This window comes from Medicago sativa, chromosome 2 (assembly GCF_051527215.1).
Source record: "Medicago sativa cultivar Bolivia chromosome 2, Bolivia_mono, whole genome shotgun sequence".
Lineage (NCBI taxonomy): Eukaryota > Viridiplantae > Streptophyta > Magnoliopsida > Fabales > Fabaceae > Medicago > Medicago sativa.
In genome coordinates this window covers 37,537,407-37,609,495 of record NC_140750.1, presented here as the reverse complement: position 1 = coordinate 37,609,495, position 72,089 = coordinate 37,537,407, and the positions used below count along the sequence as shown (strand labels likewise).

Here is a 72,089-nt window from a genome sequence, read left to right as displayed (position 1 = left end):
TTCTTGTACATGGAAATGATTTCTTGTGTTTTTTGTGTTCTTGCTATACCCACATCTTGTTTTATTGTGAAAAATCTCCAATGAGAAAAGCACCCGGTTGCAATCTTTGAGTAAATGTATGAGTAGGTATTTTAAGGAGCACGTTCTATCTTTAGTGTTAACTTACACCCTTAAAAGTCTTTAGAGTAAAAGTAGTATAAGTTTGTGTGTGAAAATAATTAATTGTGCTTTATTGTTATATTCTTTTATAAATAGTTAAATTAAAATGGGGCGGGAGAATGGCATCAACATGTGGAGGAAAGGACACTCCCTCTCTGACTTCCTAATTGTGGTGGTGACTCCCTAATTGAACTTAAATTTCAAATCCCTCAAATGAGGAAATAAATTCATCAAAGCTAGGGGGAAAGGACACCCTCTCCAAAAAGACTTCCTACGCGGAGATGATAAAATTTTTGCAGCACTACTTAGGGTGATTTTTAATCTAGGGGGAAAGGACACCCTCTCCATAAAGACTTCCTATGAGGATAGATAGCCCCTAAGCAATCTGCAGCCCCTTGTGCTTAAATTGTTAATCTAATTTAAATTTAACTAAATTCCCATATCTCTTATACGAAATGAAGAAAGGACTTTTCTCGGTTACTTTAGTATTAGGGATAGAACCTGTTCCTCATAATATCTGTCTTATACAGGAGCGAGAAAAGAGTTGGACTGCACACACCCACTCACTTGAGACTTGTTGTTGGGTTGAATAGGTTCACAAGGAATACTCGAAGTCGTGATTAGTGTACATTGAAATAAAACCTTAAGAGAGACTTGAGTTTTCGATTGTGTTGCCATGTTAAATCTTTTTGTCGCTACTATGTCTATTGCCTTTTGCTTGAGGACAAGCAAAGATTCAAGTGTGGGGGAGTTTGATGAGTCATTATTTAGTCTATTTTTATATATTATTTAGTCTAGTTTTATTTAGATTTGAATTTATTTTATTGCAATATTATTTCCTTTTTGAATCTTTTTACTTCAATTGCATATTTTTATATTTCAGGAATGAATATTGGATGGAAGGTGTCTTGGAGCAAAAGAAAGTGTTTTAGCTTGGTTTTTCGGGTGTCAAACATTGATTACGTTTGAACCTTTTTAACCGGTGATATCTCATTTTTTCTTGGGAAGGGAAAAAGTAAGCAAAACCCTTGAGAATCGAGGTCCGGGAGTTGTTTTCGCTACGGGAAGGTGTTAGGCACCCATAACGACTATAGTATCCTATAGGAACCGTCTTTAATTTCTACGCGCGCGCTTTATTTTTAAATGCTATTTTGAAAGTGTTTATTAAACCTAAGAATGTTCTAAGTGAAGAATTGGAGGGAGAAGAATGCTTTTCGATTTTTATTTTAGTTGAATTGAAGGAATTTTGTTCCTTGCCTACGTACCCGTTTAAGGGATCAAATCCACCGTAGTTCTCTTCCAAAAATGTTTTTGTCTTTGTTGGTTGATTTTAAGTTTGAAAATGGGAAATTTGAAGAATGAGAGAAAGAGGCCTCAAGGGCATGAGATTATGAAATTGTGAGGTTGAATTAGTCATTTGCAAAATGTGGTCTAAACATGATTAGAGTTCATTGAAATTTGATTAAGAAAATAAAGGGAAAATTACAATGGGATTTTGATCCCAAGGTTTATTATGAAAAAGAGTTTGAATGATGTTGTTCACATTTTTTTGGAAAATTGATTTTTCTAAGTATAAAACCTAAACATTCATCTAAACATACAATCCTAAACATACATCTAAACATGCATATTCTAGCTATATATCTAAAGTGATGTGTGTGCATGTGTCGGTGCTTGTGTCGGTGTACATTATTAGAGTCCATTGTCCTTTACATCATACCCTAGATACATTCTATGGCCTCTTTGCCAAGAAATTAAAAGTGCATAAAGGAAAATATTACAAAACTCCTAAGTGTTTACATTCTAACTTTTGCATGAATTTTTAAATGGCAAGGGAAATGAAGCTAAAAAACACAAGATGGAAACAAAGGGGTTAGTGAACAAAAATGCATGAAATGATGGGAGTGTTGCATAAAAGAAATGGTAGAAAAAAACTAATAAGACGCACTAGAAGTATATACAATCACATAGAGTTTTTTGGAGAGTTTTTATAAGCACTTGAAATGGTAAGAAGCATAGGAACATAGAACATACAAGAGGCAAATTCACATAGAAATATAGAAGAAGAAAAATTGCATCAAGCATATACATTCCAAAAGTTGAGCCTCGAGTACCAAAATTAGTCAAGAAAAAGTTCACAAAAAAACTTAGAAGTTTTAACAAAATTTGCACAAGAATTGGACCACATTGAATTACCAAAAACACAAAATATTTCTCACACAATTTTATCAAGATTAATATGCAAAATATATCACAATTCATCAAGAAAACAAGAAAATAAATGCACGAATTTTTTGGGATTTTATTATGAATTTTGAGTCAAACAGGGGGTATGGTAAGCATGCAGATGGGGTGTATTCAGCATAAAGCAGGAAACAGAAAGCAATGAAACAGCTTGGGCTTAAGACCAAAGGGAATGGACCGGTTGGGTCACTGGAGCGGTTTACACACGGGTTATGGGTCACAGAAAACCCAGATTGGTTCTATTGAGGTTCCATTCTTATTACAAATTGAAAGCATCAATAATCAGTGCACAAAACGCTATACCAATTGAAAACGCCATTCTCATGCTTCTTGCAAAAACGTTATATGAAATGAACACAAATTAAATTCTGAAGCCAAAATTGAAAGGTAAAAGAAAACGATACAGTAATGGATTAATCACCTGATGAAAAACAGAGAAGTGGGAATATTCTGCAGAATTTGCGCACAATCGCGGTGACGATGATTACGGTAACGGCGATGATGATCAATTCCAAACGAAGTAGCTTCTCCATCCTGAACGTGAAACTTCTTCTGATCTAGCAGTAGCCACGTGAACGTCTTCCGATTCCATGAACAACAAGCCAATCAACGGCACGAGATGGCGGCGGCAGGAGCGTGAATGTGAGCAATTGAAGGCCGTGAACAATCATTCCGTTGTTGAATAGACCTGAATGAGATGCTCTGATTTGTGGTTTGAATCCGTGAATTGATTAAGCCAGGTGTGTCACCGAGTTGAAGCCGATTCCAGATTCCATTCTTGCTGCTGCGATTCTGTTGTCTTGTTCTGGTTTTCAACCGTCGCCGGCGATGATGATGATCTTTCCGGCAAGAATGGATTAACAATCCGAACAAAACAATTGAATCGAATCAGAAATGCGACGGAAGCAAAACAGTTGAAGAAGCAAAAAGGCAAAGCGTAAAACAGAATCACGAAGTTGTCGAGGTTTTGTGAGACCGCTGGAGAACTTTTTCGGTTACCGGAAAAGTGAGAGGTGGAGGAAGAAACGGAAATTCAGACAATGAGTTTGAGAGGGCAGAAACGAAAGTTCAATTGATCGTCGGTGATGAGATTAACGTCGCCGTAGAAAGTGAAAGCATCGCCGGAGAAGGAGGGAGAGTGGAAGCAACGATTTTGGTTTTGGAGATTTTGTGGTGGTTATTGTTGATGATGATGGTGGAAGGAAAAGATTGTGGTGGTTATGGTGGAAATGTGGTGGTTATGGTGGTTAGTTATGGTGGTGATGGAGGTTGTTATGGTGGTTGTGGAGGTTGAAGGTGGTGGTTGAAGGTTGTTGAAGAAGTTAGTTAGGGTGGTGGAAGTTGGTTAGGGATGAGGAAAAAAAAGTTGTTAGAAGAGAGGGAAAAATTTGAGAGAATAATTATGAAGTTTATGATTTTTTTGGAGTTTTTTGTGAAAATGATTCCTTGTTGAAAATTGACCACAAGTTTGACTTATATAGGTGACATGGTAAGCTTGGACCAATGAGACAATGCCATGTGTACTTGGACTTGTAACAAACTCTTATGGACCAATAGCATTTGGACACGTGGCACTTGGACTCTAACACACTTAAAAGGGATTAAAATGTAAATAACAAAAGTGCGAGGACTAAAATGAAAATTAAAACTAAAATTGAATTGAAAAAGTAAATTGAAAATTAAAGTAAAGCGAGACGATTAAAGCAACAAAGCAGATTAAAACGAATCAACAATTTTATATGAAATGACCAAAATGCCCCTGGAGGCTTAAAACGACTAAAAATGACTCAGATGAAATTTTAAAATGATTTCTCAACAAGGGATTAAAGCAAGAGTTCATACAAGTGAATTAAAAGACTCAGAGACAATTTTTAGAATTTAAACAGGGCTTTAACACATGAAAAGACTAAAATGCCCCTAGGGGCAAAATTGACTCGAAATGACTTTAAATGGATTCTGACATAGAATTGAAATGAAGACTTATTCACACTATTTAAACAAATTTTTAAAAGATTGAAAGCGATTTTAACACAGGAAATGACTAAAATGCCCCTAGGGGCTATACTGACTAAAAAATGACTTAACTGATATTTTTGAAATGAATTTTGACATGAGATTGAGACAAAGGCTTATACAAACCAATTTAAAAGACTCAAACAATTTTGAAGGATTAAAATGAGTTGAACGCAGGAAATGACTAAAATACCCTTCTATGTGAATTTTGCAAATAACATTGAAATAAAATGCAGAGAAAGATGCAATTGATCAGAGACAGTTCAAATGACTTATAATGCAAGAAAAGAAGAATTGGATAAGTATTTTTAGGTCCAAAATTAGGGTATAACAGCCGCCCCTATTTAAGTTTCTTTGTCCGGAGGGTCAAGAGACGAAGTCTTTGAGTTGACGGGACGAAGATACTTAAATATTAACATTTGCACTGCTTTTGGACATAAAAATACGTTTTCAGATTTTCAAAAATATGAATGCCATGCAATACTTCGATTATGAATGCAAGACAAACAACTGGAGTCCATGGAACATGTCATGCCACTGGGGATTCAGGTGGACATGGACAAGGTGGACAGACCAGGGGATAGAGAATAAGGTACAAGCTGTTCTTTGGATCGAACTAGCCACTTGACCAAGGAATACAAAGCAAGAGATAGGTGCAAGCTGTTCTTGGGATCGAACTTGGCACTTGACCAGAAACATAGACATATAGGCAGATACAAGCTGTTCTTTGGATCGAACTTGACACTTGATTGAAGATACAAACAGATCGGCAGACACAAACTGTTCTTTGGATCGAACTGGCCGTTTGGCTGGAGATACAGACAAAAGGGTAGATACAAACTGTTCTTTGGATCGAACTTGCCGTTGGATTATCACCCCATCATGTGGGTAGGTGCAAACTGTTCTTTTAGATCGAACTTGCCGTTTGACCGATAACAAAGCATAAGCTGGGTACAAACTGTTCTTTTAAGATCGAACTTGCCGTTTGACCTGATATCAAAGCATAAGCTGGGTACAAACTGTTCTTTTAAGATCGAACTTGCCGTTTGACCGGAAGAATAGGTATATAAGTAGGTACAAGTGGTTCTCTTTGGATCGAACCTTGCACTTGACCAGTAATCAAGATACAAATTGAAAGTCTGGTTTAACAAGATATCAATTGAGGATAAATTGTCATTGATTTGATTTGAAAGTAGACATGACCATTTTTGTTGGCCCAAGAGTAAATTGAGAGTAAATTGACATTGATTTGAATTGAATTGAAAGTTGAAATTGGCATTGACATTGACATTGGCTTGGAAATTGAAATTGACATTGACATTGACATTGACATTGATATTGACATTGACATTGGATATTGACATTGACATTGACATTGGACATTGACATTGACATTGACATTGGATATTGACATTGACATTGACATTGACATTGAAATTGACATTGACATTGACATTGACATTGGATATTGACATCGACATTGAAATTGACATTGACATTGACATTTGGCATTGACATTGACATTGGATATTGACATTGATATTGACATTGAAATTGACATTGAGATTGCTTCGAATTTGACAGTTGAAATTGAATTGAACTTGACAGTTGAAATTGAGATTGACAGTTGCAATTGAAATTGAAATTGAGTTTGACATTTGGAATTGAAATTGAAATTGGCATTGAATTTGACAGTTGACAGTTGGATATGCAACATGTATGTATGGTATAGCAAGATTATTGGATGTATGAGCACATAAAATGCATGATTATGCATGTATGAATGCTTGAAATGCATGATTGGTTGGTAACTTGACAGAGAAGTTTCACAAAGGCAGACGAAACATTGGAAGATTGGGCACGTAGTGGCTCGTGCTGCAACATATTCACAGGGGAAAACCTCTTTGGAGAGACCGTCGTTGAGAGACGTATCGAAACCATGGCTGAGGGCAATAAAACTTGCAAAGGAGGACCCTTGGAAGGTTCTTGGATACAGGTCGCCGTTGCTAGGCGTGTCAGTGCTTGGTAAACATTGGACATTCGCATCTGTGGTCAACGCTTTTCAATATTTTATTTTTCATTCATCATTCTTTCAATCTCATTTTTGCCTGAACCGCCCTTTCGGGTTTTCGATTCACCGGGGAATAAGATTCTTTTTATTGCCCCAATTTTGCCTGAATTGCCTTCATAGGTTGTCAATCAGCGGGGTGCTCATTTTTGCCTAAGTTGCCCTTTCGGGTTTTCAACTTAGCGAGCTTTTCATTTTCATTTTTTCATTTTTCATTTTTCATTCTGTTTTTTTCATTCTTGCCATTGACCACAGATCGTCCTGGGGAGTAACCTGCTTGTAACATGTGTTGAAATAGACATTGACATTCATTCATTCATGCATGTTTCATTGAAATGTACCCTGTTGCTCAGGTTTGCTTTCAAAATAGACAGAAAAAGATTTTTCAATTTTCAAAAGATGTTTGTTTCAGACATTGACATTATCAAATAGAAAGAAATTGTTTTGTATAAAGCATTGAAAGTAGAAAGAAAAATAGAGTTTCAAACAGTAGAAAGGCTCAAATTGATGTAGAAGAGTGAGGGTCAGCCAAAGGCATGACTTCACGGACTTACAAAGCTTGGAAAATGGTAATTTTATTGGTTGGTGGTACATTGAACACGATGACCGCTACATTTCATAGAAATTTTGAATTCACAAGTACCGAAGCCTCTGATGAAGACGATCATTGACAGTTGCAGATGCCCTAAAGGGGTGGTGGTGATTTGCCAGATATAGTTACTTGTCTTTTATTGTCAACCTCATTTTTGCATGAATCGCCCTTTCGGGTTTTCGGCTCATCGAGGCGCTCATTCTTGCCTGAGTTGCGTACAATCTCAGCGAGCTCTTTCATATTCATTTTTTTGTCCCTAACTTTTGCCTGGATCGCCCTTTCGGGTTTTCGATCCACCGGGAAGCGCATTTTTGCCTAGGCCGCCCTTTCGGGTTTTCGACCTACCACGCTGTTCTTTTCTTTCTAGACAAAGTATTTCTTGACTATATCGGCATTAACAGGATTTGGGAGTTCAACACCATCCATGTGTGTAAGAATCAAAGCACCACCAGAGAAAGCCTTCTTAACAACATAAGGACCTTCGTAGTTAGGTGTCCACTTGCCCCTTGGGTCTGGTTGCTGGTTTATCCTTCTTTTCAATACAAGTTCGCCTTCCTTGAATTCTCGAGGTCGGACTTTCTTGTCAAAAGCATTCTTCATCCGCACTTGATACAACTGTCCATGAGCCATAGCATCCATACGTTTCTCTTCAATCAAATTCAACTGGTCATACCGACTTTGACACCATTCAGCCTCAGTTAATTTTGCTTCCATGATCACTCGAAGAGATGGAATCTCCACTTCCAGAGGGAGAACTGCTTCCATGCCATATACCAGAGAGAAAGGAGTTGCCCCGGTTGAACTGCGCACCGTAGTACGGTAACCATGCAAGGCAAAAGGTAGCATTTCATGCCAGTCTTTGTAGGTAGTGACCATCTTCTGAACAATCTTCTTGATGTTTTTGTTAGCGGCCTCAACTGCACCATTCATCTGAGGTCTATAAGGAGAAGAGTTGTGATGTTCAATTTTGAATTCTTCACATAAAGCTTGCATCATACTATTGTTCAGATTGGAACCATTGTCAGTGATGATCTTGTTGGGAACACCATATCGACAGATGATGTTATTCTTGATAAACTTGACAACCACTTGCTTGGTCACATTTGCATAGGAAGCAGCTTCAACCCACTTGGTGAAGTAGTCAATTGCCACTAGAATGAAACGATGTCCATTGGAAGCCTTTGGTTCAATTCTTCCGATCATGTCAATGCCCCACATAGAGAAAGGCCATGGGGAAGATATAACATTGAGGGCATGTGGAGGCACATGAATCTTGTCAGCATAAATTTGACATTTGTGACATCTCTTAGCATGTTTGTGACAGTCACGCTCCATAGTTATCCAGTAATAGCCGGCTCTTAACAGTTTTCTTGACATGGTGTGACCCGAAGCATGGGTCCCAAAGGTACCATCATGTACGTCATGCATCAATTTCTCAGCTTCTTGTTTGTCAACACACCTCAACAAGACCATGTCATAGTTCCTCTTGTATAGGATTTCTCCGTCCAGAAGGAATTTACTAGCCCACCGTCTCAAGGTCTTTTTATCCCTGTTGGAAGCACCAGGTGGATATTCACGATTCTGCAAGAATTGTTTGATGTTGTAATACCAAGGCTTTTTACCATTCACATCTTCATCAGTCTGATCTGGTATATCTTCAACAGTAAACACATGAGCGGGTCTAACAAGACACTGCACTTTGATTACAGGAATATCATTCTAGTGATTGACACGAAACATGGAAGACAGAGTAGCAAGAGCATCGGCCATCTGATTTTCATCCCGAGGGATGTGGTGCAACTCAACCTTGGTAAAGTATGTCAACAGACGTCTTGCATAGTCACGGTATGGGATCAACTTCTCATGATGAGTCTCCCATTCACCCTTTATCTGGTTAATAACAAGTGCAGAATCTCCATAGATGTCAAGGTGCTTAATTCTCAGATCAAGGGCTTCTTCAATGCCCAAGATACATGCTTCATATTCAGCTATATTGTTCGTGCATTCAAAAGTTATTCGAGCGGTGAAAGGAATGTGGTGCCCCTGCGGAGTCACAATGATGGCTCCAATTCCTTTACCATAAGCATTAACAGCACCATCAAACACCAATCCCCACTTGCTGTTGGGATCCGGCCCTTCATTGATCAGTGGCTCTTCACAGTCTTTTGCTTTCAGATACATAATCTCTTCATCAGGGAAATCAAATTTAATTGGCTGGTAATCATCAAGAGGTTGACAAGCAAGATGCTCAGCAAGGACACTCCCTTTGATTGCTATCTGAGCTTTGTATACAATATCATATTCAGACAACAACATTTGCCAACGTGCAATCTTTCCAGTAACAGCAGGCTTTTCAAAGATGTACTTGATTGGATCCATTCGGGATATCAACCAAGTTGTATGATTCACCATATAATGACGCAGGCGTTTGGCAGCCCAAGCTAAAGCACAACAAGTCTTTTCAAGCATTGTATACCGAGTCTCACAGTCGGTGAACTTCTTGCTCAGATAGTAGATAGCATGCTCTTTCTTACCAGTCTCATCTTGCTGACCGAGAACACAACCCACTGAATCATCTAACACTGATAGATACATAATCAAAGGCCTTCCTTCCACTGGCGGGACAAGGATAGGTGGTTCCAACAGGTATTCTTTAATGCTATCAAAAGCTTTCTGACATTCATCATTCCATACGACAGGCTGATTCTTTCTGAGCAATTTGAAAATTGGACCACAAGTAGTAGTCATGTGAGATATGAATCTTGAAATGTAATTCAGACGTCCGAGGAAACCTCTGACCTGCTTCTCAGTTTGAGGGGCCGGCATCTCTCTGATGGCTCGGACTTTGTCAGGATCAACTTCAATGCCTCTTTGACTGACAATGAAGCCTAGCAACTTTCCAGATCTTACACCGAATGTGCACTTGTTAGGATTTAACCGCAGCTTGTATTTTCTCAGTCTTTCAAACATCTTTTTCAAATACACAACATGCTGCTCTTCATCACTTGACTTCACAATCATATCATCAACATATACTTCAATCTCTTTGTGAATCATATCATGAAACAGAGTGGTCATACCCCTTTGATAGGTAGCACCAGCGTTTATCAAGCCGAACGGCATCACTTTATAACAGAATGTTCCCCACGGAGTGATGAAGGACGTCTTTTCTCTATCTTCAGGAGACATTCGTATCTGATTATAACCAGAGAAACCATCCATGAAAGAGAACACTTTGGATTGAGCAGTACTGTCAACAAGCACATCAATATGAGGCAATGGGAAGTTATCTTTTGGACTGGCTTTAGTCAAACCTCTGTAATCAACACACATTCGAACTTTCCCATCTTTCTTTGGTACTGGTACAATGTTGGCAATCCACTCAGGATATTCAGCTGTCATGAGGAAACCCGCATCAATCTGCTTCTGCACCTCAGCCTTGATCTTAAGAGCCATGTCTGGACGAGACCTTCTCAATTTCTGTTTGACAGGAGGACATTCAGGCCTTGTCGGTATCCGATGTTCCACAATCTTGGGATCTAGACCCGACATATCTTCATAGGACCATGCAAAGACATCTGGATAATCATGGAGAAGCTGAGTAATCTTCCTTTTCACTTCGGGCTCAAGTGCAGCACCAATCTTGATCTCTCGCTTGTTCTCTTCAATACCCAGGTTGATAAGCTCAATCTCTTCCTGGTGAGGCTGAATGGCTCTTCTTTCTTGCTCAAGTAGTCGAGTGATCTCATACGGTATCTCTTCATCATCTTCAGCTTCATATACAGGGAATTCAAAATTTGGAGGAACCATAGGGTCACTGTGTTCAACGGGTTTATTATGGTTCAATCTGCATAGTATGATTGGGATGATTTTAGAAAAATGTTTTTCATGCAGATTTTTGAAATTAATAAGAAAATAACAAATGTTTTGGTTTTTTCTGGCATTACCATTATTTTCAAGAAAAAGGCACTAAAAAGTAAAAAAAACAAAGAGTCGTGGAAAAGACGACAACTTTTATTGATAACGGCAATGCCGAAACAAACACGCCCTTACAATGATATCACTTTCGCCTTGGGCAGAGCGAAAGGATTGTTATTTTGAAAACAAAGAAAACATGAGCAACAAGACACATTACATGGAAGCATGCATGACTAAAGGAACATCAATGGCCTCCCAATTCCTCACGGTGCCTCCTGGTATAACAAAAGTGGGCACGTAACTACTCCCAGCAGCACTTTCAGTAATAGCATTGATGAACCCAGCACTGTAGAAAGTTCCCTTTGAAACACCAGAGGTTGGGGAGAATCCAAGGCCCTCTTTACGCTTGTTTTCCAAGATCTGAATCACCTTGCCCCAGCCTGCAGCTTGCCCTTCTTGAACAGCCTTCTGGGCATCCTTCAATGAAGCCATGCTAGTACCAGCCCTCCGGGGTTCTGCACCCTCAACGGTCAAGCCTTGAAACGACGTCCCTTCAGCGGATCCTGCTTCAACACAAGAGAAAGATGATACTTGGCTAACCAGATAGGCTTCTTCACCATGCACAGTGACAATTTTACCGTTCCTCATGAACTTGAGCTTTTGATGCAAAGTAGAAGTGACTGCCCCAGCGTCATGAATCCACGGCCTTCCGAGGAGACAGCTGTAAGAAGCATTGATGTCCATGACTTGGAACGTGATTTGAAATGTCTCAGGACCAATGGTAATCGGCAAGTCTACTTCCCCAAGAACATCTTTGCAAGATCCATCAAAAGCTTTAACCAAGTAGCTGCTTCCCCTCAGAGAAATTCCGTGATGGCTCAATTGCCTTAGTGTGGATTCAGGCATTACGTTCAGAGACGACCCAGTGTCCACCAACACGTTGGATATCATATCAGACTTGCAGTGCACCGAGATATGTAGAGCCAAGTTGTGGTGTTTCCCTGCTTCGGGGAGTTCGTCGTCACCAAATCCCAAGTTGTTGCAGGCAGTAATATTACTCACTATCCCATCAAACTGATCCACAGAGACTTCGTGATCAACATAAGCTTGCTCAAATATCTTCATTAACACCTTCTTGTGAGCTTCTGAGCTCATGAGCAAAGACAAGATGGATATCTTTGACGGAGTCTGCAGCAGCTGGTCAACAATCTTATAATCACTCTTTTTAATAAGCTTCAAAATCTCGTCCAGATTAGACTCTTCAATGGGCTGGCCCGAGGGGCTGGCATTCTCTTCCTCAAGGTTAGCCATGTTTCTTCTCTTGTACCATCTTGTCTGCTGAACTCTATCTGGTTGGTAAACCTTACGAGCACGAGCCACTTTTCAGACTGCGGCAGAAGAACCAGGAGACAATGAGCACAGGAAGCCATTTGTGACCGATGAATGATGCATATGATGCATGATATGCAAATGCGAAAAGACTCTTTTTTTTTGTCAGAGGACTTGTCAAAGTGGTTGTGAACATCACGGAGAAACACGGTTTTATTTGAAAATCTTGATCAAAACTAAAAGTTTAGTTGAGATGGTATCACTTGGCGTTCACATCCGTGATGTTCAAAAGATGACTTGTCTAAGTCCTCCGATAAATGCATGGAAAAAAATTTATGCATGTATGCATGTATGCATGAATGCATGATTATGTTCAAGTTCGGAGAAAACATGGTGGGTTGAAGTTCAAAGTCGAGGAGTCATGGGTGGACACGGTGTCCGGTGAATCTAGGGCTTTAGGATAATAGTAACCGGGTTCTAAAAAAGGTTCCCAAGTTGCAACCTCTCCGACGTATATCACGGTGTCACGAGACAACACTCGCTCCATGATTATGCGTGGAAGGTCTAACTTGAGTGTAGTATCGCGTGACGACTAAAACTCGAGACAACACTCGGTTTAGCCTCCGCACTACATCCTAGAAAATGGCCATGGATGGGTTTGGTTATCTACGGTTCATAGCGTCATAGAACAATTAGAAGTAAAGTGCCTAAACGCGACAACACGCGTCGACAACATCACCCCCAAAATGCCTCAGCTATGTGGGATTGATCGCATAATCCAAAACACGAGGCAACCCCCGGAATGAATTGTCGATTATATCCCTCCTAAATCCTAAGTTCACTCAGCCCAGGTGCAGGACTTTTGATATTCTCACCCCACACGTTTGCAAGAAATTAAACATTTATTCACATAGGAAAGCAAGTAAAAGAAGCAAGTAAAAATACAAGCGCAAGCGCGGAAATAAAGACTAGGCGTAACTCTCGAATGCCCCCAGCGAAGTCGCCAGCTGTTTTATCTTGGTTTTTCGGGTGTCAAACATTGATTACGTTTGAACCTTTTTAACCGGTGATATCTCATTTTTTCTTGGGAAGGGAAAAAGTAAGCAAAACCCTTGAGAATCGAGGTCCGGGAGTTGTTTTCGCTACGGGAAGGTGTTAGGCACCCATAACGACTATAGTATCCTATAGGAACCGTCTTTAATTTCTACGCGCGCGCTTTATTTTTAAATGCTATTTTGAAAGTGTTTATTAAACCTAAGAATGTTCTAAGTGAAGAATTGGAGGGAGAAGAATGTTTTTGGATTTTTATTTTAGTTGAATTGAAGGAATTTTGTTCCTTGCCTACGTACCCGTTTAAGGGATCAAATCCACCGTAGTTCTCTTCCAAAAATGTTTTTGTCTTTGTTGGTTGATTTTAAGTTTGAAAATGGGAAATTTGAAGAATGAGAGAAAGAGGCCTCAAGGGCATGAGATTATGAAATTGTGAGGTTGAATTAGTCATTTGCAAAATGTGGTCTAAACATGATTAGAGTTCATTGAAATTTGATTAAGAAAATAAAGGGAAAATTACAATGGGATTTTGATCCCAAGGTTTATTATGAAAAAGAGTTTGAATGATGTTGTTCACATTTTTTTGGAAAATTGATTTTTCTAAGTATAAAACCTAAACATTCATCTAAACATACAATCCTAAACATACATCTAAACATGCATATTCTAGCTATATATCTAAAGTGATGTGTGTGCATGTGTCGGTGCTTGTGTCGGTGTACATTATTAGAGTCCATTGTCCTTTACATCATACCCTAGATACATTCTATGGCCTCTTTGCCAAGAAATTAAAAGTGCATAAAGGAAAATATTACAAAACTCCTAAGTGTTTACATTCTAACTTTTGCATGAATTTTTAAATGGCAAGGGAAATGAAGCTAAAAAACACAAGATGGAAACAAAGGGGTTAGTGAACAAAAATGCATGAAATGATGGGAGTGTTGCATAAAAGAAATGGTAGAAAAAAACTAATAAGACGCACTAGAAGTATATACAATCACATAGAGTTTTTTGGAGAGTTTTTATAAGCACTTGAAATGGTAAGAAGCATAGGAACATAGAACATACAAGAGGCAAATTCACATAGAAATATAGAAGAAGAAAAATTGCATCAAGCATATACATTCCAAAAGTTGAGCCTCGAGTACCAAAATTAGTCAAGAAAAAGTTCACAAAAAAACTTAGAAGTTTTAACAAAATTTGCACAAGAATTGGACCACATTGAATTACCAAAAACACAAAATATTTCTCACACAATTTTATCAAGATTAATATGCAAAATATATCACAATTCATCAAGAAAACAAGAAAATAAATGCACGAATTTTTTGGGATTTTATTATGAATTTTGAGTCAAACAGGGGGTATGGTAAGCATGCAGATGGGGTGTATTCAGCATAAAGCAGGAAACAGAAAGCAATGAAACAACTTGGGCTTAAGACCAAAGGGAATGGACCGGTTGGGTCACTGGAGCGGTTTACACACGGGTTATGGGTCACAGAAAACCCAGATTGGTTCTATTGAGGTTCCATTCTTATTACAAATTGAAAGCATCAATAATCAGTGCACAAAACGCTATACCAATTGAAAACGCCATTCTCATGCTTCTTGCAAAAACGTTATATGAAATGAACACAAATTAAATTCTGAAGCCAAAATTGAAAGGTAAAAGAAAACGATACAGTAATGGATTAATCACCTGATGAAAAACAGAGAAGTGGGAATATTCTGCAGAATTTGCGCACAATCGCGGTGACGATGATTACGGTAACGGCGATGATGATCAATTCCAAACGAAGTAGCTTCTCCATCCTGAACGTGAAACTTCTTCTGATCTAGCAGTAGCCACGTGAACGTCTTCCGATTCCATGAACAACAAGCCAATCAACGGCACGAGATGGCGGCGGCAGGAGCGTGAATGTGAGCAATTGAAGGCCATGAACAATCATTCCGTTGTTGAATAGACCTGAATGAGATGCTCTGATTTGTGGTTTGAATCCGTGAATTGATTAAGCCAGGTGTGTCACCGAGTTGAAGCCGATTCCAGATTCCATTCTTGCTGCTGCGATTCTGTTGTCTTGTTCTGGTTTTCAACCGTCGCCGGCGATGATGATGATCTTTCCGGCAAGAATGGATTAACAATCCGAACAAAACAATTGAATCGAATCAGAAATGCGACGGAAGCAAAACAGTTGAAGAAGCAAAAAGGCAAAGCGTAAAACAGAATCACGAAGTTGTCGAGGTTTTGTGAGACCGCTGGAGAACTTTTTCGGTTACCGGAAAAGTGAGAGGTGGAGGAAGAAACGGAAATTCAGACAATGAGTTTGAGAGGGCAGAAACGAAAGTTCAATTGATCGTCGGTGATGAGATTAACGTCGCCGTAGAAAGTGAAAGCATCGCCGGAGAAGGAGGGAGAGTGGAAGCAACGATTTTGGTTTTGGAGATTTTGTGGTGGTTATTGTTGATGATGATGGTGGAAGGAAAAGATTGTGGTGGTTATGGTGGAAATGTGGTGGTTATGGTGGTTAGTTATGGTGGTGATGGAGGTTGTTATGGTGGTTGTGGAGGTTGAAGGTGGTGGTTGAAGGTTGTTGAAGAAGTTAGTTAGGGTGGTGGAAGTTGGTTAGGGATGAGGAAAAAAAAGTTGTTAGAAGAGAGGGAAAAATTTGAGAGAATAATTATGAAGTTTATGATTTTTTTGGAGTTTTTTGTGAAAATGATTCCTTGTTGAAAATTGACCACAAGTTTGACTTATATAGGTGACATGGTAAGCTTGGACCAATGAGACAATGCCATGTGTACTTGGACTTGTAACAAACTCTTATGGACCAATAGCATTTGGACACGTGGCACTTGGACTCTAACACACTTAAAAGGGATTAAAATGTAAATAACAAAAGTGCGAGGACTAAAATGAAAATTAAAACTAAAATTGAATTGAAAAAGTAAATTGAAAATTAAAGTAAAGCGAGACGATTAAAGCAACAAAGCAGATTAAAACGAATCAACAATTTTATATGAAATGACCAAAATGCCCCTGGAGGCTTAAAACGACTAAAAATGACTCAGATGAAATTTTAAAATGATTTCTCAACAAGGGATTAAAGCAAGAGTTCATACAAGTGAATTAAAAGACTCAGAGACAATTTTTAGAATTTAAACAGGGCTTTAACACATGAAAAGACTAAAATGCCCCTAGGGGCAAAATTGACTCGAAATGACTTTAAATGGATTCTGACATAGAATTGAAATGAAGACTTATTCACACTATTTAAACAAATTTTTAAAAGATTGAAAGCGATTTTAACACAGGAAATGACTAAAATGCCCCTAGGGGCTATACTGACTAAAAAATGACTTAACTGATATTTTTGAAATGAATTTTGACATGAGATTGAGACAAAGGCTTATACAAACCAATTTAAAAGACTCAAACAATTTTGAAGGATTAAAATGAGTTGAACGCAGGAAATGACTAAAATACCCTTCTATGTGAATTTTGCAAATAACATTGAAATAAAATGCAGAGAAAGATGCAATTGATCAGAGACAGTTCAAATGACTTATAATGCAAGAAAAGAAGAATTGGATAAGTATTTTTAGGTCCAAAATTAGGGTATAACAGCCGCCCCTATTTAAGTTTCTTTGTCCGGAGGGTCAAGAGACGAAGTCTTTGAGTTGACGGGACGAAGATACTTAAATATTAACATTTGCACTGCTTTTGGACATAAAAATACGTTTTCAGATTTTCAAAAATATGAATGCCATGCAATACTTCGATTATGAATGCAAGACAAACAACTGGAGTCCATGGAACATGTCATGCCACTGGGGATTCAGGTGGACATGGACAAGGTGGACAGACCAGGGGATAGAGAATAAGGTACAAGCTGTTCTTTGGATCGAACTAGCCACTTGACCAAGGAATACAAAGCAAGAGATAGGTGCAAGCTGTTCTTGGGATCGAACTTGGCACTTGACCAGAAACATAGACATATAGGCAGATACAAGCTGTTCTTTGGATCGAACTTGACACTTGATTGAAGATACAAACAGATCGGCAGACACAAACTGTTCTTTGGATCGAACTGGCCGTTTGGCTGGAGATACAGACAAAAGGGTAGATACAAACTGTTCTTTGGATCGAACTTGCCGTTGGATTATCACCCCATCATGTGGGTAGGTGCAAACTGTTCTTTTAGATCGAACTTGCCGTTTGACCGATAACAAAGCATAAGCTGGGTACAAACTGTTCTTTTAAGATCGAACTTGCCGTTTGACCTGATATCAAAGCATAAGCTGGGTACAAACTGTTCTTTTAAGATCGAACTTGCCGTTTGACCGGAAGAATAGGTATATAAGTAGGTACAAGTGGTTCTCTTTGGATCGAACCTTGCACTTGACCAGTAATCAAGATACAAATTGAAAGTCTGGTTTAACAAGATATCAATTGAGGATAAATTGTCATTGATTTGATTTGAAAGTAGACATGACCATTTTTGTTGGCCCAAGAGTAAATTGAGAGTAAATTGACATTGATTTGAATTGAATTGAAAGTTGAAATTGGCATTGACATTGACATTGGCTTGGAAATTGAAATTGACATTGACATTGACATTGACATTGATATTGACATTGACATTGGATATTGACATTGACATTGACATTGGACATTGACATTGACATTGACATTGGATATTGACATTGACATTGACATTGACATTGACATTGAAATTGACATTGACATTGACATTGACATTGGATATTGACATCGACATTGAAATTGACATTGACATTGACATTTGGCATTGACATTGACATTGGATATTGACATTGATATTGACATTGAAATTGACATTGAGATTGCTTCGAATTTGACAGTTGAAATTGAATTGAACTTGACAGTTGAAATTGAGATTGACAGTTGCAATTGAAATTGAAATTGAGTTTGACATTTGGAATTGAAATTGAAATTGGCATTGAATTTGACAGTTGACAGTTGGATATGCAACATGTATGTATGGTATAGCAAGATTATTGGATGTATGAGCACATAAAATGCATGATTATGCATGTATGAATGCTTGAAATGCATGATTGGTTGGTAACTTGACAGAGAAGTTTCACAAAGGCAGACGAAACATTGGAAGATTGGGCACGTAGTGGCTCGTGCTGCAACATATTCACAGGGGAAAACCTCTTTGGAGAGACCGTCGTTGAGAGACGTATCGAAACCATGGCTGAGGGCAATAAAACTTGCAAAGGAGGACCCTTGGAAGGTTCTTGGATACAGGTCGCCGTTGCTAGGCGTGTCAGTGCTTGGTAAACATTGGACATTCGCATCTGTGGTCAACGCTTTTCAATATTTTATTTTTCATTCATCATTCTTTCAATCTCATTTTTGCCTGAACCGCCCTTTCGGGTTTTCGATTCACCGGGGAATAAGATTCTTTTTATTGCCCCAATTTTGCCTGAATTGCCTTCATAGGTTGTCAATCAGCGGGGTGCTCATTTTTGCCTAAGTTGCCCTTTCGGGTTTTCAACTTAGCGAGCTTTTCATTTTCATTTTTTCATTTTTCATTTTTCATTCTGTTTTTTTCATTCTTGCCATTGACCACAGATCGTCCTGGGGAGTAACCTGCTTGTAACATGTGTTGAAATAGACATTGACATTCATTCATTCATGCATGTTTCATTGAAATGTACCCTGTTGCTCAGGTTTGCTTTCAAAATAGACAGAAAAAGATTTTTCAATTTTCAAAAGATGTTTGTTTCAGACATTGACATTATCAAATAGAAAGAAATTGTTTTGTATAAAGCATTGAAAGTAGAAAGAAAAATAGAGTTTCAAACAGTAGAAAGGCTCAAATTGATGTAGAAGAGTGAGGGTCAGCCAAAGGCATGACTTCACGGACTTACAAAGCTTGGAAAATGGTAATTTTATTGGTTGGTGGTACATTGAACACGATGACCGCTACATTTCATAGAAATTTTGAATTCACAAGTACCGAAGCCTCTGATGAAGACGATCATTGACAGTTGCAGATGCCCTAAAGGGGTGGTGGTGATTTGCCAGATATAGTTACTTGTCTTTTATTGTCAACCTCATTTTTGCATGAACCGCCCTTTCGGGTTTTCGGCTCATCGAGGCGCTCATTCTTGCCTGAGTTGCGTACAATCTCAGCGAGCTCTTTCATATTCATTTTTTTGTCCCTAACTTTTGCCTGGATCGCCCTTTCGGGTTTTCGATCCACCGGGAAGCGCATTTTTGCCTAGGCCGCCCTTTCGGGTTTTCGACCTACCACGCTGTTCTTTTCTTTCTAGACAAAGTATTTCTTGACTATATCGGCATTAACAGGATTTGGGAGTTCAACACCATCCATGTGTGTAAGAATCAAAGCACCACCAGAGAAAGCCTTCTTAACAACATAAGGACCTTCGTAGTTAGGTGTCCACTTGCCCCTTGGGTCTGGTTGCTGGTTTATCCTTCTTTTCAATACAAGTTCGCCTTCCTTGAATTCTCGAGGTCGGACTTTCTTGTCAAAAGCATTCTTCATCCGCACTTGATACAACTGTCCATGAGCCATAGCATCCATACGTTTCTCTTCAATCAAATTCAACTGGTCATACCGACTTTGACACCATTCAGCCTCAGTTAATTTTGCTTCCATGATCACTCGAAGAGATGGAATCTCCACTTCCAGAGGGAGAACTGCTTCCATGCCATATACCAGAGAGAAAGGAGTTGCCCCGGTTGAACTGCGCACCGTAGTACGGTAACCATGCAAGGCAAAAGGTAGCATTTCATGCCAGTCTTTGTAGGTAGTGACCATCTTCTGAACAATCTTCTTGATGTTTTTGTTAGCGGCCTCAACTGCACCATTCATCTGAGGTCTATAAGGAGAAGAGTTGTGATGTTCAATTTTGAATTCTTCACATAAAGCTTGCATCATACTATTGTTCAGATTGGAACCATTGTCAGTGATGATCTTGTTGGGAACACCATATCGACAGATGATGTTATTCTTGATAAACTTGACAACCACTTGCTTGGTCACATTTGCATAGGAAGCAGCTTCAACCCACTTGGTGAAGTAGTCAATTGCCACTAGAATGAAACGATGTCCATTGGAAGCCTTTGGTTCAATTCTTCCGATCATGTCAATGCCCCACATAGAGAAAGGCCATGGGGAAGATATAACATTGAGGGCATGTGGAGGCACATGAATCTTGTCAGCATAAATTTGACATTTGTGACATCTCTTAGCATGTTTGTGACAGTCACGCTCCATAGTTATCCAGTAATAGCCGGCTCTTAACAGTTTTCTTGACATGGTGTGACCCGAAGCATGGGTCCCAAAGGTACCATCATGTACGTCATGCATCAATTTCTCAGCTTCTTGTTTGTCAACACACCTCAACAAGACCATGTCATAGTTCCTCTTGTATAGGATTTCTCCGTCCAGAAGGAATTTACTAGCCCACCGTCTCAAGGTCTTTTTATCCCTGTTGGAAGCACCAGGTGGATATTCACGATTCTGCAAGAATTGTTTGATGTTGTAATACCAAGGCTTTTTACCATTCACATCTTCATCAGTCTGATCTGGTATATCTTCAACAGTAAACACATGAGCGGGTCTATCAAGACACTGCACTTTGATTACAGGAATATCATTCTAGTGATTGACACGAAACATGGAAGACAGAGTAGCAAGAGCATCGGCCATCTGATTTTCATCCCGAGGGATGTGGTGCAACTCAACCTTGGTAAAGTATGTCAACAGACGTCTTGCATAGTCACGGTATGGGATCAACTTCTCATGATGAGTCTCCCATTCACCCTTTATCTGGTTAATAACAAGTGCAGAATCTCCATAGATGTCAAGGTGCTTAATTCTCAGATCAAGGGCTTCTTCAATGCCCAAGATACATGCTTCATATTCAGCTATATTGTTCGTGCATTCAAAAGTTATTCGAGCGGTGAAAGGAATGTGGTGCCCCTGCGGAGTCACAATGATGGCTCCAATTCCTTTACCATAAGCATTAACAGCACCATCAAACACCAATCCCCACTTGCTGTTGGGATCCGGCCCTTCATTGATCAGTGGCTCTTCACAGTCTTTTGCTTTCAGATACATAATCTCTTCATCAGGGAAATCAAATTTAATTGGCTGGTAATCATCAAGAGGTTGACAAGCAAGATGCTCAGCAAGGACACTCCCTTTGATTGCTATCTGAGCTTTGTATACAATATCATATTCAGACAACAACATTTGCCAATGTGCAATCTTTCCAGTAACAGCAGGCTTTTCAAAGATGTACTTGATTGGATCCATTCGGGATATCAACCAAGTTGTATGATTCACCATATAATGACGCAGGCGTTTGGCAGCCCAAGCTAAAGCACAACAAGTCTTTTCAAGCATTGTATACCGAGTCTCACAGTCGGTGAACTTCTTGCTCAGATAGTAGATAGCATGCTCTTTCTTACCAGTCTCATCTTGCTGACCGAGAACACAACCCACTGAATCATCTAACACTGATAGATACATAATCAAAGGCCTTCCTTCCACTGGCGGGACAAGGATAGGTGGTTCCAACAGGTATTCTTTAATGCTATCAAAAGCTTTCTGACATTCATCATTCCATACGACAGGCTGATTCTTTCTGAGCAATTTGAAAATTGGACCACAAGTAGTAGTCATGTGAGATATGAATCTTGAAATGTAATTCAGACGTCCGAGGAAACCTCTGACCTGCTTCTCAGTTTGAGGGGCCGGCATCTCTCTGATGGCTCGGACTTTGTCAGGATCAACTTCAATGCCTCTTTGACTGACAATGAAGCCTAGCAACTTTCCAGATCTTACACCGAACGTGCACTTGTTAGGATTTAACCGCAGCTTGTATTTTCTCAGTCTTTCAAACATCTTTTTCAAATACACAACATGCTGCTCTTCATCACTTGACTTCACAATCATATCATCAACATATACTTCAATCTCTTTGTGAATCATATCATGAAACAGAGTGGTCATACCCCTTTGATAGGTAGCACCAGCGTTTATCAAGCCGAACGGCATCACTTTATAACAGAATGTTCCCCACGGAGTGATGAAGGACGTCTTTTCTCTATCTTCAGGAGACATTCGTATCTGATTATAACCAGAGAAACCATCCATGAAAGAGAACACTTTGGATTGAGCAGTACTGTCAACAAGCACATCAATATGAGGCAATGGGAAGTTATCTTTTGGACTGGCTTTAGTCAAACCTCTGTAATCAACACACATTCGAACTTTCCCATCTTTCTTTGGTACTGGTACAATGTTGGCAATCCACTCAGGATATTCAGCTGTCATGAGGAAACCCGCATCAATCTGCTTCTGCACCTCAGCCTTGATCTTAAGAGCCATGTCTGGACGAGACCTTCTCAATTTCTGTTTGACAGGAGGACATTCAGGCCTTGTCGGTATCCGATGTTCCACAATCTTGGGATCTAGACCCGGCATATCTTCATAGGACCATGCAAAGACATCTGGATAATCATGGAGAAGCTGAGTAATCTTCCTTTTCACTTCGGGCTCAAGTGCAGCACCAATCTTGATCTCTCGCTTGTTCTCTTCAATACCCAGGTTGATAAGCTCAATCTCTTCCTGGTGAGGCTGAATGGCTCTTCTTTCTTGCTCAAGTAGTCGAGTGATCTCATACGGTATCTCTTCATCATCTTCCTCATCTTCAGCTTCATATACAGGGAATTCAAAATTTGGAGGAACCATAGGGTCACTGTGTTCAACGGGTTTATTATGGTTCAATCTGCATAGTATGATTGGGATGATTTTAGAAAAATGTTTTTCATGCAGATTTTTGAAATTAATAAGAAAATAACAAATGTTTTGGTTTTTTCTGGCATTACCATTATTTTCAAGAAAAAGGCACTAAAAAGTAAAAAAAACAAAGAGTCGTGGAAAAGACGACAACTTTTATTGATAACGGCAATGCCGAAACAAACACGCCCTTACAATGATATCACTTTCGCCTTGGGCAGAGCGAAAGGATTGTTATTTTGAAAACAAAGAAAACATGAGCAACAAGACACATTACATGGAAGCATGCATGACTAAAGGAACATCAATGGCCTCCCAATTCCTCACGGTGCCTCCTGGTATAACAAAAGTGGGCACGTAACTACTCCCAGCAGCACTTTCAGTAATAGCATTGATGAACCCAGCACTGTAGAAAGTTCCCTTTGAAACACCAGAGGTTGGGGAGAATCCAAGGCCCTCTTTACGCTTGTTTTCCAAGATCTGAATCACCTTGCCCCAGCCTGCAGCTTGCCCTTCTTGAACAGCCTTCTGGGCATCCTTCAATGAAGCCATGCTAGTACCAGCCCTCCGGGGTTCTGCACCCTCAACGGTCAAGCCTTGAAACGACGTCCCTTCAGCGGATCCTGCTTCAACACAAGAGAAAGATGATACTTGGCTAACCAGATAGGCTTCTTCACCATGCACAGTGACAATTTTACCGTTCCTCATGAACTTGAGCTTTTGATGCAAAGTAGAAGTGACTGCCCCAGCGTCATGAATCCACGGCCTTCCGAGGAGACAGCTGTAAGAAGCATTGATGTCCATGACTTGGAACGTGATTTGAAATGTCTCAGGACCAATGGTAATCGGCAAGTCTACTTCCCCAAGAACATCTTTGCAAGATCCATCAAAAGCTTTAACCAAGTAGCTGCTTCCCCTCAGAGAAATTCCGTGATGGCTCAATTGCCTTAGTGTGGATTCAGGCATTACGTTCAGAGACGACCCAGTGTCCACCAACACGTTGGATATCATATCAGACTTGCAGTGCACCGAGATATGTAGAGCCAAGTTGTGGTGTTTCCCTGCTTCGGGGAGTTCGTCGTCACCAAATCCCAAGTTGTTGCAGGCAGTAATATTACTCACTATCCCATCAAACTGATCCACAGAGACTTCGTGATCAACATAAGCTTGCTCAAATATCTTCATTAACACCTTCCTGTGAGCTTCTGAGCTCATGAGCAAAGACAAGATGGATATCTTTGACGGAGTCTGCAGCAGCTGGTCAACAATCTTATAATCACTCTTTTTAATAAGCCTCAAAATCTCGTCCAGATTAGACTCTTCAATGGGCTGGCCCGAGGGGCTGGCATTCTCTTCCTCAAGGTTAGCCATGTTTCTTCTCTTGTACCATCTTGTCTGCTGAACTCTATCTGGTTGGTAAACCTTACGAGCACGAGCCACTTTTCAGACTGCGGCAGAAGAACCAGGAGACAATGAGCACAGGAAGCCATTTGTGACCGATGAATGATGCATATGATGCATGATATGCAAATGCGAAAAGACTCTTTTTTTTTGTCAGAGGACTTGTCAAAGTGGTTGTGAACATCACGGAGAAACACGGTTTTATTTGAAAATCTTGATCAAAACTAAAAGTTTAGTTGAGATGGTATCACTTGGCGTTCACATCCGTGATGTTCAAAAGATGACTTGTCTAAGTCCTCCGATAAATGCATGGAAAAAAATTTATGCATGTATGCATGTATGCATGAATGCATGATTATGTTCAAGTTCGGAGAAAACATGGTGGGTTGAAGTTCAAAGTCGAGGAGTCATGGGTGGACACGGTGTCCGGTGAATCTAGGGCTTTAGGATAATAGTAACCGGGTTCTAAAAAAGGTTCCCAAGTTGCAACCTCTCCGACGTATATCACGGTGTCACGAGACAACACTCGCTCCATGATTATGCGTGGAAGGTCTAACTTGAGTGTAGTATCGCGTGACGACTAAAACTCGAGACAACACCCGGTTTAGCCTCCGCACTACATCCTAGAAAATGGCCATGGATGGGTTTGGTTATCTACGGTTCATAGCGTCATAGAACAATTAGAAGTAAAGTGCCTAAACGCGACAACACGCGTCGACAACATCACCCCCAAAATGCCTCAGCTATGTGGGATTGATCGCATAATCCAAAACACGAGGCAACCCCCGGAATGAATTGTCGATTATATCCCTCCTAAATCCTAAGTTCACTCAGCCCAGGTGCAGGACTTTTGATATTCTCACCCCACACGTTTGCAAGAAATTAAACATTTATTCACATAGGAAAGCAAGTAAAAGAAGCAAGTAAAAATACAAGCGCAAGCGCGGAAATAAAGACTAGGCGTAACTCTCGAATGCCCCCAGCGAAGTCGCCAGCTGTTTTATCTTGGTTTTTCGGGTGTCAAACATTGATTACGTTTGAACCTTTTTAACCGGTGATATCTCATTTTTTCTTGGGAAGGGAAAAAGTAAGCAAAACCCTTGAGAATCGAGGTCCGGGAGTTGTTTTCGCTACGGGAAGGTGTTAGGCACCCATAACGACTATAGTATCCTATAGGAACCGTCTTTAATTTCTACGCGCGCGCTTTATTTTTAAATGCTATTTTGAAAGTGTTTATTAAACCTAAGAATGTTCTAAGTGAAGAATTGGAGGGAGAAGAATGTTTTTGGATTTTTATTTTAGTTGAATTGAAGGAATTTTGTTCCTTGCCTACGTACCCGTTTAAGGGATCAAATCCACCGTAGTTCTCTTCCAAAAATGTTTTTGTCTTTGTTGGTTGATTTTAAGTTTGAAAATGGGAAATTTGAAGAATGAGAGAAAGAGGCCTCAAGGGCATGAGATTATGAAATTGTGAGGTTGAATTAGTCATTTGCAAAATGTGGTCTAAACATGATTAGAGTTCATTGAAATTTGATTAAGAAAATAAAGGGAAAATTACAATGGGATTTTGATCCCAAGGTTTATTATGAAAAAGAGTTTGAATGATGTTGTTCACATTTTTTTGGAAAATTGATTTTTCTAAGTATAAAACCTAAACATTCATCTAAACATACAATCCTAAACATACATCTAAACATGCATATTCTAGCTATATATCTAAAGTGATGTGTGTGCATGTGTCGGTGCTTGTGTCGGTGTACATTATTAGAGTCCATTGTCCTTTACATCATACCCTAGATACATTCTATGGCCTCTTTGCCAAGAAATTAAAAGTGCATAAAGGAAAATATTACAAAACTCCTAAGTGTTTACATTCTAACTTTTGCATGAATTTTTAAATGGCAAGGGAAATGAAGCTAAAAAACACAAGATGGAAACAAAGGGGTTAGTGAACAAAAATGCATGAAATGATGGGAGTGTTGCATAAAAGAAATGGTAGAAAAAAACTAATAAGACGCACTAGAAGTATATACAATCACATAGAGTTTTTTGGAGAGTTTTTATAAGCACTTGAAATGGTAAGAAGCATAGGAACATAGAACATACAAGAGGCAAATTCACATAGAAATATAGAAGAAGAAAAATTGCATCAAGCATATACATTCCAAAAGTTGAGCCTCGAGTACCAAAATTAGTCAAGAAAAAGTTCACAAAAAAACTTAGAAGTTTTAACAAAATTTGCACAAGAATTGGACCACATTGAATTACCAAAAACACAAAATATTTCTCACACAATTTTATCAAGATTAATATGCAAAATATATCACAATTCATCAAGAAAACAAGAAAATAAATGCACGAATTTTTTGGGATTTTATTATGAATTTTGAGTCAAACAGGGGGTATGGTAAGCATGCAGATGGGGTGTATTCAGCATAAAGCAGGAAACAGAAAGCAATGAAACAGCTTGGGCTTAAGACCAAAGGGAATGGACCGGTTGGGTCACTGGAGCGGTTTACACACGGGTTATGGGTCACAGAAAACCCAGATTGGTTCTATTGAGGTTCCATTCTTATTGCAAATTGAAAGCATCAATAATCAGTGCACAAAACGCTATACCAATTGAAAACGCCATTCTCATGCTTCTTGCAAAAACGTTATATGAAATGAACACAAATTAAATTCTGAAGCCAAAATTGAAAGGTAAAAGAAAACGATACAGTAATGGATTAATCACCTGATGAAAAACAGAGAAGTGGGAATATTCTGCAGAATTTGCGCACAATCGCGGTGACGATGATTATGGTAACGGCGATGATGATCAATTCCAAACGAAGTAGCTTCTCCATCCTGAACGTGAAACTTCTTCTGATCTAGCAGTAGCCACGTGAACGTCTTCCGATTCCATGAACAACAAGCCAATCAACGGCACGAGATGGCGGCGGCAGGAGCGTGAACGTGAGCAATTGAAGGCCGTGAACAATCATTCCGTTGTTGAATAGACCTGAATGAGATGCTCTGATTTGTGGTTTGAATCCGTGAATTGATTAAGCCAGGCGTGTCATCGAGTTGAAGCCGATTCCAGATTCCATTCTTGCTGCTGCGATTCTGTTGTCTTGTTCTGGTTTTCAACCGTCGCCGGCGATGATGATGATCTTTCCGGCAAGAATGGATTAACAATCCGAACAAAACAATTGAATCGAATCAGAAATGCGACGGAAGCAAAACAGTTGAAGAAGCAAAAAGGCAAAGCGTAAAACAGAATCACGAAGTTGTCGAGGTTTTGTGAGACCGCCGGAGAACTTTTTCGATTACCGGAATAGTGAGAGGTGGAGGAAGAAACGGAAATTCAGACAATGAGTTTGAGAGGGCAGAAACGAAAGTTCAATTGATCGTCGGTGATGAGATTAACGTCGCCGTAGAAAGTGAAAGCATCGCCGGAGAAGGAGGGAGAGTGGAAGCAACGATTTTGGTTTTGGAGATTTTGTGGTGGTTATTGTTGATGATGATGGTGGAAGGAAAAGATTGTGGTGGTTATGGTGGAAATGTGGTGGTTATGGTGGTTAGTTATGGTGGTGATGGAGGTTGTTATGGTGGTTGTGGAGGTTGAAGGTGGTGGTTGAAGGTTGTTGAAGAAGTTAGTTAGGGTGGTGGAAGTTGGTTAGGGATGAGGAAAAAAAAGTTGTTAGAAGAGAGGGAAAAATTTGAGAGAATAATTATGAAGTTTATGATTTTTTTGGAGTTTTTTGTGAAAATGATCCCTTGTTGAAAATTGACCACAAGTTTGACTTATATAGGTGACATGGTAAGCTTGGACCAATGAGACAATGCCATGTGTACTTGGACTTGTAACAAACTCTTATGGACCAATAGCACTTGGACACGTGGCACTTGGACTCTAACACACTTAAAAGGGATTAAAATGTAAATAACAAAAGTGCGAGGACTAAAATGAAAATTAAAACTAAAATTGAATTGAAAAAGTAAATTGAAAATTAAAGTAAAGCGAGACGATTAAAGCAACAAAGCAGATTAAAATGAATCAGCAATTTTATATGAAATGACCAAAATGCCCCTGGAGGCTTAAAACGACTAAAAATGACTCAGATGAAATTTTAAAATGATTTCTCAACAAGGGATTAAAGCAAGAGTTCATACAAGTGAATTAAAAGACTCAGAGACAATTTTTAGAATTTAAACAGGGCTTTAACACATGAAAAGACTAAAATGCCCCTAGGGGCAAAATTGACTCGAAATGACTTTAAATGGATTCTGACATAGAATTGAAATGAAGACTTATTCACACTATTTAAACAAATTTTTAAAAGATTGAAAGCGATTTTAACACAGGAAATGACTAAAATGCCCCTAGGGGCTATACTGACTAAAAAATGACTTAACTGATATTTTTGAAATGAATTTTGACATGAGATTGAGACAAAAGCTTATACAAACCAATTTAAAAGACTCAAACAATTTTCAAGGATTAAAATGAGTTGAACGCAGGAAATGACTAAAATACCCTTCTATGTGAATTTTGCAAATAACATTGAAATAAAATGCAGAGAAAGATGCAATTGATCAGAGACAGTTCAAATGACTTATAATGCAAGAAAAGAAGAATTGGATAAGTATTTTTAGGTCCAAAATTAGGGTATAACAGAAAGGAGTCTGGAGCTGATTTGGAGCGAAAATACGAAGATTCGGAACAAATATATAAAGCCCCCAAGTCAGAAGCTTGGCACGGCCCGTGCCAACATGTGGCACGGCCGTGCCACCTCACAGAAGTGCCTTTTGCTGCTTTTGCTTAGGCCCCAAGTTACTCTGTTGTAGTTTTACCGAAAAGCCCTTGTAATTGCTTAGATTTTAAGTCGAATGTAAGCTATAAATAGAGTAGCTCTCCATCACAAATATTCATCTTTTGTTCTTGGAATAAAAGTTCACTTTTACTTTATTTTATATTCTTCTTCTTCTCCTTCTTCTTTATGTCTACAATGAACGTTAGTGAGTAGACTCTTCTTTTCCTGGGATTGTTGGATAAGTCTAATGACATAATCATAATCGAACCAAGCTTTAACCCTAATTTCATGTAACCGTAATTTCTAATCTAGATTCACCATTTTAACATGAATTAACCATTATCAAACTGTGAAAACAAAAGTGGAGGGTTTGATAATTGTTAATCCATCATCTCAAATATCAATTCATAATGCGAAAGCGGAGCTTTGATATTGGAACAAGTGAATCTAGACAAGAATTGCAAAGGCAGCGGAATAGTCTTTGCAATTCTTGAGACATGTGTAGTTTCAATCCTAAAAGCTTCTTCTAGTAATCAAGTCAGCGAAATAGGCTTGGTTGCTAGGGTAAACTCTCACCGAACTTGATCGGAAAGGTGAGGGGCTAAGGGAAACCGGTCTTTAGAAATTAAGGTGTAAAACATGAAATTAGAAGTTAAAGTCTTGGCTAGTGAAGGACTTGTTGTTATGACGAACCAATGATCCCAAGGCTCTTTTATTTTATTATCGTTATTTTCTTATAATTAAAAATCCCAACTTTATTCTCAAAACTCTTTTCTAATCGTTGTTGAAAGTTAATTGAATTCATAACTCCCTGTCGGAACGATACTCTTTTTATTACTACTTCGATAGACCGTGCACTTGCGGTTTGGCCTATCAACAATTACTTGAAATAATTGTTTGGCACAATGGATTACTTAAAAAATTTAAGTTGAAATTTCAATTTCGACACGTGTCCGACACCGGGAACTTAAAATGGTTGCGAACTTAAAATATTTTCATGAAAACTGCTTGTATTTTCACTCTTTAAAGAATCTTTCCCATTCATTTCACAGAGCAGGAAAGCATCCTGCATTTCATGAGAATGTGAGATATATTGTTTCTTATAGCTTTTGTGGTATTGTGGTGAACTGATTTTGAGGATTTACTTTTTGGATATTCCACTAAATTTGTCATCAAATGAATCCTCAAGATTAATGTTGTATATGTAGTAGCAGTAACAAATGAGAGAGATATAAGTCACAGAGCCGAAAGTAAAGCAAATTGTAGGCAGTCAAAAAAGAAGAAAACTGAAGTAATGATGGACTTGTATGTATGGGGTTTATCCGGCTGGAATTGATATGAAACTACTAGTGCATGAAATTGACATCATATTCTTCATTTGAGTGCAGTATGTGGTACCTCATTTCTTTTGCGGGGAATTTTACCCTTCACGTGGCTTTCCATCAGTGCGTACTAATTAAAAATGCATATCTATTGAATGCAAGTATGTGACGTCTTACTGAACATGGTCCTGGCTACTCGTTTTATTAACTGAACATTTTCTTTGCTTCACTTTCTCAACCAATTCTCCCTTTCCACCGACTTCTTTTGGCTTGCTATTGAAATACATCAATAGTTCTATTTGTTTGAATAAAAATTGTCTTACTCTTTCAACCCTTCGAGACACTTCATTTTCCTGAATAAAAATTGTCTTAGCATCTAATACTGTTCATTTGTGTCTAAAGGTTGTGAGGGCAAAGAAGAAGGACACAGGAGCTGTGTATGCAATGAAGATCATGGACAAAATTTCTTAGAGTTTCTACCAGAGAAGAAAGAGAAAAATGAAGTGAAAATATTATTGATTGATTTAACTGAATTCTGTTACAATGAGGGTATATATAGAAGTTGGTTATGACATCTAAGTCTAACTAACTTCTATCTAACCAAATGAAATTGAAATGCAAATGAAAATACATGTAAATGAGATAACTTGCGCGCCAAGCAAACTAAGAGCACTAGCTGCTATTTATGTGTTATCTTCCTTCTCAAATTCTTCTTCTAATACCCCCCCCCCCCCCAACAAGCTGGAGGTTGGTTGATATCTACCATCCCAAGCTTGCTGATGCATTCATAGAACTGCTTGGGCCCTGCTGCTTTTGTGAATACATCTGCAGTTTGATTACGAGAAGAAATAGGTAATAGTCTCATTACACATGCTTGCACTTTCTCACATACCAAGTGGCAATCTATGTCCAGATGTTTTGTGCGTTCATGAAACACAGGATTAGCTGAAATGTGCAATGCACTCTGGTTATCACAGTGCAAAACAGGCAAACGAGAAGGAGCTTGATGCAAGTCAGATAAGAGAAAACACTGTTAGGAAATAACAGGGCTGAAGAAGAAAAAAATAAACACAATCACTACACAAGAATATAACGTGGAAACTCCAAAACCGGAGAAAAAACCATGACCGTTGTCTAAACCGACAACCAGAGAACTATTACTATGTGAAAATTTGTACAACACATAGACTTCTCTCACTCTCACCCCAATGCCCCAGTACACCCACACTCTCACAAAGCAAATATTTAAACTAAGTCAGATATAAGCTTAAAGTGCTACTGACTGGTGCATCTAAAAACAAAGAACCTAGGTTCAATATATAGCCTTGGTCTTCCCCTTGCTTCACTAAACTAAGCGATGTGGGACATAATCACCAATAACTAATATTTTCTAACCTCCTTTTTTATTCAAGAAACTTGACAATCAAACCCAACAATCTCCACCTTGATTGTAAGAGTTTCATCTTCCGCTGTCATTGTCTATACCGACAATCATACTCCACCATAAAGAGTATACTTCACTTGAAACTGAACCATTCCAAGATTTTTTTCACGTTGAAACCTTGCTGAAAGATTATGGTGCAACTCTCATGTTGGCTTCCAGGAAGTTATTCAGCCATCGACATATCTCACCACACACCTTGCATCAGTGCCAACCAATGCTCGTGTGTTGCATGGTATAACGGAAATACCACAAGGACACACTTGATCTTCTAGATAAGATCACCGTCATCTCCCAAAATAAGGGAGACATTGCTAGCACTTGCGTTGGGGTCTTTTTCAGGTACTTCTCCACCTAGACAAATTCTCTTTAAATGCCTAGACATTCCACACTTAAGCGCCTTGTGTAATCTTGATTGTATCAGCACATCCTTGACTTGTACTTTCCACAAGCCAAAGTTGATTCTTCCATCAAACTTCTCTATGTCAAACTTCATTGCAGTTGAAAAGACATAACAGTTGCACAATACCACCCTTCTTCAGCACCTTCACAATATCACACATCTTTTTTCTGATGTGGAAGATCAGACAATGCTGCAACCACAGAGCATACTAAGAATTGTGATATCTCACGGAACCGAAGCTCTGTGAAAAATTTTACAACACATAGACTTCTCTCACTCTCACCCCAATGCCCCAGTACACCCACACTCTCACAAAACAAATATTTAAACTAAGTCAGATATAAGCTTAAAGTGCTACTGACTGGTGCATCTAAAAACAAAGAACCTAGGTTCAATATATAGCTTTGGTCTTCCCTTTGCTTCACTAAACTAAGCGATGTGGGACATAATCACCAATAACTAATATTTTCTAACCTCATTCTATATTCAAGAAACTTAACAATCAAACCCAACAATCACATCCGTTGAAGCTCTCTTGTTGCTGAAGCTAGTGCCCTATACTCAGCCTCTACTGAAGAACATGAAACTGTAGGTTGCTTCTTGGATTTTTAGGGCACTAAAGAACTTCCAAGGATGAAACAATAGCCAGATATGGATCTTCTGGTATCCACACACCCTCCCAATCAACATCATTGAAACCAAAGATTTGTAAATCTACAGATTGGGGAAAAAATAACCACGACCAGGAGATCTTTTAAGGTATTTAAGAACTCTAAGAGTAACTTTATGATGTGTTTCAGTGGGGCATGACATAAACTGATTTAACTGTTGAGTGGCAAAGGCAATATCTGGTCTAGTAGTTGTCAGATATAGTAATCTGCCAACTAACCTCCTATAGGCAGTAATATCAGTGTAGGGAGGTCCTTCATCTTGAGATAGGCGCATAGAAGGATCAAGTGGAGTACTAGCAGGTTTACATGAGGTGAGGCCAGCATCTTCTAAAAGCTCAAGGCAGTATTTCCTTTGGCACAAAGAAACACCCTTAGAAGTGCGCGCAACTTCCAATCCAAGAAAGAATTTAAGGTTCCCCAAATTCTTAATGCAGAAAGCATTATGAAGAGCAACTTTAATATCATCAAAAACATCCTAAGAAGTACCAGCTAAAATAATGTCATCCACATAAACAAGGATAACCGTGAAGGATGTGGAAGTGGATTTGATGAATAGGGTATGGTCTGAAGCTGCTTGAGTAAATACCTGTGTGAAGAGAAATTTAGTTAGTTTTTCAAACCATTGCCTACTAGCCTGTTTGAGTCCATACAATGATTTCTTAAGTTTGCAAACTTGGCCCGACTTTGGAGAAATCACACCTTGAGGTATTCTCATGTAAACAGACTCATTAAGGTCTCCATGTATAAAAGCATTATTAACATCTAACTGATGTATATACCAACCATGAATAGATGCCAATGCTAAGAGAACTCTAACAGTGGACAACTTAGCAACTGGAGAGAAAGTCTCAAAATAATCCAAACCTTCAGTTTGAGTGAAACCTTGTGCCACAAGTCTTGCTTTGAATCTTTCAATTGTTCCATCAGCATGCCTTTTAATTTTGTAAACCCATTTGCTTCCAATAGTTACAACATTGGGAGTTAAATCAACAAACTCCCAAGTGTTATTTTCATTCAGAGCTCTTACCTCTTTATCCATAGCTGCTACCCATCTAGAATCTTTGCTAGCAGCTTGAAAATTAGCAGGTTCCACTTTAGACGTGAGGGATAGTGCATAAGCTTGATGTTGAGGAGATAATTCTGAATATGCTACATAGTTGGCTATAGGATATGTTTTAGAGGAACATATGTAATCTTGTAAATGTGGAGGAGGATTACTAACTCTGTGGGATCTTCTAACAGGCTCAGGATGAGCTATTTCATCATTGGGACTAGGCACTGCATCATGTTGCTCAGCTTCTGATGTAGTGTCAGCTACTGGGGTGGATACTAAATCATCAGGCACTTCATGTGTATTGGTTTGCTTAGAGAAAGAAGGAACTGTAGTCTCTAAGTAAATGTGTGTATTGGGAACAACATGCACAGTAGAAGAGTGAAAAGGGAACTCTAGATCAAAGAACTTCACATTCCTAGAAATCAATATTTCAGTGGAATGTACATCAACCATAATGAAACCTTTTATTCCTGTCTTGTATCCTAAAAAGGCACATTTTCTTGCTCTAGGATCAAATTTATGTCTGTTAGTAGGTAAAGTAGAAGCATAACTCAAACAACCAAACACTTTAATTGAGTGAGATCAAGTGCATGTCCATACAAGACTTCATATGAGGATTTGTTGTGTAAAACTTTAGTGGGAATTCTTGTAACGCCCTCCTTTTTATTTAATTATTTTAAATGAGTTTTAGAATATATTTATATGATTAGTGTGATTTATAAGATTTATGTGATTTATATGATTTTAGGGAAATTTATGAGACGTTGTAACTTATTTTATTGTTTAATAAAATAAGATTCGAAAATAAAATAAATATTAAGTTGTGGGGTTATTTCGTGTAGAAATATATTTGTTATTTGATGAAGAGATATATTTGTTATTTTGTGTAGAAATATATATATTATTTGGTGTGGAAATATATTTGTTATTTTGTGTAGAAATATATATGTTATTTGGTGTAGAAATATATTTGTTATTTTGTGTGAAAATATATATGTTATTTAGTGTAGAAATATATTTGTTATTTGTTATAGATATATTTGTTATTTGGTGTAGAAATATATTTGTTATTTGTTATAGATATATTTGTTATTTGGTGTAGAAATATATTTGTTATTTGTTAGAGATATATTTGTTATTGGTGTATTATTATTATTAAGTGGGGGAGAGATATATTTAATTTAGAAATAAATAAGATTATGAGGAATAGAGTAGTTTTGAGGTGTAAGAGAGATAAGAAGGGGGTTAGAATAGAAAGAAGAATAAGTTGTTGGGCCAAAATAGATTTAGGAAGAGCGTTTAGTATTATAAATAGAAAAGTTTAGGTTATAAAGAGTTTACCGGAAACCGCTTTTTGGAAAAGAGGAGAACAAGAAAGAAGAGAAGAGAAGAGAAAAGTCAAGAGAAGAGGAGAAGACCTTAGGAAAGAAGAACGCTGCTGCTGATTCAGGAATTAAACTAAGGTGAGGGTGAGACTATCTTGCATTAATATTAAGTTGTTAAATCATTAGATTACATCTAACAAGTTGGGGAGAGTTTGTGAGAATTTGAGAATTAGGGTTTTGAGAGAGTTTTGATGATTAGATGATGAAAACTTGTTGAATTGATGTAGAAATTGTGTACAGACCTTAGATAATCCATAAGATGATTATTGGAAGTAATTTTGAGGTTAGCACCATGAGATTAGGTGAAACTTGAAGAAAATCTGCATTCTGCCCGAATTTAGATATTAAAACTGGTATTGATCGGTGCGGAATTGGTCTTAGGTGTAAACACGAAAGTTGTAGGTATGGATGTTAGCTTTATAATGCCGTTGGTCTCACGTCAAAATGATTTACAGAACTTGAGTTATGGTCAAATTACTGCACGTAGGTCACAGTGAATTTTTATGGACTTTCAGCACAACTTTTCCGAATTTAAAATGAAAACTGATATTGATAGGTATAGAATTGGTCTTAGGCGTAAACATGAAAGTTTTAGATAATTTTGTTAGATTTCTAGTGGCTTTGGTTTGACGTGAAAATGATGTTTGGTCTTTGAGTTATGATGAAAATACTACAGGGAGGTCTCAGCGAAATTGCACAGTGACATCATTCTCTGTTTCATGTTTTTGCGTTTTGTTCAAATGTTTCTGCTTTAAATTGATCTTTGTTGTAAACATGAAAGTTGTTGATATTTGTGATACCTTTCCAGTAGCTTTGTTTGACATGAAAATATGTTGTGGATAATTTATTATGTTTTTACAAAGATACATAGTGAATTATTGTTGATGTTTAAATACGATGTTATATGAAGTTTTTTATGATTGATGAATATGATGTTTTAAGATGTTGTTTATTATCATTTGATATTGTTATATTATGATATGACATGAATTATTTATGTGATCCATATGTTGTCATGATGCTAAGATGTCAAGATGTTAAGACGTTAAGATGATATGAAGTTGTTAAGTCGTCGAGTCGTTATGAAGTCATCAAGTTGTTAAGATGTTATGTTGTCAAGATGTTAAGATGTCATAGATGTTAATGAAGTTTCTAAGACGTAAGATGTTGAGTCCATGCATACTCATTTAAAGATGAGGGCTCATGCCCTGGAGCTTTTGCTCAACTACGACGATGGAGCTTTTGCTCAACCACGATGATGGAGCTTTTGCTCAACCACGACGATGGAGCCTTTGCTCAACCACGACGATGAGGGCTTATGCCCTAGGAGTATATTTATGCTCAACCACGACGATGAGGGCTTATGCCCTAGATTGGTACCACATGCATTTGCATTTTCATGATGACTCAAGATGATTTAAGATGATAAGAGTTGCATAGTCGAGTTGAGTCGCATTGTCAAGTCAAGAGTCGAGTCGATCATGAAGTTGTTTATGACTATGATTATGAAGTCGATTATGAGTTTGATTAAGAAGTTGTTATGATGATTATAAGATGCTAAATGATTATTGTTGTTGATGTTCATGATTGTTTTGATGATGATGTTTGTTTATGAGTTGATGATTATGATTTGATGATTATGGTTATGATTAGTACTTGATGTTATATGATGATGTTTATGTCTATGATTAAGATGCTATGATTAAAAGGATATATGATAATGCTTATGACTAATATTTGTAGATATGTGATGATATTTATATGATGATATAATATGAAGTATATGACTAATGTAGGAAGAATAATGATACTAGTTAAGGAAGTTTAAGTTGCTAGATATGATTAATGAATTATAGGATGTTTAAGTTGTTGAATGTACTTTACATGATTTATATGCTTTATATTATTGTTTGAGAAATCTCACCCCTCTGCTTGGAAATGTTGCTCTTCGTATGGGTAACTTGCAGGTAATCAAGATTAGAGGCGTCGTGAGTGGACTCCTCACATGTGTGTCTAGGTGCTCTGATACGTAACGGGATGAGACTTGACTTTACTTCTATTCCTTACGTATTGTTTATGAACTTTAATGAATAAATATTGAACTAAGACTTATGAGATTTTCTGATGAGGCCTGCGTGGCAAAGACTTTTTATGTTGAATGAACTAATTCCGCTGTGAAGTTTTGAATTACTTATGTTAAATGATTTTGAAGAATAAATTGTTATTTATTCAATTTATGAATTTTTAAGAAGTGTAGCATTCCGTTTAAAGTGGAATTACTCTGATTTTTAATTATGAAATTTTTACGTTGGGAAAACGGGGTGTTACAATTCTATTTAGTAAAAATACTGCATGTAAAACAGCATATGACCAGAACTTCTTTGGTAGCTTGGATTGAAACATCATAGCCCTGCTAATGTTCAAAATATGTTGGTGCCTCCTCTCAACCCTACCATTCTGTTCTGGTGTATAAACACAACTCTTTTGATGTAAAATTCCTTTGACATCAAAAAAATCTTTCAAAAGGAACTCAGGACTATTATCACTTCTAATGGCCTTCACCTTCTTTTCAAATTGATTTTCCACCATATGAACAAAACTCTTCACTTTATCAGAAGCTTCAGACTTAAATTTTAACATAACTACCCAAACATGTGTGCTATAATCATCAAGAATAGTCAAAAAATACTTAAAGCCATGAATATAAATAGTAGAGAAAGGTCCCCATATATCCAGATGAACCAAATCAAACATATCTTTGGCATTATTTTTACTGACAGGAAAAGGTAATTTCTTCTATCTAGCCATTTGACAAACATCACAAGCTGCATGTAAACTAAAAGAAATGTAACTATACATTTTATTCATGCATTGCATTCTATCATGAGATAGATGCCCTAACCTAAGATGCCATAAAATTCCAGGAGGAATGGCATTCTTAAGTGAACTATCAGATGCAGAAATACTTGAAACTTTGGCTGCTTCATTCTTGTTCTTCTCAGCCTTCAAGTAATAAAGTCCATTCATCTCTTTAGCCAAAGCAATCCTCCTCAAATCCTTGTTTTCCTGTATAATGCACTGATCAGACTCAAAACCCACAATACAATCTTGTTCCTTACATAACTTGGAAACAGATATAAGGTTCACAGCAAAATCAGGCAAATACAGCACATCATCAATTTGCAAGTGCTCATTAAGTTGTACTTTCCCTTTACAAAAAGCTTGCACTATATTGTTATTAGGTAGTTTAACACTAATAGGATCAATTTCTCTGTAGGTAATAAACCAAATGATGTCATAGCAAGTGTTATGTGTAGCACCGGTATCTACTATCCAACTAGTATCATCAAATTTCTTGGAGTGTTCATAGAAATTACCTCCTATGTTAGCAACTGAACTGCTTGCCTTCATCATGGTGGCAGATCCTTTTGCATCAATAGCATTCTTCTCAAGTAATGCCATTAGATTCTAATACTGATCTCTGGTTAACATCATTCCACCATCATCATTATTCTTAGAAACATTACTGGTGCCTTTAGCATCATATTCTTCAGATTCTATCATATTTGTAGAAGCAGAACTTGAACCATATGAATTACCTCCTCCTCTTCCCCAATTAGGAGGAAAACCATGCTTCTTATAGCAAGTCTCTATGGCGTGATTTGGCCTTCCACGGAAACTGCAGACTCTTCCATTACCTCTTCCTCTTCCTTGAAAACCAATATTTCCTCTGTGCATCAACAACATTCACCAATCCAGTACTGGTATCCTCTATAGCAGAAGTAGGTGCATCAATTATACCATATTGAGCCTTCCTTTCTTGCTGCATAATCATAGAGAAAATTCTATTAATTTGAGGTAATGGATCCATCAGTAAAACTTGAGATGTAACACCTTGATGTTCTTCATTCAACCCAATCAAAAACTGAATGATTCTATCTTCTAATATGAAACCTTTTGCATTACGCATAGCCAAACAACTGCAAGGAATTGGACAAGTGCAGTGAGGCATAGGCCTATACTGATCCAATTCTTCCCATAAGCCTTTCAATTCAGTGAAATATTCAGTAACTTTCTTGCTTCCTTGCTTCAGATTGGAAATTTCTTGCTGCAATTGAGCTACTCTAATACGATCTTTGAGATCATTCCACATATCCATAGCATCCTCAATGAAAATAACACTTTGCGCAATTGATGGTGAAATCGAATTAATTATCCAAGTATGAACAAGATTATTGCACCTTTCCCAAGCAGCACGATTGAGATCGTCTTCATCTGGAACTTCAATAGATCCACAAACAAAGTTGAATATGTTTTTCATCGGCAAAGCTCTACGTATCTTCATTGACCAAGAATGATAATTTTAACCATTCAATTACGGTGTTACACTCACCATTCAATTGTCACTATTCAATTGCTCTTCCTCACCATGATGAATCGAAATAAATCAATAACTTGAAGAAAAATCAATTGAAGTAGAAGAAACTGATTCAAAGATGAATCAATCGAAATAACGAAGAAAAAGGAGAAATTTGTGAAGAAAATTGTAGAAAAAACAGAACGAAACAAAGAAGATGAATCAGGATGAATCAAAGATTGTTCATCTTCGTGCAGCGGAAACAGAGCAGAACTGAATCTGCTCTGATACCATCTCAGAGTTTCTACTAGAGAAGAAAGAGAAAAATGAAGTGAAAATATTATTGATTGATCTAACTGAATTCTGTTACAATGAGGGTATATATATATAAGTTGGTATGATAGCCAAGTCTAACTAACTTCTATCTAACCAAATGAAATTGAAATGCAAATGAAAATACATGCAAATGAGATAACTTGCGCGCCAAGCAAACTAAGAACCCTAGCTGCTATTTACGTGTTCTCTTCCTTCTCAACTTCTTCTTCTAATAAAATTTATTACCAAAGATAACAAAATTGCATATGTGAAGTTGGAACACATAGTGCTTGATCAATTGGATCATCCTGGCATTGTGCGGCTATATTTCACATTTCAAGACACATTTTCTCTGTGTAAGTAATAATGGGTGTATATTCTGTTTATTTTCCATGTTGTGGTTTACTCCTCTTAGCAATATTTGAAATTATCTTTTTATTTCCTCTGTTCTTTTTGCATCGGAGAAGATTGAATCATGTGAAGGTGAAGAGCTTTTTGATCAAATTACCAGGGTAAGCTAACATAAAATTTTATCTTACATATTCTGTATGCGTATGAGTTTTTTTGTCTGGAAACTTTTTATGACATATGGTGTAGGTCCTTTATGATAAATTAGTATTTCCTTTTTCTTTATCAATTCTTTGTATATGCTTAAGTGCACATTTATATACGAAAGGCAACCTACAATTCACTCATTGAAACTTCTTCATATCATCAAACTTATTTTTTGCTTGAACTCTATGATACCGCGTAAGGAAATTGAATAGCCTCCATTCTAAAGCTTTTCTTTTGTACCGTCAATTTTCTTAATCATTGTTCGGTAAGGGAATACCATTTTAGTTTTAATTCCTACTGCTTGAACTCTACTACTTATTTTCTTATCTTTTTATGGAAAAGCTGAGTGACCTATATAATTTAACTCAAGTTGAATTCATGCACCGCAATATACTTATTTGTTATCAGTTGATTATTTTAAGGGAATACCATTTTAGTTTTAATTCCTACTACTCTTACTAATATAATTCTTATTTTTCAGTAGGAACCAATTTTGTGATCTTATCAAGTTTGTTACAATTAATGGCTTCTCATAAGAAAATTTAGTACTTCTAAAGTTTTTGGAATTTGGACGTTCTTTTATATGTTAGCTTCTATCCTTCTAATGGTCGTTACTGAATAATAATAACTCGTACCAAACTTTTGATTTCCTGTGTGCAAAAAAGTCATCTAACTCAGGATGAGGCACGATTTTATGCAGCTGAAGTTGTCGATGCTCTTGAATACATACATAGTTTGGGAGTGATACATCGTGATATTAAGGTAGCTCTATGGGATGATTATACTGCATTATTGCCATATATGGCTATGTGTGAAAATTAAATTTCTTCAATTGCAGTCAGAGAACTTGTTACTTACAAATGAAGGACATATTAAAATAGCTGATTTTGGGAGTGTGAAGACTATGCAAGATAGCCAAATTACTGTCCTTCCAAATGCAGCATCTGGTAAGTTAGGAGCAAATGGCGAAGATTTTTTTTATTTTTTTTACTTTATATTGTTCTTTTCTATTATCTTTATTTATTTGTTTAAATTTTTTTTTTTTTTGAAGAAAATTTGTTTAAAATTTTTAGATGACAAAGCCTACACATTTGTGGGAACTGCTGCTTATGTCCCTCCAGAGGTTCTTAATTCCTCCCCAACAACCTTTGAGTAACTGTTAACCATTAGATTATTTGTGCATATGTAAATTATTTTTAACTAGTTCGAGTTTTGTTTTTGTTGATTCGGGGATTATTGTTTTAAATTCAGATTTCAAGTTTGATTGTTCTGAGTTTCCTTATTGTTGTTGTTTTGTGTCAGGTCATTATGTAATAACCTTTTATATTTTTTGTTTTCTTCCTCAATATATTACCACAGAAATGACCTTTGGGCACTTGGCTGCACATTATACCAAATGCTTTATGGAACTTCCCCTTTTAAAGATGCAAGTGGATGGCTTATTTTCCAATGAGAAAATAGGGTATATAGTAAAGGATTTTTTTATTAAAAAAAATCATTTAGCGTCGGCCTGACTGACCCTATAAATTTTGGTTGACTTTCGAATATTGACTTTAGCATCGGTGTGGCCGACTCTATAAATTTTTGACTACTTAAATGTTGACTTTAGAGTTTGCCAGTCCGACTCTAAGTGTATCATTTAGTGTTGGTTTAGCTGACTCTATATTATTTGGTTGACCTTTCAGATGTCGAAATTTATAGCCTCAGCTCATTGTAGAGTCAGATTATACTCGGCATAACTGACGCTGTATTAGCCTCGGAGTCCAGAGAGCCGACTCTATCCAGTAGCTTCAAGTTTTTTTGCCCGACCCCGACGCTAAATCAGTGTTAGCGTCGGTTTTTTCCCTGTTAGAGTGGGTTTTCAGCTGACGCTAAAATGAAATTTTCTTGTAGTGAGAGATCGGTAATACTTTTGTTTTTCATAGATGACAATCGTTATAAGATGGAAAACCAAGCAAATCAAAAAAGAAGAGAGTGTACCTTTGAAGCTGGAGACCTTGTATGGCTACGCATGAAACTGTGCACCATGAGTTTCTGGCAAGCTTGCTAAACAATATTATGGACCCTTCTTCATTCTCCGCCGAATCGGTGCGGTGGCTTATGAACTGGAACTTCCTCAGTCCTCAAGGATCCACCCGGTCATCCATGTGTCTCAGCTTCGCGCATATCACAGCCAGAACTTAGCAGCTCATTTCTCACCAATTCCTACTGAATTAGAACAGTGTGTGATCCTGGATTCTCTAGAAGAAACAACGATGACAGACTCTCCGGCCAAACAAGAAGCAACAAGTCAACCAGTTTCTGAGAAACTTGAAGAGAAAGAACCCTTCAAGTGTTTTCCAATCAAACTCTTTAGATTCCCCACTAGATTTACTTTCAAAACACTTAAATGAACCCAAACTCCATACCAACTACAAGTTCTTGATTCCATTCCCCAAGATAATCCTGCACCGTTGGATCAGTCTGCTAGAACTGAAGAGCAGTCCTCGAAAACTCCCCATCCATCTTCCTAGATCCCTTATCTCCGCAATCCATCTGGGCCAGTCAGTCCAACTACTCCCACTACCGACAAATCTGACGACCCTTCACAAGTTTCCCTGTTGGCGCACCCTACCCCTCCCCACACACAAATCACTGCCTTAAACCTTGAGGTCAAAGTTTCTTATGGACCGGATAGTATTGTTAGCAGCTTGGCCTCACAAAAAGCTAAAATAGTTGTTATTAAGCCAACTTAGATTAAAAACTATGTTCTCAAGTAATATTGAGCCAAGTTTCCTTAAGTTTTCAGATTGAATAAATGTATTGAAGAGCCTAAACCCAATTTTGTATTAGGTCTAGGCATAAGACCTAGCTATTTAAAGAGAGGTGCTAACGTCTCACTAATATACGAAAAACGGCCGTTTGTTATTTTCTTTCTTTTTTTCAGTCTTTTATTTTTGGCATAGCTTAGGATTTGATCTCAACCAAACAAAAATCCATCATTAAACATTACCATAAACAATATGTTATAACATAAACAGAAGGAGTGCCATAGACGAGTCGATAAACTAAGAAGGGTAAAACAAAGTTTGCTATGAAAAAGACAATTAGTCGTAAACATTTGAAAAATAATGACAAATAAACCAAAAGATAAAGCTATATATTGCGAAAAAGTGACACTTGACTTCTCCACGAGTGTTGTGCTTTCTCTAGCAACGTCCATGTACCCCTCCAACATGTATTCTGCTGAAGTGAGAATTGTGAGAATAACACACCTCTAATAAAAAAGATCAAAAAAGTTCATTTATGAACAAGACCGTTATAATCAGTGGGTCCATATGGTTCAAATAGCTCAGCAAAAAGACCCTTCTTTCTCCTCGGATTACATTTCATGTCTCTGCACAATTGATCATTATACCATATGCCACAAGTAACAATGCATGATCTCCAATAAAATTTTCTGGAATATTGCTTCATGTTGTCTTCCCATAATTTAACATCCTTTTCCATCTCTTTTATACTAGGCAATTCAATGTTTCCATCTAGAAAATGTGCTAACCATTGGCATCTCATTTCATTAGAAACAATATTTGATATTCCCTCAGCATATCCTATCATTGCCAATTGTGGGATGCGAGGATGTATTATTTGCCTGTAGTGGTTTACCATGGATTAGTATAGAGAATTTTAAAACATATATGTGTAAACCACCAAACTGGTCTTGGTCTTTCTAAGTCATTTTCAAATTAGCCTCTGACTCTATTAATATTTTAAAATAGTCCTTGTCTTTGTCAAAAGTTTCTCAATTAAGTCTCTCTTCATGTGACAAAAACATAGATACAAAGATCTAATTGAAAAACTTTTGACAATATTTCAAAATATTCTCCGTCTTTGTCAAAAGTTTCTCAAAGGCAAGGATCAAATTGGTGGTTTACTCAAGTATTTTGGCCGTTAATCTTTCAAATATATATATAGGGTTTTGCTATAAAACACCTTTTATGAAGGTGTCTTTTAGCAAAGTTACAACTAAAAAGCGGAAATCACACCTTGAGGTGTGGATTGCTAAAAGACACCTTCATGGGTGGCTTCTAGCAAAACCCATATATATATATATATATTATTTTTGACATGATGAATTATTTTTGATATGTATTTGTAGGACCAAATCATACATAAGAAAATAGGACATTAAAAGAAAAAAAGATCAAATGTTACTGACCTGTAGAGAGAAATCCTTGAACTGTCAATGTAATTTTGGAATATTGGAGATTTGAATATGCTTTTAAGTTTTTGGTCACCTTTATATCCTGTGGCAAGAATAACTACATCTGTTTCTAAGGGCTTAGCTTCTTCATTCATGATCAAACCTTCTTTGCAGAAGCTAAAGCTTTGTGATTTCTTTATCTCGATGGATCCTTCTTTTACTTTGTCAAAAAAGGAATCAGGGAGAATTCCAATTTGACATGCAGATATTTCTTGAAGAAAACTATGATTAGGTACTAGTCCATACTTCTTCAGTGGCAACTTCCATTTCAGATATGTTTCAACAAGTTTAGAAATTCCCCATCTCTGAAAATTTAGATTGCAAATATGTATAAATTATGAACACAATGTTCACTCTTACAAAAATATATAAATTGGTTTATGAAACGTATATGATAATATAATAATAATAATAATACTACAATGTATCTTACATTCTTACCAATGGTGAAAGTAAAGTGGCCAAAAGGCCAAGAAGGAAGTGTTCTCCGGGCTTGTGAACTAAAAGTTCTGCGAAACGATTGAAATACAAGTATCCGAGACGAATGCTCAAAATGTTGAAATCTGGGAGAAACCAGTGTGAAGTTCTATTTATAATCGTGCAAGGGTGAGTGATTCCTGTAGAAATTAATGGATTGAAATTCAAATTAAGTGCTATCATTCAAGAAGTGTAACTAGAAATAATTTTTTTTTTTTGAAGAAGAACACGAAATAATTTGAATATTGTAAATATTTGTGCAAATATATTCTCACCATTTGCATTTGCGCATTCGGCAGCTATATCAAGAGCAGATTTTCCTGAGCCTACTACTGTAACTCTCTTATTTTTTATCAATTTAGCAGCAGTTTCTTTGTCCAAGGCAGAGTAATCCATAGAATGCATAACCTTACCTGTAAAAACTTCTGGGCCTTTTCCAGGGAGGAACTCAGGAATGTTTGGAAAACCACTATATTTCCCAATGCAAAGAATAACAAACTCTGCTTTATGTACCTGTTATTGTAAACATTCAGTCTAGTTTAAATTATTGTTGTATTGCAAAGGGAAACATTTTATACCGTGATTGCATGTTAATATCTTCTCGAACTTCAAAATTTACACACATGTGTAACTTGCTGCTAGATCAAAATTTTTAGAACTTCAAAATTATTGTAAGGACATATTGGTTGAAAATTGAATATATTCTGCGGGGATAGTTTACAACATTTTTAGAAGTTGAGTTTACACTCTTAGACCCCGTTTGGATAAACAGCTTATATAGATGCTTATGGCATTAGGGCTTATAACATTAGAGCTTACATCATAAGCTCTTATACTTGATAAGCTATTTATGTTTGGATATGTACTCTAAAAAGTACTTACATAAATTGAAGTGTTTGGATGTGACATTACACAAGCAATTATCGAAATTTTAAATATTTTTAATTTAACAAAAAAAATCAAAGAATCAAACCACAATTATCAAGATTTTTTTTGATAAAATTAATCAAGATGTAAAAAATAATATTATATTATATTAATTATATATATATATATATATATATATATATATATATATATAGTATAATCAAATATATATAGATATTAGTGTACAGTTTGTTACTAGAAAAAGACAAGTTAATTTTGTTTTTTTATTCAGTTTCATTTTGTTACGTAACAAAAAAATAATAAAAATCTACCTTTAAAAAAAAATCCTTAGTTACGTGTGTTACTTTAGTAAGATAGTATATAGCAATTTTGTTACTCATACACCGCCAAAGATAACTAACATTATAATTAAAATATGTTTTGAAAAAGTGGATCTAGAGAGAATCGAAGGAGGTTACATAAATTCATAAGCTCCTTGTTAAGCCGGAGGGTAAGCTGAAAATTTAGGCTTATTAAAATATGGCATAAGCAGCTTATGAAACTATGATAAGCTATTTTTATTTATTTACCCAAACACCTTTAAAAAGGCTTATGGGAGTATATAAGCCCACATAAGCTCAAAATAAGCCAATCCAAAGGGGGCCTTAATAAATTGTGATATGCTTGATTGTAAGTGAACACATAATAGATTGACCTGTACGAGTGTCAAGTTGGTTTCGAAAATCTAAGCAAACTTTCGACATCCACTCATAAAATTCAGGTTGGACGCAAAGCCATGAGCAGAGCCAGCTGGGATTGAGGGTGTGCACCTGCACATCTTGGAATTTTTCAATTTATGCCTACTATGATACGGACATATTGATATTTCCTATTGCTATTTGCACTGTCTTAATTCAATTGACTTTTGATTATTAGGTGTTGTTATTTAATTTAGTAGGATCGTAAATGCCAAAAACATGTCGAATTGATGTGCCAACCAAGGTAGATAGTTCAATTGCTAAACCACCCCCAACGAATCAATGCATGTCTAAGCATTTTGCAAATAAATTATATATTGTATGCTACTAAAACAAAGGCTCCTTCTCTAACTTCTCCTTTTCTTTTGGCCAGATCTTTTTCCTTTGTCTATAAAGACTATGATTATGATTAATTGTATATAATTTAAATTAAACGACATTATTTTTTCAAATTCACAGTGATAAATAATACTTGAATTTATAATTTGTCAAAGACAATAAGCTATAAAAATCAATGTGATTATTTGGGTAAAAGTAACAAAAGTGTAAATCCATGTGTTTATAATTTTATAATGAACATTTTTATTTAAGATCTTGATTTTACTTAAATAATATATATAGAAAATGACATAGAAATGAAGGACAAACCGACAATTAATGAGTTAAATTTTTTTTTTTACACTCCTGACTCAGAATGCTATTGCGTAAAGCTAAAATGCACCACACCATGTTGAACATCTGTGGACCATAAATTAATGTGGCAGATGAGATCATTATTTACAAAAGTTAGTATATTAATGGTTATATTAGTATTTTTTCTTCTTTATTTCCTTAACCTTAATCTTATAATTCAACTAAATGAGTTACTCATAACTTGAAGTAAATATGATTAAAGTAAAAATTTAATTTATGGTATTACAGTCATAATGGATTAATAAAAGTGTAGCGACTAATGATATATTTAAGCATAAAAAAAATTCATTCCATCCCTTTGTTTCATTATCACCTGTGAAGCCCCGATACTTAAAAATGGGATGACGTATCGTATCCCCTACGTATCCTGCACCGATACTTGCTCGATACTTCCCGATACGTATCAGGAGAGTATCCGAAGATTAAATTTTATTTTAAAAAAAAAATAATTATCCGATACTTCCCGATACGTAGCAGGAGAGTATCCGATAATTATCATGCACCGATACCTGCCCCAATATTTCCCAATTAATGTTAACTAAAATAACTTAACTCTTGAGTACTGATGTGTTCTTTTTTGGATTAGTGCTTCTTTTTTGGATTGATAAAGTATAACACTAACGGATATAGTATAGAACCGATGATGCTCTTTTTGGGATATATTGTGTATGTAATTGACTAATCATCAATCTCTTAATCGTAAATATTATTTATATTTATGTTGATGTGCTACAAGCCTATGATTGATTTCTTTTGTTTGTTAATATATATGCATATTAAAAAATGGTTATAATTATATTGTACATTTAATTATATAAACTTTTTTATTAACGTATCACAGCCGTATCGTATCTTGATTTTTGAAATTTTACCGTATCGACGTATCGGTGCAGTATCGTATCCGTATCATATCTCGTATCCGGGCTTCACATGTTATCACCTATGTGGGGACACCACCGAAAGGGAAAACTCGGTTGCTCTGACATATCTTGATATATCTTTCTTCTCAAATTGCTTTAATTTTTGTTGACTACAAACTGCTTCCATAAATACACAATTTTAATCACATTTGTTAAAATTTTGAAATTGTTACGAGATTTTTTTTTTTTTTAGGAAGAAATTGTTACGAGATAAAAAAACTTACTGTGTTGACTAAAAATAAAAAATTGCTTTAATTTTTGTTGACTACAAACTGCTTCCATAAATACACAATTTTAATCACATTTGTTAAAATTTTGAAATTGTTACGAGATTTTTTTTTTTTTTTTAGGAAGAAATTGTTACGAGATAAAAAAACTTACTGTGTTAACTAAAAATAAATACAATTAGATAATTGTATAAATTAATCTCTCAAATCTCGAGTAAAACTATATTTTGGAAAAGACTAACACATTAATTTCACTTTTTTTATTCAAACCATATTTCCTTTATTTATCTCTAACGTTTCTTGTTGTTTATATTTTGATAATTCTATGTTTACTTTTTCCAACACATTTGTAATTATGAAATTATCCAAAAAGAAAATGAAATATGAAATTGCACAAAATTACAATCTATATAAAACATACCTTTGTTGAGAAATTCTTGGTATCTTCCACTGTAATATGCCACGTTCCCTTGGATCCAAAACTACTGCCATTACCACTCCATAATTCCCATGACTTCATATCTTCATCAGACTCTCCAACATAATCTATATCAATGACTTTGGAATTGAATCTTATGTAAGGAATGATGGAAAAATGTTGAGCATATGATTCAACATAATCTACAACTTGCTTATTACTTGGACAAACTTCTTTTACAGAAGAATCCCATGGAAAATCTGAAAATTGGTAGCCTTGTTTTCGGTTTTGGAGTTTAGTAGATTCAATAGTATGCCTCCATAGTCCTCCAACACCATCATCAGCTTCATATACAACAGGATTAAAACCAATCTGTAGAGCATATTTGCAAGCAAGTAGGCCACTGATTCCTGCACCAACAATTGCAACTCTTTTTTCCATTTTGTAAATTGTTGGTTATTCTTTGCTCTGATGTACTCAGATAGATGCAGGCAATTATGTTTTGAAATAAAGTAAATGCATTGAACCAATGACCATTGACCGGCAGGGGCGGATCTGGACTCACAATATTAGTGGGGCAAAAAAATTACATCGAATAATTAAATAAACTAAATTTAATAAAGACGTTACAAGAGATCAATCAAATGCTCTAGCAGAATACCCGTGCATAGGTATAGTTGAGCGTGTTGCGCTCTTTTATTAGAAGCAAGTCGCAATTGCATAGAAATTAAAAAAAAAAGATCTCTGTATTAATATATTAATAAAAATATAGATAGATGCACAAATTGTACAAAACATTATTTTTGTATTAAATACGTGTAAAAATATAGATATGTGTATAAATTAAAAAAAAATATCCCCATATTAATATATAAGTTAAAGTATAGACACATGTAAGAATTAAAAAAAATAGCCCCCTTACTAATATACAAGTAAAAATACAGATACATGTATATGTTAAAAAAAAAAATTCATGTATTAATATATGTGTAAAAATATAGACACATGTATAAACATAAAAAATGTTTGTCCCCGTGAGCTTAGCTCAGTTGGTAAGGACAATGCATAAACATAAAAGATGTTTGTATTAATATATGAGTAAATCTATAAAATAAACTTGTACAAAAAAAAACTATAAAATAAACTAATAAAAAAAAGTATAAAAAAAAAAAAATTGGTGTGGCAAGTGCCACACTGATGAGGGCCACAATGGAATGGAGGGAGGGCTTGCTTGCTGCCCATTTTGATGTTTTTTATTTTTATGTTGTAATAAAAGTGTAAGGGACCAATTCTGGCCAAAAACACTAAGTTTGAATTTCTAGTGTGTTTTATCCATTTTAAAGCTTTCAAAAGCTTTAAATGGCGTGCTTGCTTTATTTTAAAAAGAAAATAATATGCTGAATCAAGTATAGTGAAAAGAACTCAAGAACATTAATGGGAGGGAGAAAAATAGCACATGACATCAAGGGAAAGAAGGAAGTGGTGCTGCCACACTTAAAGCACAATAAATTGTTTTCTTTCAGCCCATTCATTGAAGAAATCAATTGGAGACGTTTTTAGCATCATGGGAGACGCCCCCACCATCAATTGTGGCTGCACAATTTCATTCTAAATCAATTTGTAACCATTTTTGCAATTATTCAGCACTAGGCATTAATGTTAGACTAATGGCTGAATTCTTAGAGTTTTCATGAGTTATTTTCTTTAATATTCCTTGTATTACAGCATGTGACTTCTTTCATATATATAAGGGGCGAAAATTATGAATAAAGACAAGACTATTTTGAGTGAAAAACTACACTATGTGTGTTTTTGAGCAATTGCTCTTTGGTTCTGGATTGGACCAATTTTGATCATATCAAGAATCCTTTCTTGTGGTGATCCTCAATCCCGTAGACTTATCACTTTCTTGGATTAGAGAGTGTGGCGTCCCTTTCTTTCTATTCCATTTCTCCATTTTATCCACAAAATCTGTTTGAGTCAAAATTCTGCCATTTGCATATTTTAACCCAAATAACCACTTTCCATTCTGTTTAATGCATTTTTGAATCACATTATCAAGCAATTTCGTGAGTTTGGGGGAAAAATGACCATTTTTGGAATATTGGACTCATCAAGTGGTATCAGAGCAAGGTTCTAAAAAGGGCCAAACTTTGGTAAAGTGTCTTTCATCTTGTTCCTTATTTTTTTCTTTTTCTGTCCAATATTGATATTCATACAAAAAAAACGAAAAACAATATATTAGAAAAAAATTGCTCCTTTTTGTGTTTCCGCCACAGTCTAATTTTTTTTCTTTATTTCTTTCGTTTCTAGTCAACCTTTATCCTTTGTTTCTTGTTTTAGTGTCTTTCTTTGTGTTAAGTCTTTGGGATTGTTGATTGTTTTTGGTTTCTTTAAAGAACTGAAAGAGCAATTTGAGTGGTAAGGATCATTTGAAACACTTGTTAATAATTTCACAAAATTTCACAATCATGTCTGATCCACCTTCACCTAGAACAGCAGCTATGACGATTCAAATGAGAGCAATGCGTGAGCATTTTGAGAGGCTGTTAAGAGAACAAGCTGAACAATTCCAACAAAGAGTTGATGAGTTAGAAAGAAGGTCTCAAAATTCTAATGATGGTAGTGGTGATGAGGATGAGAGGAGGCCTAGAAGGAGACCAAGGGAAAATCATTTAAGAGGCATAAAAATCAAAGTCCCATCTTTTGTTGGAAAGAGTGACCCAGAGGCATACCTAGAATGGGAGACTAAAATTGAACAAATTTTTAATTGCCATAATTACTCTAATGTTGAAAAAGTGCAGGTTGCTTCCATTGAGTTCAAGGAGTATGCTTTAGTATGGTGGGATCAATTGATCAAAGAAAGAAGAAGGTATGGAGAACAACCGATTGATTCTTGGGATGAGATGAAGAGAATCATGAGGATAAGGTTTGTACCTTCCTATTACCATAGAGACTTGCACAACAAATTGCAAAGACTTACTCAAGGTTCGAAAAGTGTTGAAGAATATTTCAAGGAGATGGAGATTGCGAAAATTAGAGCTAATGTGGAAGAAGACAATGAAGCAACCATGGCTAGATTTCTTCATGGTCTAAATCATGACATTAGTGACATTGTTGAACTTCATCACTATGTTGAAATGGATGACTTGGTACATCAAGCTGTCAAAGTGGAACAACAACTCAAAAGAAAAGGCCAAGTAAGAAGAAACAGTTCTTCTTCTAACTCTTCAAGTTGGAAGGATAAAATAGAGAAGGAGGGATCCTCGTCATCAATTCCAAAGGAGTCCATGGCTGATCCTAAAGGTATACAAACAAACCCTTCTCAAAGTACTTCTACTAACAAAAGTGTTAAGTGTTTCAAATGTCAAGGTCAAGGTCACATAGCTTCTCAATGTCCAACAAAGAGAACTATGATGATTGAGGAGAATGAATACGTTGAGGTAGAGAATCATGATGGGTATGTTGAAGAGGAGGCTGAAGAAATACCAAGTGGAGACTTTTTCATGATTGGGAGGTTTTTGGGAAATCAAGCTAAGGAGGAGGAATCAAATCAAAGGGAAACTCTTTTCCACACAAGATGCCTTGTTCAAGGGAAGGCATGCTCTTTAATTATTGATGGAGGTAGTTGTACTAATGTTGCTAGTACACGCTTGGTGTCTAAATTGGAATTAGAAACAAAACCTCACCCAAGGCCTTACAAACTTCAATGGCTTAATGAAAATGCAGAAATGATTTGTGATAAACAAGTAGAGGTCTGTTTTAAAATTGGTAAGTATGAAGATGCTGTTTTGTGTGATGTAGTACCAAAGGAGGCTAGTCATTTGTTGTTAGGGAGACCTTGGCAGTTTGATAGAAGTGTTCTTCACGATGGCCGAACCAACAAGTACTCTTTTATGCATTCTGGTCAAAAGATTATTCTTGCACCATTGAGTCCTAGTGAGGTTAGAGATGATCAAAAGAAAATGAAAGAAAAATATGAGCAAGAAAAAAGAGAAAAAGAAAAAGAAAAATCAAAAGAAAAGAAAGAGAGTTTGCTTGAAAAAAAAAGGAGAGTCTCAAGAAATAGTCATGAACAAACAGCCCCTATATTTACTACTTTGCAAAAAGGTGGCTTTGTTGACTAACACTCAAAATTTTCCAAGTTGTACTAAATTTCTCTTGCAGGAATGTGAAGATGTATTCCCAAAGAAGGTACCACAAAAATTTGAAAGAATTGTGTTTGAACCTGGAGGTTGTATAGCTTCCAAATTCGAGGACGAATTCTTTCAAAGAAGGGGAGTATGATGAGGGCCACAATGGAATGGAGAGAGGGCTTGCTTGCTGCCCATTTTGATGTTTTTTATTTTTATGTTGTAATAAAAGTGTAAGGGACCAATTCTGGCAAAAAACACTAAGTTTGAATTTCTAGTGTGTTTTATCCATTTTAAAGCTTTCAAAAGCTTTAAATGGCGTGCTTGCTTTATTTTAAAAAGAAAATAATATGCTGAATCAAGTATAGTGAAAAGAACTCAAGAACATTAATGGGAGGGAGAAAAATAGCACATGACATCAAGGGAAAGAAGGAAGTGGTGCTGCCACACTTTAAAGCACAATAAATTGTTTTCTTTCAGCCCATTCATTGAAGAAATCAATTGGAGACGTTATTAGCATCATGGGAGACGCCCCCACCATCAATTGTGGTTGCACAATTTCATTCTAAATCAATTTGTAACCATTTTCGCAATTATTCAGCACTAGGCATTAATGTTAGACTAATGGCTGAATTCTTAGAGTTTTCATGAGTTATTTTCTTTAATATTCCTTGTATTACAGCATGTGACCTCTTTCATATATATAAGGGGCGAAAATTATGAATAAAGACAAGACTATTTTGAGTGAAAAACTACACTATGTGTGTTTTTGAGCAATTGCTCTTTGGTTCTGGATTGGACCAATTTTGATCATATCAAGAATCCTTTCTTGTGGTGATCCTCAATCCCATAGACTTATCACTTTCTTGGATTAGAGAGTGTGGCGTCCCTTTCTTTCTATTCCATTTCTCCATTTTATCCACAAAATATGTTTGGGTCAAAATTCTGCCATTTGCATATTTTAACCCAAATAACCACTTTCCATTCTGTTTAATGCATTTTTGAATCACATTATCAAGCAATTTCGTGAGTTTGGGGGAAAAATGACCATTTTTGGAATATTGGACTCATCACACACCATGCCCTGTCCAAATCCGTCCCTGTGACCAGGATTATTTATCATAAACAAGGCGTTCCTACTAATACGGAGGCTCGATTTTGTAGGTGAAAAGAGACCCGTAATAAAATAAAATGCATTTTTTTTAAAGAACAATGTTCTATTTAAATTTTTTAAAAGATAAATACAAAGTGCCGTATATAAGCGGTACACCCAAAGGTGAAAATTACTATCGTATATATGAGGAACCTCAAACCACCCTTCCAAAAACACACCCATCTAACACTTAGCAGTACTATTGGACTATAATATTTTTTTTTTGAGACTCATGCCTTGTGGAGGCCCGGCCCTGAACATAAAAATACTTTGTAATTTGTCGTCTCATACTAACATTATGTCAAAATTGTTTTTTTTAATGCATCTCTAACATTCCAGCTTCTTGTTGTTTACACTGTTTTTTGGTAAACAATCGCTGGTTTAAAAATATTTACTTGCAAGGTCAACCAGTAAATCTTAAGGACATATTTGTGCTTTTATTGTTTCCAAGAAAGTTATTATTGTTCTTTAAAGAACTTAAATGAACAAAAGTAAATAAAGCAATCAAATTCACCCCAGTTGAACTCAATCGAAAGTTGTTAAATGAAAGTTAAATTAATTGCTCAAAAGAAACAAGTAAAATGTAAAGACATTTAAGAAAACAATATTAAATTGCATTGATTGAATGTAAATTGGTACACAGATTCATACATTGCAACTTGTGACTTTTTTCTCGCTTCCATACGGATAATTTGAGTATAAGTTTTTTGTATGATTGAATTGTGACCCCTTTTCCATGGGAAAAACTACTATTTATACAAATAGAAATAACTACCTAAATTCGAATTCAAACCTATAACTGCAATAAACCAACAAGTCCTATCAATTCGATTTGAAATTCAAATGCGCCTTGGAAATGTCTGCTACTTGTCCTTATTCGAAAAAACTGCCCTGCGATTGCCTTTTGTCCGTCGAACTGAAACACATGTTTCCAGCAAGTCCAACTTCGATAAAGATCCAGGAGCAATCTTTTATTTCTTCGATCACAAGGTCAACTTACTTTGACTGCATTTAATGATAGCCTCTAAAAAATATAGGCTAACAAATTGCCCCCCCCCCCCCAGAAACGTCATTTTCGACTCATCTTCTTGATAGGGAGAAAAAGATGTTTTTGACCCCAACAAATATAACTTGATCCGGTCGAGATTGAAGTCTATGACGTCATTATCCTATAGAGAAAATCTCAAAAAGGGTTTGGTGTCCCCACTATGATTAGTGGGCCACGTTTTCAGTCATTGGGAACTACCACTTTTGTTGAAAAACTGTCAACGTAGGATGTTGACACATGTCCAAATCAAAAGGTTATAAAAAAGTTTTTTACCTTTACCTTCCAACTCTTCCCTTTCTAAAGCCTTTCACTGTTCCATCTTCTTCTCCATAAAAAAAATCTTTACTGAAACTTTCAAAAAATCTCAAAGTTTTCCAGAAAATCACATCATTTTGTTCGTCGTTTTTACCTGTCGTACATTTTTAACATGACGAATGCAGAAGGATCATCTTCAAAGACTTCTACCTGCGATGAACCCATCAATTTCACCAAAGAACTTCCTGGTTGTGCTCCTCAGTTCATAGAGGAACTAGATATTAAGGAGGCCGAAGAGAAAATCTGGAAATCCCAGGTAATTATCTCTTGCCCTAAATCACCACATGCATTTTTAGGGCCTCTTCCGGTAGACAAAGAAAACCTAGAAAGTTTTAGAGCCATTTTTCCCTGTTTTGAAAAACAATCGCCTTTGATCTTTACCAAAGGTTCGTACGACCTGAGTTTCTTAAAGTCTAAGTTCAGAACAGAGCCAAAAATTGATAACAATGAACCATACATTTGCTGGTTAGACAAGATAGAAAAGAAGGAAAGTCAGTTTTGGAAAGAGATAGGAATCTTTGACCTTATCCAGCTGTCTAGGCAAGGACCCAAATACCACAACGAAATGATAATTGCTGCTTTGCACTTCTGGAATCCCTCGACTAGCAGCCTTCATTTAAAATATGGTATGCTCACACCTACTTTGCTAGACGTCGCCGATCTTACTGGCCTTAAACCCACCGGTCAAACTTTTGATCCTGATAATCACTTTTCAGAACTTTCATTTGACTTTGCCAGACCTGCGTATGGCAATTTTATCATAGACCACCATGATACTTCAACCGCTGAAGTTTCTGACATAGAGCACATCGCCTTCCTAACTTATTGGTTATCTATGTTCATTTTCTGTTCAAGGTCCATTCAAATTCCTAAAAAATTCACAACCCTAGCCATTCAATTACTTGAAGGGAGGGACATTTGCCTAGGAAAACTCATTTTAGGATCTTTGTATGAAAATTTGAATCAAGCAGTGGCTAGTGTCAAAGAATACCCATCCAGAGGCAGTCTTATTATACCTAGTCCTATTTGGTTGTTTCAAGTGTGGCTTTTGGCCACTTTTTGGACGAAACTGGCAATAAGCCTCCCTACTCATCTTTCGAAAGCATATGAAAACAGATCCATCGAAGGAATAGGCTTGGTTATGCTTCAGTATGGAAACAGGAGCTCCCAAGATTTGTTCTCCATTGCTTATAATGCTCTTTTAGGGTGTGATGTTTTCACCCCCTGCCATGGCCCCATTCGCCATCAGATCTCGAGGGCCAACTTGGTTTACAAAGGAATTTCCAGCAACCTCTATCGAAGATGAGGCAGAAACCAATGCCATATGGGAAGCCTATTTGACCCCCACATTTTTGTCCAGCAGGATCACAACTGGTAGTCCTTACAGGGTGTATGGCTACCAGCCAAATCATGTTGCCAGACAATTTGGTTTGGTTCAACCAAAGCCTACCTCCTTGTATAAAAGTGTAGATGACTTGAGGAAGCCATTGATAGAACATGTATGGAGATCAACTTTACGCAAAGCTGAGAAACAAACTATTGTTTTCAAGCGCACTTCATTTGTTTTATCTTATGCATGCACTGAGGCATTCTTTCGATGGTGGTGAGATTATTATAAACGCCAAACCAATCTAGTGAATCCTGACACTTTGCTTCCTCAACTGATTCTTGCTTTTAACATTGTGTAAAACAAAACAAAGAAGAGCAAAGGTACACATATTCGAGAAATTCAGGCTTTTCAAAAATACTTTCAAACTGCATATGACCCTTTGCATTTAAAAAGGACAGTTAACTATGCTGCCTAAACTTTAAGAGATAAAATTTATGACAAACTTCCTGCGATGAAGTTTCCACCTTTTAATCCCAGTAAATATCATTTTGCATTACATTTTAAAATGAAATTCCCACCACTGCCAACTAGTGAATTGGCGCTACCTTGTGATTCTTTACTGGGAATGAAACGAAAATTAGTAAAGAAAGATGAGGATAAAGTGTCTGCGTCCAAATGCAATCTACCACATTTAGAGGTCATCTTCATTTAAACCTACCTCACATTCGAATCACTTCTCCGATAGGAGTAGGTAAGAAATTTTTCAACTTTTAGAACAAACAAACAATTTAGAGAGACAAAGAAATTGCTACTTATCTTTCTATCCATTTGCTCACAGCTGTTTCTCTAGAGTTAGGAGATGGCGACAAAGGCGATGATGAAAACGCACCAAAACCCTCAAAGTCCAAGTCAGAGAAATCATCAAAAAAGAAGAAATCTTCCAAATCAGAGAAAAAGAAAGTTGATCCTTCTCCCGAACCATCTCCCAAGGAAACTGAGAATCCCGCATCTGAAGACCATGTAAGTCCTTTTGCCTCGATCACTCTTTAAATACTACATTGTATGATAGTGTCTCCAACGTAGAATTTTTTGAGGTTCTTTTCAGCCTGATTCTCTTCCTGAGGCTATCGATGTTACCACAACCTCTGAAGTACCCAAGACCAAAGAGGGTCGAAGATAGAGGAAACACAAGGTCCAGGAAGTTACTGTCGAGACAACGCATACAGAAGGGTCTCCGGCCAAATCAAGCTCCAAGAGGAGCAAACACGGTCACAAGGACTCCAATCCCAGCAGTGCTCATTCCTGTGTAGGTGATAATGTATCAAAGGTAATTTATTAAACTAATGCCACATTCAATAAATTTTGTTTCATGTTATTTTGACAATCTCTCACAATAATTGATCTATCCCTTTCAAGGTATCGAGCATAGCATTGCTGATACATCTCAACAAGGTCAGCTTGATATAGTAACTGCCACTCCTATTGTTGAAGAAGAAGAGGGCGTCGAGACCAGCACTCCTCTTGACGTCGAAATGACTTCTCCTCATCAACCACTAGAAGCACATGATGAAGGTTTAGACCTGGAGAAACTGACTGAGGATGAAGGGCCATTCCTTGTGAAATAGGTCTCTGATCAACGTGACCACCCATCGAAAAAGATCACGTCAATGGCAAGCCTTCATTTAACAGATACAATCATCAGTCAAGAAGAGCTGGATCGTCTTGAAAAGGTTAACCCTTTGGACGCTTTCGATTTCTTGATGAAGAACGACGTTCTCTTCTCGAAAAGTGGTGGGAAGTCCTCGAATGTCTCCACTGATGATCCATCAGAAACTTCGAAAGAAAACCTCTTAACGGAGTTTCGAAACAAAGTTTTGAGAGCCAACCTGTCGGAGGCCATTGAGCAGGATGATATTGTCATCGATGAGGTAAAAGAACTACTTCGCAAGTTGGGCGAACTTCCTTCAGGATCAAAATTTCGAGACTTTTTCCAAGTGTTGGAGCCTCTCCTCGATGGTATTAGCCAAAGCTTTCAACAAAAGAAAACTAGTCAGGCCCAACTTGAAGAACAGACGCAGCGTTGCAACCAACTTCTGGCTGATGTTTCTGCTTTTCACGTAAAGTTTGATGCCTTTCGACAAGAAGCCCCGGCCACTCACCAAAATCATCCCAGGTTGCCATTAAACTCTTCTTGAATTTGCTTGGTTTGAAAGATGACTTCTTTGACTTGTCCTTTGACTTATCATTCTCGAGGTCAGGGCAATTGGCAATGAAATGTCCAGGTTTCTTACAGTTGAAGCAACCCTTTTGATCTTCTCTCTTTGAGCTTCTGATATTACTCCTTCTGGTCAGAAACTTCCTATTCTTCTTGGCCAGATACTGAAGTCTGTTGGAGAGCATAGCCATTTCAGCAGCATCTTCTTCTTCTTCAGAGTCTGAACCAGATGGTTCTTCTTCTTCAGATTCAACTACTTTGAGAGCTTTTAATGACTTGCCTTTGGATGAAAGAGTTATTGATTTACTCTTCTTAGTAGACTCATGTTCATTAAGACTTAACTCATGAACTTTGAGAGAACTAACAAGATCTTCGACACTTAAAGTGTTTAAATCTTTAGCTTCCTCAATGGCAGTCACCTTTGGTCTCCATCTAGCAGGCAAACTTCTGAGTATCTTGCTCACATGATCAGAAGCAACATAACTCTTCTTCAGTATTTGTAGTCCAGAGACTAGAGTTTGAAACCTTGAGTACATCTCCTCAATAGTTTCATCATCCTTCATCTTGAACAACTCATACTGATGAACCAGCATAAGAGCTTTTGCTTCTCTAACTTTCTTGCTGCCTTCATAGTTTGCACAAAGAGAAGCAAACATTGCTTTAGCAGTTGACTTGTCATTCATCTTCATGTACTCTGCTTTAGGAATAGCAGTGACAAGTGCTCCTCTGATAATGTGATGCTTCTTGTAGAGTTTCTTCTGAGCAGGAGTATGTTTCTTTCTATCAACAGCAGCTCCTTCTTCATCAAGAACCAAGTCACCAACATCTTCTTCAAGTATGTCCCATAGTTCTTCATCTAAACTCATGACATAGCTGTAGAAGTTGGTTTTCCACCAAGAAAATTCTTCAGCGTCTCCATTGAACTTAGGACTCTTTCCTACGCTGGATTTCTTGTTGTCACTATAATCATATGCAACAATAGTATGATCAGGTCCAGATCCAGAAGTAGAAGTACTACTAGACATGTTTTTCTCAGATCTTTTTCTGTTACACTGTTAAGTGTTGAGTTAACAGACCAAGGCTCTAGATACCAATTGAAGGTGAGAAAAACACAAGAAGGGGGGTTGAATTGTGTTTTGAAAAATTCTTCGTTTCTCTTAAACTGAACACACTGGTCAGAAGCTAAGTGAGACAGCTTCTGAAGTGATAATCAGAATCTGAATGCAGCGGATAAAAACAGATAGAGAGAAAGAAGAAGAAAGACACAAAGCAATTATACAGGTTCCTTCCACAAACCGAAAGTAGTCTTGTCCCCCTTGCACTTCCAAGGAGAGTTCACTAAAATGTAATATCTGATTACAATTACTCAAGCACACAGCAAGAGACTTCCTTTGCTCAAGCACACTTTGCAAGAGTCTTCCTATGCTCAAGAACACAATCAAGGGACTTCTATGCTCAAGCACAACTGCAAGAGACTTCTAAACAAACAAGATTACAAAGAAAAATGTTTGAAGTTGAACACTTGATATACAATCAAAGGTGCTCACAATACAAATCAGATAAGACTCTAAGACTTAAGAATTTCTAGAATAAGACTTTGAGAAACATAAATTCTAAGTGAATGCAGAACAATTTCAGCAGATGTTTGGCACTTGTAAAAATATTGAGAGTCTTTCGTTCAACATTACCAAATCTCTAAGTCTTCACTCCTTTATATAGAGGTGTGAAAGAGACGTTGTGAAATTGCCAGCACATCAAAAGAGTCGTTGTTGAAGCTTGATCTTTGACCAATGATCTTTTGCCTGATTTGGTTGTTGTCCTATGAAGAACCAATTTGAAATCCATTCCAATTGTGAAGGAACATCTTTGCAGGCGTAGCTGTATTCTGGAGTTGTTTTCTTGTCTTGTAGTGTGGACACTGCAGAGTAGTGGGGATAGTGGTTGTACACTTCGTACAGTTTGTACTTTGTCAACTCTCTTTGAAGATAAGCATCCAATGCCTTCAAATCTTCACCAAAATGATCGTTGCGTTGCATTCCCAGTCTTCTGCATTGTTTTCGATTCCAATAGACAACTTTTGAAATGTTAATTCTTGAATCTTCAGCTTATGGTGATTTTCAACTTCTGATGAGCTTCAGCTTCTGATGAAGTCGCTTCTGATGAACTTGAACTTCTGATGACGTCATCATTCTTCAGGAGCACTTTTACTTCAGGAGCACTTTTAGTCTTCAGGAGCACTTTTCTTCAGACGCTTTAAGCTTCCTTTTCTTGATTCCTTAGCTCTCATCTGTTCTTCAGAACCTTTATATGATGTAAATTTTTAACTATGGTCATGTACACTTGAACAAATATTAGCTAGTCCAATTGACAATTTTTAATACCTTGTTATCATCAAAACTCTCTAAGGTTTATTGTTAAACACATTTTGTTCCAACAAAACTTACCCAATGTCGATGAAGAAGATCAAAATATTAAAGAAAAGAAAACATGGGGAAGATTAAAAGATTTCTAACACTTAAAAAGTTCAAGAATTTAAATGGCAGATACAACAACATAGTCGCAGAAAAAACATAACAAGTTGACATGAGGAGGCAAGTGGTGGCAAAAACTGGCGAAGGCCACCATGTCGACGCCATGGATGTGGTTGTTAAACCTCAGGCAGTGAAGAGTCGGCAGATGAAGAAATTACTCTTTTTGTTTCTGAAATAAATATTTTTTTAATTGACATGTGTGAAAAATGAATGTGAGCCATTGATATATTGATTTGCCACGTGTCTTGTTTTTATGAAAGGAAATTGAGATGACCATTTCCTTACCGAATGGAGAGGATCTGCACCCATGAAAAACGGCCGTTTGTTATTTTCTTTCTTTTTTTCAGTCTTTTATTTTTGGCATAGCTTAGGATTTGATCTCAAACAAACAACAATCCATATGTTATAACATAAACAAAAGGAGTGCCATAGACGAGTCAATAAACTAAGAAGGGTAAAACAAAGTTTGCTATAAATGAAAAGGACAATAAGTCGTAAACATTTCTTTCAAAAAAAAAAAAAAAAAAGTCGTAAACATTTGAAAAATAATGACAAATAAACCAAAGGATAAAGCTATATATTGCGAAAAAGTGACACTTGACTTCTCCACTAGTGTTGTGCTTTCTCTAGCAACTTCCATGCACCCCTCCAATTACCATGTATTCTGCTGAAGTGAGAATTGTGAGAATAGCACACCTCTAAACAAAAAGGATCATAAAAGTTCATTTACGAACAAGACCATTATAATCAGTGGGCCCATATGGTTCAAATAGCTCCGCAAAAAGACCCTTCTTTCTCCTCGGATTACATTTCATGTCTCTGCACAATTGATCATTATACCATATGCCACAAGTAACAATGCATGATCTCCAATAAAATTTTCTGGAATATTGCTTCATGTTGTCTTCCCATAATTTAACATCCTTTTCCATCTCTTTTATACTAGGCAATTCAATGTTTCCATCTAGAAAATGTGCTAACCATTGGCATCTCATTTCATTAGAAACAATATTTGATATTCCCTCAGCATATCCTATCATTGCCAATTTTGGGATGCGAGGATGTATTATTTGCCTGTAGTGGTTTACCATAGATTAGTATAGAGAATTTTAAAATTTATATGTACCACTCCTAGAAAATATGTAAACCACTAAATTGGTCACTACTGTAAGTCATTTTCAAATTAGTCTCTGACTCTATTAATATTTTAAAATAGTCACTGTCTTTGCAAAAGTTTGTCTTTGCAAAAGTTTCTCAATTAAATGTCTCATCCTGTATTTCAAATTAGTCTCTGACTCTATTAATATTTTAAAATAGTCACTGTCTTTGCAAAAGTTTCTCAATTAAATGTCTCATCATGTAACAAAAACATAGATAAAGGAATCTATCTAATTGAAAAACTTTTAACAAAGACAAATACTATTTTGAAATATTAATAGAGTCAAGGATTAATTTAAGATTAGCTTACAAAGGCAGAGATCAAATTGGTGGTTTACTCAAGAATTTTGGCTGTTAATCTTTCAAAACAGATATATATATATATTTTTATTATTTTTGACATGATGAATTATGTTTTATATGTATTTGTAGGACCAAATCATACATAAGAAAATAGGACATTAAAAGAAAAAAGTATCAAATGTTACTGACCTATAGAGAGAAATCCTTGAACTGTCAATGTAATTTTGGAATATTGGAGATTTGAATATGCTTTTAAGTTTTTGGTCACCTTTATATCCTGTGGCAAGAATAACTACATCTGTTTCTAAGGGCTTAGCTTCTTCATTGATGATCAAACCTTCTTTGCAGAAGCTAAAGCTTTGTGATTTCTTTATCTCGATGGATCCTTCTTTTACTTTATCAAAAAAGGAATCAGGGAGAATTCCAATTTGACATGCAGATATTTCTTGAAGAAAACTATGATTAGGTACTAGTCCATACTTCTTCAGTGGCAACTTCCATTTCAGATATGTTTCAACAAGTTTAGAAATTCCCCATCTCTGAAAATTTAGAGTGCAAATATGTATAAATTATGAACACAATGTTCACTCTTACAAAAACAAATAAATTGGTTATGAAACGTATATGATAATATAATACTACAATGTATCTTACCAATGGTGATAGTAAGGTGGCCAAAAGGCCAAGAAGGAAGTGTTCTCCGGGCTTGTGAACTAAAAGTTCTGCGAAACGATTGAAATAGAAGTATCCGAGACTAATGCCCAAAATGTTGAAATCTAGGAGAAACCAGCGCGCAGTTCTATGGATAATCGTGCAAGGGTGAGTGACTCCTGTAGAAGTTAATGGATTGAAATTCAAATTAAGTGCTATCAAGAAGTGTCGTAACACAAAATAATTTGAATATTGTAAATATTTGAGCAAATATATTCTCACCATTTGCATCTGCGCATTCGGCAGCTATATCAAGAGCAGATTTTCCTGAGCCTACTACTGTAACTCTCTTATTTTTTATCAGTTCAACAGCATTTTCTTTGTCCAAGGAAGAGTAATCCATAGAATGCATAACCTTACCTGTAAAAACTTCTGGGCCTTTTCCAGGGAGGAACTCTGGAATGTTTGGAAAACCACTATATTTCCCAATGCAAAGAATAACAAACTCTGCTTTATGCACCTGTTTTTGTAAATATTCAGTCTAGTCTATAGTATTGTTGTAATGCAAAGGGAAACATTTTACACCATGATAGCATGTTAATCTTTATTAACTTGCTGCTAGATCAATTTATGTTTTAGTGACAAAGTTAAAGAGTTTACAAGGATATATTGGTTGAAAAATTAAGACTTAATTGCGTGTTTGGTCCCTTATGTTTATTTTAGATTTTTTAGATTTTAAGTTGGTCCTTTATGTCTTAAAAGTTTCAAGTTGGTCCCTTATGTTTTAAAAGTTTCAAGTTGGTACAAAACTTTACTCACATTTGAATAAGTTAGTCACTTCCGTCACTTGACCGATTAAAGATTTGGGTTGACAATGTGGGTGGTGGAATTTAACTTATTTAAAAAATCAGTTTTAAAATATTTTTTTAATTTTTCTATTTTATTAAACTCAATATCATGTTGCGGAATGGACTAACTTATTCCAACGTGAATAACGTAAGGGATCAACTTAAAATTTTTAAAACGTAAGGGACTAACTTAAAACTTTTAAAACATAACGGACCAACTTAAAACCTAAAATACATAATGGATCAAATATGCAATTAAACCAAAAATTAATATATTCGGCGGGGATACTTTACAACATCTTTAGAAGTTGAGTTTACACGCTTAATAAATTGTGATACGCTTGATTTTAAGGGTACACATAATAGATTCACATGTACGAATGTCAAGTTGATTTCAGCTCTTCAAAAGTCCGAGCAAACTAGTCTGAGCAAACTTTTGACAGCCACTCATAAAATTCAGGTTGGGTCCAATGCCAACTCATAAAATTCAGGTTGGGTCCAATGCCATAATGCACCACACCAATCGTTGGACCATAAATTAATGTGGCAGATGAGATCATTATTCGCAGAACCAAATAAGTCTATCAAGGTACTCCCTCCGGTCACTAACTCACTGTTATAAGTAAAAATTTACTTTTTAGGTTTATTCAATAAACGATGTATGTGGTCTATATATAGACCACATACTTCATTTATTAGATGAACCTAAAAAGTCAATTTTTGGTTATAATAGTGACCGAAGGGAGTAATTATTTCACTGACATTTACATTAAAAAAAATTATATTATCAACAAATCACAATGTGGCTTTTGAAGTAATTATGTTTTTTTTAATCACAAAAGTTAGTTTTTTAATTGTTAAGTTAGTGTTTTTCTTCGTAATTTCTTTATGATAAATGTTAACTCGGTTGCTCTGACATCCCTAAATATTATTTCTTGTCAAATTGCTTTAAAAAAAAATTCAGGATAATTGGGTTAACTTTTGTTGACAACAAATTTCTTCCATAAAAACACAATTTTAATATAACCTTTGTTAAAATTGTGAAATTGTTACCAGAGAAAAATCTTATTGTGGTAACTAAAAATAAAAAATTAGATAATTGCATAAATTAATCTTTCAGATCTCTAGTAAAACTATATTTTGGGAAATCTCTAGTAAAACTATATTTTGGGAAAGACTAACACATTAATTTCACTTTTTTTTTTTATTCAAACCATATTTCCCTTATTTATCTCTAATGTTTCTTGTTTATAATATTTTGATAATTCTATGTTTATTTTTCCAACACATTTGTAATTATGAAACGAACCAAAAAGAAAATGAAATATGAAAGTTATGCAAACTTTGCACAAAATTACAATCTATATAAAACATACCTTTGTTGAGAAATTCTTGGTATCTTCCACTGTAATATGCCATGTTCCCTTGGAGCCAAAAGGACATCCATTACCACTCCATAATTCCCATGACTTCATATCTTCATCAGACTCTCCAACATAATCAATATCAATAACTTTGGAATTGAATCTTATGTAAGGAATAATGGAAAAATGTTGAGCATATGATTCAACATAATCTAGAACTTGCTTATTACTTGGACAATCTTCTTTTACAGAAGAATCCCAAGGAAAATCTGAAAATTGGTATGCTTGTTTTGGGTTTTGGAGTTTTGTAGATTCAATAGTATGCCTCCATAGTCCTCCAACACCATCATCAGCTTCATATACAACAGGATTAAAACCAATCTGTAGAGCATATTTGCAAGCAAGTAGGCCACTGATTCCTGCACCAACAATTGCAACTCTTTTTTCCATTTTGTAAATAATAAGACTAATTGCTGGTTATTCTTTGCTCTGATGAACTCAGATAGATGCAGGCAATTATGTTTTGAAATAAATGCGTTGAACCAATGACCAGGATTATTTATCATAAAAATACTTTGTAATTTGTCGTCTCATATTTTTTTTGGTGGTGTCCAGGATTTAAACACCAAGCCTTACATATATAATGCATTGTTCTTATCAGTTGAACTAAGCTCACGAGGACCTCATACTAACATTATGTCAAAATTGTATTTTTAATGCATCTCTAACATTCCAGCTTCTTGTATCATAAAAAAAAAAAAAAACTTTCCGGGCCTCGGTATTTTTCCAAACAAGTTACTCCCTCCTTCTCATATTTATTTTTTATGTCAATATACAACTTTGATCATTGTTATATTTTTTATTTTATTGGTATTAACCCTCTAGATTTAAGAGAAATTATATTTATACAACTACTTTATAACAATTTTTTGATATATTTCTCTCTAATACTCATATTATTTTCTTATTATTTCTCTCCCTTTTTCTTTCTCTATTTTTTCCCAATAAAAAGAGAGAAAAAAAATTGTCACAAAAATTATTTTCTTCAAAAATCGAATTTGGAGTAGTTATTTGTTAACCATAATAATAAAAAAATAATACTTAAAAATAATTTTTGAGACGAATCAACAAACTTTTTGACTGGATAGGCAAATCAAACTTATCCAATAGGTTGAGTAAAAAGTGAAATTGACAAATAGGACAAATATTCTAAAAAGAAACAATCAAATAGGACAATAAACAAAATAATAGAGGATGGCTAGTGAATCTCATGCATAAATGATGAACAGTCAAGCTTATCCACTTGGAAATTTATTTACGCCACTATTTTTTATATTTTGTAGGGATGACTATTTTTTATTGTTTGCTCGTGAATTATTTAAGGGAGAATGAATAGTATTACGTACAAATGTGAAAGTTAGTTACAATTTGATTACCTCAAACATAGAACAACCATCAACTAATGGTAACTACCCTATATCTCCGATATTCATTAAGAAAACAATAGTATGATCAGCATAGGACTTTAAAATCCAATTTGTATAGTAGAATTTCAAGCAGTAGCCAACCTTTTTTTTTTGGAGAGGAAGCAATAGCAAACTTGACAACCAAATAATAATGAAACATGTGACTGTCTTTTGATTAAAGAATTACGTGAATCTTTTAAATTTGACAATTTCTCAGATAGATAATTTATTTTGAATCATAAATCATAATTATTGTTGTTGTCCAAAGTCTCCTCTGCCAAACGTAAGTTATCATGCACCAATCGTTAAAAGTTTGTTTGATGGTTAGAATAAGGAGATATGATATGCTATATTTATTATATCTTCTTTCAATCTCATATTTGATGCAAAATGTTAGGGATATCAGCGCAATGCGGAAGCACAGGATCGATGCAATTGGAAATTAAAGAGAAGTAAGTAAAATAATAAGAGAAATAACACACAAGATTTACGTGGAAAACTCCTCAATATGAGAAGTAAAAAACCACGGGCGATCACGAGCAAAGTTCCACTATGTAAAAGAAAAGAGTACAACAAGTCATCTTATAGTGATGAGGACAAAGGACAATATTTTCTCTCAATATCTCCTAAAATACTCTCTAAAATGGAACAAGAATTCTCACCAAAAAGGACACTCAAGTGTATGTTACAAAGTGTGTTAATTGTTATGTGATATCTCTATGTATCAAGCCTTTTGTGTTGCTTACATATATATAGGCCTTAATCTCATACTTAAGAGTGAAGGAATCAAAGTTGGACCATCCACCTAGAGTAGGAGCTTGGAAGAAAATCATGATTTCTCTTAGTCAAAAATTGTAGGCACATATTGGAAGGAAATCATGATTTCTCTTGGTCAAAGATTGTAGGCACATATTGGCTTGTAAAAGTCAAACATAATGGCTTGTAAAAATGGAGAAATAGAGCCACATAATCTAACAATCTCCACCTTGGTTCGAATTCGACAAGTGCTCATCGCCAAATAAAGCCCCAAAGGGCACTTAAGTGCTGTAGAGACCAACCAAGTTCAGACAATGCTGAAACTTGGTATTTGGAAGTGGCTTGGTAAGCATATCTGCTGGATTCTCAGAAGTGTGAATCTTTTCAACTATAATTTCACCAGCAACAACAACATCTCAGATAAAGTGGTGTTTTACATCAATGTGTTTGGTCTTGTCGTGATAACGATTATTCTTGGTCAAATGAATAGCACTCTGCTGTCACAAAACACAGTAAGAACACCCTGTGTAAGACCAAGTTCATTGACCAAACCTCGAAACCAAATAGCCTCTTTAAAACCCTCTGTTGCTGAAATATATTCTGCTTCAGTTGTAGATAATGCAGCAATAGATTGAAGTGTTGCTTTCCAGCTGATAGCACTATTATAGAGAGTAAAGATGTAACCAGAAAGAGATCTTCTTCGATCAAGATCACCACCATAGTCTGAGTCAACATAACCTATAACTTCATTGGTTGTAGCCATTTTTCTGTCAAATACCAAGCCAATATCATAAGTACCTTTTAGATACCGAAAAATCCATTTTACAGCACTCCAATGACTTTTGCCGGAATTATGCATATACCGGCTTACCACGCTAACAGCATATGCTAGATCTGGTCTAGTACATACCATGGCATATATAAGATTGCCAACTGCGTTAGCATAAGGAACATGTGACATATGCTCCATCTCTTCCTTTGTGTCTGGGCAAAGTTCTGAAGATAACTTGAAATGTGCAGCAAGTGGAGTAGAAACAGGTTTGCAATTGTTCATATTAAACCTATCAAGCACTCTCTCAATATAATTTTGTTGAGATAAGAACAATTTACCAGCTTGACGGTCCCTGCGAATCTCCATACCAAGAATTTTCTTCGCTGCACCTAACTCTTTCATATCAAACTCATTATTGAGTTGAGTTTTCAATTTCTGGATCAAGGACTTGTCACGTGATGCAATTAGCATATCATCAACATAAAGTAACAAGTATATGAAAGATCCATTTTGAAAATTTTGAAAATAAATGCAGTCATCATATTGATTTCTGCAATAACTTTGCCCAATCATGAAAGAGTCAAACCTTTTGTACCACTGCCTTGGAGCTTGCTTAAGGCAATATAAGGATTTCTTCAAACGACAAACAAGATGCTCCTTTCCAGGAACAATAAATCCCTCAGGTTGATCCATGTAAATTTCTTCTTCCAGCTCTCCATGTAGAAAAGCTGTCTTAACATCAAGTTGCTCCAACTCCAAATCAAACAAAGCAACAAATGCAAGTAATACACGAATGGAAGTATGACGAACAACAGGTGAGAATATCTCATTAAAGTCAATACCTTCCTTTTGATTAAAGCCTTTAACGACTAGGCGTGCTTTACATCTTGGATCTTCAACCCCAGGAATGCCGTCTTTCTTCTTATAGATCCATTTACACCTTAATGGTCGTTCTCCTTTAGGAAGCTCTGTCAAAACCCAAGTACCGTTTTTATGAAGGCTCTCAATTTCTTCATTCATAGCCACTAGCCACTGAGAAGATTCAACACAAGAAACAGCTTCAGTATAGCTGGCAGGTTCAATACCATCATTTACCTCTTGTGCAACAGATAGTGCATAAGCAACTAAATTGTCACTATCAGTGTATCTGACTGGCTTTCTAATTTGTTTTCTAACTCTGTCTTGGGCAATAGAGTAATCATCTCCTTGTTGCCGAATAGGAGAAGTGGTATTATCTTCATGGTCATCATCAACAACATGATCATCAATGTTAGATTCATTTGTAAATGAATATGGGACATCAACATTAGGAGTTGCAGGCTTTAATACAAACTCCACCTTCTCGCTAGTACTCTGCAGATTACCTGTACTAGGAAAAGAAGACACAAAAGACTGTTTTCCAGGAGATAATAATGCATCCTCATTAAAAGTCACATCTCTACTAAGAATTAATTTTTGAGATTTTGGATCAGAGCACCACAAACGATACCCCTTAAACTCAGATGCATAACCAAGAAATATGCACTCAACAGCTCTTGGACCTAATTTGCCATCATTGACATGTGCATATGCAGGACATCCAAAAATTCTTAAATTAGAATAATCAACTGGATTACCTGACCAAATCTCTTCTGGAACTTTGAAGTCAAGTGCCGAATGTGGAGAACGGTTTGTTATACCCTAATTTTGGGCCTAAAAATACTGACTCAATTCTTCTTTTCTTGCATTTCATGTCATCCAAAAACATTTTTCTTGCACTTCAGGTTATTTGAATTTGTCTCTGATCAATTGCATCTTTCTCTGCATCTTATTTCAATATTATTTACAAAATTCATGAAAAAGGGTATTTTAGTCATTTCCTGCATTCAAACCCATTTTAGTCCTTGAAAATTATTTGAGTCTTTTCAATTGGTTTGTATAAGCCTTTGTTTCAATCTCATGTTAAGATCCATTTCAAAAATTACATTTGAGTCATTTTGAGTCAGTTTAGCCCCTAGGGGCATTTTAGTCATTTCCAGTGTTAAGACTCTCTTGATCCTTAAAAGTTGTCTCTGAGTCTTTTAAATTTGCTTGTATAAGCTCCTGCTTTAATTCCATGTTAAAACCCATTTTAAAATTGCATTTGAGTCATTTTAGTCCCTAGGGGCATTTTGGTCATTTCACACGAAATTTTGGCAGAGATAGGTTACTTTAAAGTACCTCATTTAGTAGTTGGTTCATTTTAGTCCGTTTGGTTATTTTTAATCGTTTCACTTTACGTTATTTTCCGTTTACCAATTTTAATTCAATTTTATTTTAATTTTCATTTTAGTCCTAAAATTTCGAATAATTGCATTTTTAATCCTTTTTGGTTAATTGCAGTTTGGTCCTCAAGTTTCAGTTTTTGCAGATTAGTCCAAAGGGATTTAGTTACAGTCCAGTCCACGTGGCAAGCATCTATTGGGTCCCAAGCACAGGGGTCAGCCTATAAAAGGCCCAATCATCACAAGATCCATTCATTGGGTGCCACATCACAACCACACTTCAGAAACAGAAATCAACCT

At 36.3% G+C, this 72,089-nt stretch overlaps 4 protein-coding genes across 4 annotated transcripts; 1 reads left to right on the top strand and 3 right to left on the bottom strand.

Annotated features, from left to right (window-relative positions):
- Positions 1 to 39,141: 39,141 nt before the first annotated feature.
- LOC146946667 (uncharacterized) lies at positions 39,142 to 40,018 on the bottom strand. Its single transcript, XM_085748282.1, has 2 exons — positions 39,372 to 40,018; positions 39,142 to 39,280 (listed from the first exon to the last, which is right to left on the bottom strand). Exons 1-2 carry the CDS (start codon positions 40,016 to 40,018, stop codon positions 39,142 to 39,144), a joined length of 786 nt encoding a protein of 261 aa, XP_085604408.1.
- A 3,834-nt stretch (positions 40,019 to 43,852) lies between these two features.
- Positions 43,853 to 50,061, bottom strand: LOC146946666 (putative flavin-containing monooxygenase 1). Its single transcript, XM_085744613.1, has 5 exons — positions 49,507 to 50,061; positions 45,896 to 46,133; positions 45,585 to 45,760; positions 45,099 to 45,448; positions 43,853 to 44,531 (listed from the first exon to the last, which is right to left on the bottom strand). The coding sequence occupies exons 1-5, from the start codon at positions 49,942 to 49,944 to the stop codon at positions 44,180 to 44,182; spliced, it is 1,554 nt and encodes a 517-aa protein (XP_085600739.1). The 5' UTR covers positions 49,945 to 50,061; the 3' UTR covers positions 43,853 to 44,179.
- A 1,938-nt stretch (positions 50,062 to 51,999) lies between these two features.
- Positions 52,000 to 54,102, top strand: LOC146946665 (uncharacterized). Its single transcript, XM_085748916.1, has one exon. It carries the CDS (start codon positions 52,008 to 52,010, stop codon positions 53,628 to 53,630), a length of 1,623 nt encoding a protein of 540 aa, XP_085605042.1. The 5' UTR covers positions 52,000 to 52,007; the 3' UTR covers positions 53,631 to 54,102.
- An 8,572-nt stretch (positions 54,103 to 62,674) lies between these two features.
- Positions 62,675 to 67,082, bottom strand: LOC146946664 (putative flavin-containing monooxygenase 1). The gene is made up of 5 exons (XM_085744612.1): positions 66,565 to 67,082; positions 64,623 to 64,860; positions 64,344 to 64,519; positions 63,879 to 64,228; positions 62,675 to 63,302 (listed from the first exon to the last, which is right to left on the bottom strand). The coding sequence occupies exons 1-5, from the start codon at positions 67,000 to 67,002 to the stop codon at positions 62,951 to 62,953; spliced, it is 1,554 nt and encodes a 517-aa protein (XP_085600738.1). The 5' UTR covers positions 67,003 to 67,082; the 3' UTR covers positions 62,675 to 62,950.
- Between the last annotated feature and the right edge of the window lie 5,007 nt (positions 67,083 to 72,089).

What these genes read in the sequence shown, in the direction of transcription:
- LOC146946667 (XM_085748282.1), bottom strand. Translation starts at nt 40,018, where the DNA reads ATGAAGATACGTAGAGCTTTGCCGATGAAAAACATATTCAACTTTGTT. An exon ending in TTTTCAAGGAAGAGGAAGAG is followed by an intron (nt 39,281 to 39,371) that starts GTAATGGAAGAG and finishes TAATTGGGGAAG; the next exon opens with AGGAGGAGGTAATTCATATG.
- LOC146946666 (XM_085744613.1), bottom strand. Translation starts at nt 49,944, where the DNA reads ATGGAAAAAAGAGTTGCAATTGTTGGTGCAGGAATCAGTGGCCTACTT. An exon ending in CCAAGAATTTCTCAACAAAG is followed by an intron (nt 46,134 to 49,506) that starts GTATGTTTTATA and finishes TTACAATAACAG; the next exon opens with GTACATAAAGCAGAGTTTGT. An exon ending in TCAAGGATTTCTCTCTACAG is followed by an intron (nt 44,532 to 45,098) that starts GTCAGTAACATT and finishes AAACCACTACAG; the next exon opens with GCAAATAATACATCCTCGCA.
- LOC146946665 (XM_085748916.1), top strand. Translation starts at nt 52,008, where the DNA reads ATGACGATTCAAATGAGAGCAATGCGTGAGCATTTTGAGAGGCTGTTA.
- LOC146946664 (XM_085744612.1), bottom strand. Translation starts at nt 67,002, where the DNA reads ATGGAAAAAAGAGTTGCAATTGTTGGTGCAGGAATCAGTGGCCTACTT. An exon ending in CCACCTTACTATCACCATTG is followed by an intron (nt 64,229 to 64,343) that starts GTAAGATACATT and finishes CTAAATTTTCAG; the next exon opens with AGATGGGGAATTTCTAAACT. An exon ending in TCAAGGATTTCTCTCTATAG is followed by an intron (nt 63,303 to 63,878) that starts GTCAGTAACATT and finishes AAACCACTACAG; the next exon opens with GCAAATAATACATCCTCGCA.